We start from the raw sequence: 55,229 nt of genomic DNA, 5'->3' as shown, positions 1-55,229 counted from the left end.
AGGATGACGGGGCAGGGGTTCCAGTTTGCTTCTGTTCCTTGCTTTTGGCTCCTGGAGGCGGGAGGGCTGCAATGCACGGTTCCTTCGGGGCCCCTCCCTTGAGAGTTCCTTGCAGTGGGTGCCCAGAGGAGCGGGTCTGCCTGCCAGGGTGCCTCGCACTGCCCTTCCCTCCCACCAGCCCCCATTTCCAAGTCAGCTTTCCTGCACGAAGAAATCCTGGTAAAGGGGGCCCTTATTATGGGTCAAGAGTTGAGGTAGGGGTGGAGGTACCTGGACCAGAGTGGCTGCCCCCATGTGCCCAAGAGACGTTTCTCTGATCAGGAGCCTAATCATGCCAGAGAGACATGACAGAAGGTGGAGGCCAGCCAGCCTGCCCGCCTTACCTGGCCTGCCTGCCCACCTTAGCTGGCACCACCGCTTCGTAGAGAGCCGCCCTGGGTCCCTGCTGACCACGTACACAGGCCCCGGCTCCAGAACACTACTGTAACTACCTACCCAATAAAGCCCAAGGGCACGTGCTGGTCTGTGCGCTCTGGTGTCTGGTCCCTGTGGCGTGAGGAGGGGCTGGGAAGGAAAGCATGTGACAGTGAACCTGGCGATGGGGAAGATGCAAGGCTTGAGGGCCCTGGAAGGAGAGTGCAGAGGGCTTCAGCCTGGTCACCGCACTCCCCACACCCCCACCCCCATCCCCACCCTGGTACCTCCTCTAACTCAGCAGTCAGCTGCAGGTCTCCCGTGCTGGTCCCTCATAACAGTCCTCTTTTCGGGATCTCTGAACCTGCTGGAGGAATTTGGGCCTTTTGGAGAGAGCTCCCTAAGAGAAAGGCCTACCCAGCAACCCCCCAGCCCCCAACGTTAGGGAAGGATGCCTGGGAGCCAGCGACCCTGCCTTTCTCCCCCTGCCTTCCTAGCAAGAAATCCCTCCCCTGAAGCAGCTCCTGTTACAAGTTCTATCCCCCACCCACCTCACCTGAAAGGCAGCCAGGTACCAAGGGACAGGTGAGCCCTCCCAGGGAGGGGTAAGGGCCTCCTCCCTGCGTTGCCACCCAGGAAGTATCGCCATAGCAACCCCAGCAGCAAACAATGCTGCCAAGAAAGTCTTCCCTACAAAGCTGCCCCTGCTGCTGGGGAGCCCAGAAAAATGGCCAGCCATCTGCAAAGACCACCTGGAGGGCTAGACAACCCATCCCGAGTGAGAGAAACTTTCCTGAAGGTAGGAGGCAGGAACACAATACTCTGCAGCGGCCTTCTGCATCCCGCTGGGTGAGGGGCTGTCCCCACCCTGGGATGGGCCTTGCTCTCCCCTGGGCAGCAGAGCTCCTGGCACATGAACCCTCATCCTGTGACCCTGTGAACACGGGGCTCAGAGGAGAGGAGAGGAGATGTCTGATCATGACCTCTCAGGCCCTCCCCCCAGGGTGCTGGTGTGGACTTGACTCAGTGGACTGGGCCCAAGAAATGGATGAGTTTTTGGAAATAGAAAAGTCCTCAGGGCCAGTGGGAAGGAGAGGCATTTTGGGGAAGCATGGGGGTCCCAAGCAGCACAGCCTGGGGCCCCAACTCCACCATCCTTGCTCAGCGCTGCGGGTGAGTTCTTCATCCTCCTGTGCCTTGCTTTTAGCATCTTTGAGATGGAACAATAGCACTTGCTCGATGGCTGTAAGAGTTACATGAAAGTAAAAGTTGCTCAGTCGTGTCCAACTCTCTTCAGCCCCATGGACTGTAGCCCGCCAGGCTCCTCTGTCCATGGAATTCGCCAGGCAAGAATACTGGAGTAGGTTGCCATTTTCCTTCTCCAGGGGATCTTCCCAACACAGCAATCGAACCTGGGTCTCCTGTATTGCAGGCAGATTCCTTACCATCTGAGCCACGTGGGAAGCCTGTGAGGGTTACATGAGACGTGGATAAGTGTTTAGCAACATGTCAAGTACATCTTTGCTAGTGTATTTCCATGGGGAAAGGAGAAGAAAGGGGAGGAACCCCATCTGATGCTTCCTGCACTTGCTTGTATCTCAGTGAGGAATGAGGGGAATGCAGCAGTCACAGAGAAGCTGGGGAGGGGAGGAGCCGGGACAGAAAAGCCCTGGCCCATCCCCTGGAGAACCATTTCCCTTCCACACTCGTCTTGGAAGCAGCATTTTCTGGAGAGGAGCTTTAGACCCCAGGCAGGAATTGGGGACCCAGCATGGGAGGAGGGATGAAGGCCGAGTGAGAAGTGGAAACACGTCAGTTGAGGAAAGAGGCTGGAATCAAAGCCAAAACCCGATAGATGGAAAGAGAAAGACTGATGAGGTTGTATGCGAATCACACAGAGTGGCCACACACTTCGAGGGCTTGGCAGAAACAGTCCCTGGCCAGGCCACCAGGTCCTAATGAGAACCCAAGTCCAGAAGTGGCTGGCAGCTGGTCTTCTCTGGGGAGGAGAGGCAGAGCACCCAGACTCCCTTGTCTCTCCCCAGATGGTCCACGCCCATGAGACCCTCCCGACCCCCGGCACGTGGGCCCAACGTGAGTTCCTCCTCCCCAGGGAGCCCAAGGAGCTGCCCGGCTTCACCCAGCAAGCCTACTACCAGCTGGCCCTGAAGCCACCACCCTACACGGAGATGAAGGCCAAGGTGCGCCAGCGACTGACCTGCCCCTGGAAGGACACCGCCCAGCACACCTGGGGCTTCCACACCTGGCTGGACATCGGGCGTCTGCCAGCCACCTTCCCCTCCAGGCCCGACAAGCCCTACGACAGCAACGTCTGGCGCTGGCTGACGGACTCCAGGGCCCACCACCGGCCCCCGGCAGAGCCCCCTGTGCCCCCTCCCTCCTGGCTGGGTCGAAACAGCTTCCTGACCTTCATCTCCTGTACTCCAATCTTCCTGGATGTGAACAGGAGGAAACAGGTGATCTTCAGGACGATGAAGGAACTCCAAGAGGTGGAGAAGCTCAAGCTGAGGAGTGAAGTGAGGGCGCCCCCACTCGACACCCACGGCAACATCCTTCCCCCCAAGGCCTCCAAGAAGTAAGAGGAGCTCCCTCGTCAGGGAGCCCACCTGTGTCCAGGTGACCCCTCCCCCTTCCACTCCTCTTTCTGATGCTTTGCCTCCCCTCCCCCGTGGTCCTGAAAACCACACTCTTGTCTGAACACAGCTGGAGGGGAGGGGTGGAGGCCAGGGAACCACAGCACAGGAGGGGCTTGATGACTTAAGGGGAGTTCAGGGGATCCAGCTGTGTGCTGTACACCTGCCAGGCCCTGGGGATACAGAGACATGTCATTCAGTCCCTGCCCTCCAGGAGCTTCCGAAAGGCAGGTACCGCTGCACACGTGTGGAAAGACGGCTCTCAATGCCAGCCCACACCCTCCAAGTACCCAAAGTGTGAGACAGACAGTGGATGTCGTGAGGACGTCAATTATCAACAGAAAGAGCCAGAGGCAGAGTGAAAGTGTTAGTTGTTCAGTCATGTCTGACTCTTTGCGACTCCATGAACTGTAGTCCCCAGGCTCCTCTGTCCATGGGATTCTCCAGGCAAGAATACTGGAGTGGATTGCCATGCCCTTCTCCAAGGAATCTTCCTGACCCAGGGATCAAACCTTCAACTCTTAATGCCTCCTGCATTAGCAGGCAGGTTCTTTACCACTGAGCCACCAGAGAAGCCCTGTATTCAACTCTGTTGTGTGAAAATTGGACTTCCCAAGGCAGAACTGAACACTGCATGTCTGCAGATCGGGGCCAGAGGGTGGTGGGTCAGAGCAGGAAGGTCTTCTGTAACTGTGGTGTTGAGAACAAGGAGTAAGGCATTGGTGGAGGAGGTGGGAGGGCTTAAAAAATAGCTAGAATCTGAATGAGTCCCTTACAGACCACAGGGTGGAAGACTACCAACCACATAGCATGATGTCACCAGCCTCACGTCAAAACATACACGCAGGGTGCAGGCCACTGGGCTTAGGTCCGGGTCTAGGTGGGCAGAGGGCTGGAAGGGGTCCCCATGGGCTGATGGCTGGCAACATCACCTCCCCAGCCCTGTCCCCTGAGTCTCCCTTTTGACCTCTGTCCTCTCTGCACCTTTCCCCCGACAGGTACCGGCACTTCTCAGCTGGTGGAAGGTATGAGCCTGGGGGCCTCCAGCTCATGCCCAACCCTCTTCCCAATGATCTGGCCAGGAGCTGGCCCTGCCCGAACCCGCTGCCTCACTACCGGGAGCAGGCGGCCAGGCTGGCCTTGCTGCCCAGCGCGCCTCTGAGCCAGGACCTGGTGAGGAACTACCAAACCCTGCTGGAGAGCCGGGTGGCCTTGCCCCTCCACTGTCCCTCCAGGGCCCGTTCTGGCAGAACCTCAGTGAGAAGGAGACCTGGACACCTGTAGACGCCTCCAGGTGTGTGGCACCATGGTGGGCACACAGAGCCCCCAGCTGTGGTGTCTCAACCCGAGGACCTTCAGCAGGAAGTCTCAGCGGCCAGAGGACTCAGGCTTCTGCAGACAGAGCCTCTCCACCACCCTCCCCAGCTTCATCTGTACCCCAGCTTCTGGAGACTCTACTGAGATTCTAATCTGTTCTCTCTTGCTTGGAGCGACCACTCAAGGCAGATGGGAGGACTGGGGAGAGCAGAGGAGGATCCAGTTCCTGGCGAGAAGCGGTGTGTGCCTGTGTGTGTGTGTGTCTGTATGTCTGTGTCCACGTGTCTGTGTGTGTCTGTGTGTGTGTGTCTATATGTGTATGTCTGTGTCTATGTGTCTGTGTGTGTATCTGTGTGTCTGTGTGTGTGTCTGTGTTTCTGTGTGTGACTGTGCCTGTGTGTCTGTGTGTGTGTCTCTGTCTGTGTGTGTGTATGTCTTTGTGTGTGTGTCTGTGGTCTGTGTCCGTGTGTATGTGTGTGTGTGTCTGTGTATCTGTGTTTCTGTGTTTGACTGTGTCTATGTGTCTGTGTGTGTCTCTGTGTATGTCTGTATCTGTGTGTCTGTGTCTGTGTTTGTGTGTATATGTCTGTGTGTGTGTCTGTGTGTGTATCTGTGTGTCTGTGTGTGACTGTGTCTGTGTGTCTGTGTGTGTGTCTCTGTCTGTGTGTGTGTATGTCTTTGTGTGTGTGTCTGTGGTCTGTGTCCGTGTGTATGTGTGTGTGTGTGTCTGTGTATCTGTGTTTCTGTGTTTGACTGTGTCTATGTGTCTGTGTGTGTCTCTGTGTGTTTGTCTCTGTGTATGTCTGTATCTGTGTGTCTGTGTCTGTGTTTGTGTGTATATGTCTGTGTGTGTGTCTGTGTGTGTATGTCTATGTGTGTCTGTGTGTCTGTTATATATGTCTGTGTTTGTGTGTATATGTCTGTGTCTGTGTGTGTGTATGCCTGTGTGTGTGTCTGTGGTCTATGTGTGTGTCTGTGTGCGTGTGTCTGTGTGCGTATGTCTGTGTGTGTTTGCATGTGTGTCTGTGTCTGTGTGTGTCTATGTGTCTGTGTGTGTGTGTCTGTGTATATATCTGTGTGTGTTTGTGTGTGTCTTTGTGTGTATATCTGTGTCTGTGTCTCTGTATGTATATCTCTGTGTGTTTGTGTGTTGTGTGTGTCTCTGTGTGTATCCATGTGTGCTTGTGTGTCTCTGTATGTGTGTGTACATGTGTGTGGTGTGGGGAGAGCATGTGGATGATGAGTTATCTCCACTCTCAAAGCCCATTTGGAGCAAGACTGGGATTTGTCAGGACACAGGAAGCTTCTTAGGCAAAAACAACCTCTATTCCAGCCCTCCCTGGACCACGTGAAGTCTGGACAGAGCCCGGAAGGCACCCTGCTGGGTTGTGGGTCCCACACAGAGTTTGGGGGAGCAGAGGTCAGCCCAAGGCTGTGCTGGAGGAGGGAGAATTGGGTCTGAGGAAGGCTGACCAGGCCTCGGCAGAAGGACAGGAACAAAGTGGAGATTTAAGGTAAAAGTGGCAGCAGTTGCCCCAGAGCCACACCTTAGGGCCCGTGCTCACCCCAGGGCCTCAGCTTTCACACTGGAGGTGGGGGAGGAAGGTGGAGACAAGGGACCTCAAGCGGAGGCAGGCAAAGCGCATGGGTCAGAAGGGTGCTGACCGGCTGGGTGGAAAGTGGGCAGGAGGGGCTGGAGAGGGAGAAGCTGCAGCAGGGGCCCACCTCCCCTCCCCTCGCCCATGTCATACCCCCATGTCAGTGACCTTCCCCAGCTGGTTTCTCTAGGCTTCTCTGCCCCCTGCCCTCTTTGCCCACTTGTCTTGAGCCCGTGGGAATCAGGAGGCACCTGGGAATCAAATATCACCAGGGTTCCAGCCCTGGTCTAGCCGCTCACCAGACGAGCGCCCTCTGACAGGGTCCTTGTTCCCCCTGGGCTCTCAGCTTCCTTCTCCGCACAGTGGGAACCACTAGGGCAAAAATAAGTGGAATAGGGCTTCCCTGGTGACTCAGTGGTTAAGAATCTGCCTGTCAAGGCAGGAGACACAGGTTTGATCCCTGGTCCGGAAAGATCCCACATGTCTCAGAGCAACTACGCTTGTGTGCCACAATCATTGAGCCTCTGCTCTAGAGCCCAGGACCTGTAACCACTAAAGCCCCCGTGCCACATACAGATGCCTATAGGCCCTAGAGCCTGTGTTCTGCAATGAGAGAAGCCACTGTAACGAGAAGCCAGCACGCTGCAACTAGGGAGTAACCCCCACTCACCACAACTAGAGGGAACCACGCAGCAACGAAAACCCGGCACAGCCAAAAATAAATATAAATAAATAACTTTTAGAAATAGATTAAAGAAATAAGTGGAATAAATAAAAGAAACAAGTGGCAAACCTGCAAAGTGACCTCCATACCTGCAACTGTCAATCATTATCTATAGAATCAGAGAAATGAAAGAGCGGAAGATGATTCAGCCTAAGGCATCAAGCACTGACACAGGCAGCAGTGTGGATGAACTTTCAACACTGAGTTCAGCCTAAGGCATCAAGCACTGACACAGGCAGCAGTGTGGATGAACTTTCAACACTGAGTTCAGCCTAAGGCATCAAGCACTGACACAGGCAGCAGTGTGGATGAACTTTCAACACTGAGCGGGAGACGCCAGGCACAAACGGGAGCATACCATTCAATTCAATTTCTGCAAAGTGTCCAGAATAGGCAGTTCCTTACAGACAAAGATGAATCAATGGGGCTAGGTGCTGGGGAGGGTGCTGAGTGCTTCACGGAGGTGTGGGGTTTTCTCTCGGAGGATGAGAATGTTTTGGAACTACACAGACATGCTGGCTGCACAAGACAAATGAATGAGATGCCTCTGGATGATAAACTTTAAGATGGTCCATGTCACGTGAAAGTCATCTCAGTTAAAAAGAATATAGAGCATTTCCAAAGTTCCTTCCAGATCCAAATCGACTATTCTACACCACGGTCCTTCTCCTGGCCGCCCTCCCCCCATGGTGTGGGGTCGGTGGGGAGGCCTGGAGCCAGGGGTGAAGGCTCCAGGGCAGTGTGGGGTTCAGGGATGGGCCTGTTCTCCTCGCTCTGGATTAGGAATGGGAGCTGGAAGAGGAGGCCCCTTCCTTGCCTTTGATCCCGACATGTCAGAGGAGGTCGGGCTCTGGGAAACAAGGGTTTGGATGGTAAGCTGAGGCCCAGGGAGAGGTGACTGGCTCCAATCCACACAGTCAGGTGGTCCCTGCCCTCCTGGTGCACCCTGGGCTCCAGGGCCCTGCGGTCATCCTGCTTCTTGGGCCACTTGCCCATCAGGCCTGAGTTTTGTCACCCCAGCAAGAGAAGCCCAGGGGACACTTAGAGGGTTAATGTGAAGTTTTAGGGGGATGGGAGAGAGGAGAAAACCTCATCCTCTCTGGCCAGAAGCTGAAGCCCGAGGAGCAGAGGCATAAGGAGCGTTTCACAGATGCCTGCCTTACAGACCCAACCCCCTTCTCCGAAGGCAGGCTGCCGGCCTCCCTCGGGACCTCCACTCCCGCCTCCACCCTCCTGCTCTGCTCTCTGAATAGCGGCCTCCTTCCTGCAGGTGGCGCTGTCGGGCCATCTGGTCCATCACAAGTCAGAGATGCAGAGGCCAGGCTTCTGGAATTCCTGAATCCCACTGGGCCATGGGGCTCCACAGGTCCTCCTGGTTCTAAGGATTCTTCAAAGCCATCCTCAGCCCAACCAGCCCACATCACAGGCATCACCCCTACCCTGGCCCTCCCACATCCACTCACAGATGTGGAGTTCTCCAAAGCCTCTGGGGGTGATACCCCTGGTGCCTGGGCCCACCTTAAGGACCTCCTCTCTCAGATCCAAGAGAGAGGCAGGGTTGGAACCTGCCCGCCCTCATCCTGCACCCCTCCCCAGGACACCCTGTGCTCTGCTGGGTGCCACCAGCTTCAGGACACGAATGGATCCCAGCACAGAGGCTCAGAGCCACTCCTGGGTCCTCCCTCCCTCCGCAGCCTCCCTCTCCTTCGGCCGGGTTCTGGCTCATAAGTGGGCGGCTGGGGCATGAAGCAGGGCTGGGGCCTGTGAGGCTGGAAGCTGGGGAGCTGAGGGCCCCTTGGGGAGTCTCAGGGCAGCCAGCCGTGACCTTCAGTCTTCATCTCCACCGCCTGGCTGCAGAGCTGACCCCTGTCATTGCCATGCCTCAGAATGCCCCACCGCTGCTCTGGGCTGCCAAGTCAGAGCCACCATCCTCTGCCCAGGCTGCTCAGACCCACTCCTGGCCTCCCGAGATGCACTGGCCTCCCGTCTCCATCCTCCGATGACCTGCTTGCTCAAGCCCTTCACCGTCCTGCGTCTCGTCCACCTCCAAGCCTCTCCTGGTTCAGGCTGTCCCCTGAACCACACCACTTTCTCTTCTCATTACCTGGGATAACTCATTGCTATAGCCTGCTTGTCATTATGTCTAGTGGTTTCCGTGGCTCTTCATAGACTCGCCCATCTCAGGGGAATCTCGAGCAACACATACTCTGCACCTTCCCAAAGGCCCCCCTGGAAGAAAGCTGCTGCATCCCAATATAGTACAGACTCCAAGGCAGAATCAGGGCACGTGGTTTCCCCTTGCCCAGCATCGCTTTCCCTGGACGACCACTGAGCACTGCCACGAGACAACACGACAGGCTCCCTGGGCAGTAACCAGTGGCTTCTTTAGCAGGAGTATCACTAGAGCGACACCTGCCACCCCGGGCAGGTCCAAAGCTTAGGCGAGGAGAAAGAGGAATTGGAGGGAAACGGAAGCAGGAAAGGAAGTCGTTAAACACAAGACGGGCACGTGGGGCTGGGGGGAGACAGGCTGAAGCCAGAGGGAAGGCAAAGCAGGATTCCAAGCCCCCTTTTCACCCCCATCAGGCACGTGATGTCCAAGATGTTCAAGGGGAGGTGGACATCTTTGCCAGATTCCTTGAGGGCACTTACAGGATCAAGATTGGAGTGCAGAGCCCAGGGAGAGGGGCAGTTAGAGGGTCTGGCAAATGAGTCCCATGGTGCCAGGGAAAGGAGTGACTGCCAGTCTGGAGTGACTGCCAATGGCCATCAGCAGATTCTGCAACTGGAAAGAGCGGGTGGGATGCTCAGCAAGCTGGTGTCCCAGCACCTGAGTCCTCAGTAAGAGTAGCACAGTTCCTCCTGGGTCCTGGAGTCCTGCCAGACAATTCAGTCGGCAGACCGTCTGTAAAAATGTTACTGGAAGGTGTGTAGGGTCCAGCTACTTGCCGCTCAAAAGCCAGTAAACAGGCCAGGCTGATGGAAAGGAAGGTTTGCTTCATTTCAGATGCCTGCAACTAGGGGGCAGAGTTGGGAGAATGGAAGTTTGTCCAAAGGCCTGCTCCCCCAACCACTAGCAATCAGTGGGGCAAGAGCTTTTATAGACAGAGGGAGGAGGGTCCATGCAGAAACAGCACAGTCAGCTTTGACCATCATCTTGAAATTGGTCGTCAGTGGTCTGACTGGCGTCATCTTGATTGTTTTCAGTACAGTTAAGCTTCAGTTCCCGAGTCGGTTTGTTTCCATTTCTTTGAGGCCAGTTCTCAGAATTGTGGCAACTCAAATCATGGGTGCAATCTGGTTGTCATGTAATTAACTTCTTCCACCTGGGGTTTCAGTATCTATTAAGCAGCTCATAGGATATAGCTCAGAATATTATCCACAGCTCTTGAGAAGGAACTAGAGGTCCCTGACTATGTTTAATGACTACATTATTATTCATTAGTCTCCTTTGACTGTTTTCCTTTGTTTCCACATTTCTCATTTCTCTGGTTAAACTTATTTTTGACTAAAGTTTCCCATAGATAAAAGGCAAGCAAAGGACTTGGGGTTGGGTGGGGGTGGGGTGGGGCAGCAAGGATAATAGGGAGAGAGAAGGGACCAAAAAAAAGAAAAAGACTCTGCCCTTATAAAGGCTAATATCTGGTGGGAAGATGGACAAGCAAACAATTTTAAATAGTGTGAGAAATAAGGTAAGAGATGCTTGACCCAGCTGTGCTATGAGAGCAGAGGGGAGAAACCTCTAGGTCAGAGCCTGTATGCGTGTGTGTGTGTGTGTGTGTGTGTGTGTGTGTGTGTGTACAGGAGTGCTCACGTGAAGATGAACGTCACCTCCCAAACAGCAGCAGGTGGGTACCCAGAACTCTGTGTGTTGGACAGGGAGTTGCAAGCTTTCCATGAACCAGCCCACATCACCCTCCCAACACGATGAGGAAGGACCCACAGGGTCCTCATTTTAGAGACAAGTAAACCCGGGCCTCCAAACCCTCTTAGCCAGTTTGCCGTTATGCCTCTCACTCAAACTTCACAGCCGTTCTGCAGATGACACGTTAGCTCAGTTTTACAGATGAGGACGTGATTGCGAAAGATGAAGCGCTTCACCCAAAGTCACCCAGCTAGTGAGTGAGCTGGGAGACATGACCGAGTTTATCTGAGTCCCACATCCCGTGCTCAGTCTGCCTTCATCAGTGGAGACGAGCACTCTGCCTTTTTGTGCCTTGTTCTTGTTGTCTTTCTTATTGCTATGTTTTGTTTTTTTGTTTGCCCTGCGAGGCTAACGAGATCTCCATTCCCTGACCAGGGACTGAACCCAGGCTTCGGCAGTGGAAGCCCAGAATTCTAGCCAGTGGGCCACCAGGGAACTCCTAACACCTTGTTTTTTGTCATCTAGGAAACACGAGGAAAGTATCTTAGCCTGAAGTGTAAATAGTGTTCCTAGACTGGTAGCCTTTGGAATATCTCCCTTTTGGGGGTGAAAATTGTTGTTATTTAGCCACTCAGTCATGTCCAACTCTTTGCCACCCCATAGACTGGCTTTGTCCTTCACTATCTCCAGGAATTTTTTCAGACTTATGTCCACTGAGTCGGTGATACTGTCTAACCATCTCATCCTCTGCCTCTGCCTTCTCTTCTTGCCCTCAGTCTTTCCCAGCATCAGGATCTTTTCCAATGAGTTGGCTTTTCACATTAGGTGGCCAAGGTATTAGAGCTTCAGCCTCAGCATCAATCCTTCCAATGAATGTTCAGGGCTGATTTCCTTTAGGACTGACTGGTTTGATCTCCAGGAGGTAGGAAGAAAAATTTCAAAACTGGCCCAGCCTCCTGGGACCCTTGCTGGACAGGAGAATTCTGGAAAAAGCGTCATGCCTGTCTTGAGCAGATCTGATAGGGCCAGAGGAGAAAGCCTGAAATAGACCTGGCTGCCCTCACCCTCCACAGACCCGAGGGAGCTGTTTGTCCAGCTCTGAATAACCATTCTAAGGAGGATGTCCTGGGAATTTCCTTATGTGGCAGGGCGTTTGACTAGATGACTTCACAATGCTAGATGGACTCTCCCCCACCTCCATCTCTAACCTCCGCGATAAGAAACAGCACTACTCAGATTCTTCTTAAAAAGAAACTGTGTAAAGATATTTAAAGACATCAAAGGTTATCACAAGGAAGGTGGGAACCAGTTCATCTCCATGTCTACCGAGGCTTGGACAAGAGAGTGGGGATTTTGAAAACAGCTACAGGGATTCCCAGGTGGCTCAGACGATAAAGAGTCTGCCCACAATGTGGGAGACCTGGGTTCAGTCCCTGGGTCGGGCAAATCCCCTGGAAAAGGAAGTGACAGTTGCATCCAGGATTCTTGCCTGGAGAATCCCACAAATGGGGGACTCTGGCGGGCTACAGTCCCTGGGGTCTCAAAGAGACGGACATGACTGAGTGACTAAACACAGCACAGATGATGCTAGTAGTAAAGAACCTGCCTACCAATGCCAGTGCAGGAGACAGTAGAGACTCGGGGTCGATCCTGGGTCAAGCAGATCTCACGGAGAAGGCAATGGCAACCCACTCCAGTATTCTTGCCTGGAAAATCCCACGAATGGAGGGGCCTGGTGGGCTACAGTCCATGGGATCATAAAGAATCGGACACTCCCTTCACAGGGATTTAGATTAGACACAAGAGCTTTCTGATAAGGTGAAGAAAGGCTGGAGTGGATTTTGCCAGGTTCCAGGAAACAAGTTGTGAATCTCTTTAAACCTGTGATGTCTTGCAGAAATATAAAGGAGCCACATATACAACTTTAAATTTCTTAGCTGCCATATTTGAAAAGAAAAAAGAAACAAGGGACGTTAATTTCTATAACATATTTTATTGAACCCAACAGATCCAAAATACCATCAATAGAAAAGTAATGTAGGGACTTCCCCGGTGGTCCCGTAGTTAAGAGTTCACCTGCCAATGCAGAGGGAGTGGGTTTAATCCCTGGTCGAGGAATTAAAATCCCACCTGCCCTGTGGCCAAAAAATCAAGATGTGTAACAGAAGCAATGTTGTAACAAATTCAATAGAACTTTTAAAATGGTCCATATCAAAAAAACATTTGTTTAAAAAGTAATGTAATTTACATTTTTAAAATGAGATAATTTCTATTAATGAGATAGTTCACTTTGTTTTTGGTATTGTCTTCAACATCCAGCACGTATTTTATCCTTACAGTGTGTCTCAGTTCAGACTGGTCCTATCGCCGCTGCTCGGTAACCATGTGTGGCCAGTGGCCATGCATCAGTCAGCACAAGTCTCAGATCACTAATGACTGACACCCCATGGAGAGACAAGGTGTATCTGGTTTTACCTGCAGGCAGAAAGCTCTCCAGAAGTCCTGAGAATCTGTGGGGGTGAAGGCCCAGAGAGCAGTACCTCCTAGCGCCTCTCAGCCTTCCTTGTTGCCAGAAACACATCATCTATCACCATCCGCAGTTCTGAGAACCCGCTGGGCAGGGCTTTGTGTGCCCTTTCGGTAGAGGGAACCCTGACCCCGAGGGTCTGTCAGGTCCAGGGTCAGTGACTTGTTGACCACTGTGGGTTAACACTGCCCAGGAGAATTGGGAGGTTGGGATTGACATATACACACTGTTGGTATATCATGTATAAAACAGATAGCTAATGAGAACTGAGTACAGCACAGGGAGCTCAGTGCTCTGCGGTGATCTACTTGGGAAGGAAATCCAGAAAAGAGGAATAGATGTAGACTTATGGCTGATTCACTGTGTTGTACAGCAGAAACTAACACAACATTATAAAGTAATTTTTCTCCAATTAATTAAAAAGACAAAAGCACCACTTGGGAGAGTGAGGAAATTTTCCGTGCTGGCCTCCTGGTTGATCTCTCCACATCTTGCTGGTGTGAGGGACTGGTCACCAGATGGGGGCACCAGCCCGGGCAGAGGGGTTGGAGGTCTACCACACCTAGGGTGTGGTGTGGGAGCATCAGCCCAGGCCAGTCTGGCCCATGTTACCCCCGGCTGCAGCACCTCCGCCAGGTACCTTACGGCCTGCCCCCTCCCCTGTGCTCATCTCCACACAATGTCATTTGCCCCACGCTCATCCCTCCGTCTCCTCTCCAGCACCCAGCCCTCCCCGGCATCATCCATGCAGTTGTCTATAGTCTGCCTTCCTCATCAGGATGTGAGCTGTATGGAAGCAGGGCTCCATCTGGCTCACCACTGTGCCCCCAGGGTCTCACTCAGTGTCTAACACACAGTGTTGCTGTTCAGTCGCTCAGCCGTGTCCAGTTCTTTGCGGCCCCATGGACTGTGGCACACCAGGCTCCCCTGTCGTTCACTGTCTCCTGGAGTTTGTTCAAACTCATGTTCATTGAGTCAGTGATGCCATCCAACCATCTCAGCCTCTGTCGTCCCCTTCTCTTGTCCTCTTGCCCTCAACCTTTCCCAGCATCAGAGGCTTTTCCAATGAGTCAGTTCTTCGCATCAGGTGGCCAGAGTTCTTCAGCTTCAGCAACGTGGGGCAAGGGACAAATTTACAAAGGAAGAAGCCAAGGGATGCAAAAAGCAAGAGTCTCCTTACCCCCGAGCCTGTGGGACCATGAGACAGTGAGAGAGCCAATATTAATTTAAGCCACAGAAACAGGGACCAGCTGGACCCCTTCTGCAGCCACATTCCAGAGAATGGTATTTCCTGAGCACGACTGGTTCCCAGGCCTCGTCAGATCCACTGGGAAAGAGGTGACACTGTCCCCAACCTCTCCCCATCCAAACTTCAAACGCCCGAGTCCCCCATCTTCTTTTCTATTTTCTAAAAATATTTATCTATTTGGCTGTGCCAGGTCTTAGTTGAGGCATGAGAATTCTTAGTTGTGGCATGTGGGATCTAGTTCCCTGATCAGGGATCAAACCTGGGCCCCAACCCTTGGGAGCTCAGAGTCTTAGCTACAGATGACCAGGGAAGTCCCCCCCGCGCCCCACCAAATCCCCCTTCTACACCACAGGAGCTTGCACAGTCCTGTGGGATGCAGACACACGCTGGGAAACCCATCTAGGCTGTCAGCCCAGCCTGAGGCAACATGGCTAAGCCCCCGAGGGTCCCCTCATTCTTAACCGTTGACTGTGGCCCCCCTCCAAAGAATGTATTAATAAAGGACTCTTGAAGAAAGACATTGAAGACTTTTCAGACCTAGGGAATGGAAGGCTGAGAATGAGGTTGGGGGAGATACCTGTCAACGTGGGCCTGCCGGGCATCCTTATATACAGAGTCCACGTGCACGGTTAATCCCGCTGTAACAACCAGAGACCCCGGTACATGCCACTGGAGCCTCTTCAACCTCTGTGCCCGGCTAATATGGGGGTAATGGGTATCCAGGCATGGGAGTGGAAGGGAGCTGGAATATTCCACTGAAACTGAAGCCACAGGAAGCCAGGATGTGGGGGCTGAGCTGGGTAAGTGGAATCACACCAGTATTTGGTTTTCAGTCCACACTCGCCGTCTCCCTCGTGCTTTGGCTTTGGCACAGCAGGGACCGAGCAGGACTCGGGAGACAGGCAGGAGGCTTTGAGTCCTGGCTGTGCCCCGGACCTCAGAACTTGACCTTGAGTAAGTTTTCTGAGTCTTGGTGTACTCGCTTCCTGGGGCTGCCGTAACAAAGCCCTGAAACCTGGGTGGCTTCAACAGTACAAATGTGTTGTCCTGCTGTCCCGGGGAAGCTGGAAGCCAAAGGTCAAGGGTGGGCAGGACTGGGCAGGACTGTTGCCTCCTGAGCGCAGTGAGGCAGGATCTGCTCCAGGCCTCTCTCCCGGCTGCTGGTGGTTTGCTGGTGACCTCTGACCTTTCTGGTCTGGACACACACCACCCCACCCTCAGCCTTCATGCTCACGCGGTATTCTTCCCAACTGCAGATCTCGCGGGGTCCAAATTTCTCCTTTGAAGAAGAGCACTATTTGAGCTATTTCAAATCCTAAAAGACGATGCTGTTAAAGTGCTGCACTCAATATGCCAGCAAATTTGGAAAACAGCAGTGGCCACAGGATTGGGAAAGGTCAGTTTTCATTCCAATCCCAAAAAAAGGCAATGCCAAAGAATGTTCAAACTACCGTGCACTCATCTCACACACTAGCAAAGTAATGCTCAAAATTCTCCAAGCTAGGCTTCAATGGTATATGAACCGTGAACTTCCAGATGTTCAAGCTGGATTTAGAAAAAGCAGAGGAACCAGAGATCAAATTGCCAACATCTGTTGGATCACTAAAAAAGCAAGAAAGTCCCAGAAAAACATCTGCTTTATTGACTACGTCAAAGCCTTTGACTGTGTGGATCACAGCAAACTGTGGGAAATTCTTAAAGAGACTGGAATACCAGACCACCTGACTTGCCTCCTGAGAAACCTGTATGCATGTCAAGAAGCAACAGTTAGAACTGGACATGGAACAACAGACTGGTATATTTTCATCTTGCTTATTAAACTTCTATGCAGAGTACATCATGTGAAATGCTGGGCTGAATGAAGCACAAGCTTGAATCAAGATTGCCAGGAGAAATATCAATAACCTCAGATACACAGATGCCACCACCCTCATGTCAGAAAGCGAAGAAGAACTAAAGAGCCTCTTGATGAAAGTGAAACAGTGAAAAAGTTGGCTTAAAACTCCACATTCAGAAAACTAAGACCATGGCATCTGGTCCCATCATTTCATGGCAAATAGATGGGGAAACAGTGGAAACAGTGACAGACTTTATTTTCTTGGGCTTCAAAATCACTGCAGATGATGACTGCAGCTGTGAAATTAAAAGACACTTACTCCCTGGAAGAAAAGCTATGACCAACCTAGACAGCATATTAAAAAGCAGAAACATTACTTTGCCAACAAAGGTCAGTTTAGTCAAAGCTATGGTTTTTCCGGTAGTCATGTATGGATGTAAGAGCTGGACTATAAAGAGAGCTGAGTGCTGAAGAATTGATGCTTTTGAACTGTGGTGTTGGAGAAGACTCTTGAGAGTTCCTTGGACTGCAAGGCAATCAAACCAGACAATCCTAAAGAAAATCGGTCCTGAATATTCAATGGAAGGAATGATGCTGAAGCTGAAGCTCCAATACTTTGGCCACCTGATGCGAAGAACTGAGTTACTAGAAAAGACCCTGATGCTGGAAAAGATTGAAGGTGGGAGGAGAAGGGGACGACAGAGGATGAGATGGTTGGATGGCATCACCGACTCAATGGACATGAGCTTGAGCAAACTCCGGGAGATAGTGAAAGACAGGGAAGCCTGGCGTGCTGCAGTCCATGGGGTCACAAAGAGTCAGACGAGATAGAGCGACTGAATTGACTGACTAAAGAAGGACACACCCATATACACAATGGAATATTACTCAGCCATAAAAAGTAATGGATTTGAGTCAGTTGTAGTGATGTGGATGAACCTAGAACCTGATATACAGAGTGAATTGGGTCAGAAAGAGAAAAATGAGTATCATATATATGCATATGCATGGGATTTAGAAAAATGGTACTGATAAACCTACTTGCCTCGGAGAAGGCAATGGGACCCCACTCCAGTACTCTTGCCTGGAAAATCCCATGGATGGAGGAGCCTGGTAGGCTGCAGTCCATGGGGTCGCTAAGTCGGACATGACTGAGCGACTTCACTTTCACTTTTTGCTTTCATGCATTGGAGAAGGAAATGGCAACCCACTCCAGTATTCTTGCCTGGAGAATCCCAGGGACGGGGGAGCCTCGTGGGCTGCTGTCTCAGTGGTCGCACAGAGTCGGACACGACTGAATCGACTTAGCAGCAGCTGCAGCAGCACATGACCTCATCTTAACTTGACTATCTCTATAAAGATCCTATCTCTAAATAAGGTACATTCTGAGGTCCTAGGGGTTGTGTGCGTGCCTGCATTTTAAGTCACTTAGTCATGTTCAACTTTTTGCGATCCTATGGACTGTAGCCCACCAAGCTCCTCTGTCCACGGGATTCTCCAGGCAAGAATACTGGAGTGTGTTGCTGTGCCCTCCTCCAGGGGATCTCTCCTACCCAGGGATCAAACCTGTCTCTTATGTCTCCTGCATTGGCAGACAAGTTCTTTACCACTAGCAAGCACCACCTGAGAAACTCCCTAGAGGTTGGGCCATTAACACATGGATTGGGGGGGACACAATTGAACCCCTAACATCTCGTCTGTAAGTGGGGATCATAATGTAATTGTCGTGGTTGCAAAGTGCCTCAAGGAGACGTGGTCCACAGTGGGGCAGGGGAATGTCTGCCTGGTCTGAATGGGCATATGCCTCTGTGTTGCCTGGATGGGATCGAGCCCCAGGGAGCAGGGCCCAGGTCAAGACTCACCCTTTGAGTATCCTACACAAGTCAGCAGAACCTTGACCAGGGCGTGCCAGGGATGGTGGGGACAAAAGGCTGGAGAGAAAAATCTGATGGCAGATGCATCAGGGCTCTACAAAGTCTGAGAATGGACTTCCCTGGAGGCCCAGTGGCCAAGACACTGTGCTCCCAGTGCAGGGGGTGCAGGCTCCATCCCTGATCAGGGAACTAGAGCCCACATATGGCAACTAGAGAACCTGAGTGCCACCACTAAGACCTGGGGCAGCCAAATAAATTAAAAAGGAAAAGTCTGATACCAAGTGGTGACAAGGAAGTGAAGCCAAGGAACCCCATCTGCTGCTGATGGAGTGCCGGTTGGTACAAACACTTTGGAGGGTAATTTGGCATCATGTCAAAAGAGGCAAGATGTATATCTGATGCCCCAGCAATCCCACTCCCAGGAATGCTTACAGGTGTACCCCAAGAGACAGGTGCAAGAAATGTTCACAGCATCTTTGTTTGTAAAAATGAAAAATAACCTAAACTTCCTAAATGTGATGTATTCACTAGAGAAATACTATACAGCAATTAAAGAGAATTAGCACATGGGTGTGGAGAAGGCGATGGCACCCTACTCCAGTACTCTTGCCTGGAAAATCCCATGGACGGAGGAGCCTGGTAGGCTGTAGTCCATGGGGTCGCTAAGAGTCGGACATGACTGAGCGACTTCACTTTCACTTTTCACTTTCAAGCACTGGAGAAGGAAATGGCAACCCACTCCAGTGTTCTTGCCTGGAGAATCCCAGGAACGGGGGAGCCTGGTGGGCTGCCATCTATGGGGTCGCACAGAGTCGGACACGACTGAAGTGACTTAGCAGCAGCAGCAGCCCATGGGTGAATCTCACCAATAAAATAATAAGCAAGAAAGAGCAAACTGGGACTTCCCCAGCCGCCCAGTGGCTAAGACTCCGAGCTACCAATGCAGAGGGTGTGGGTTCAATCCCTAATGGGGGAGTGAAGATCCCACATACCTAAAAAAATTTTTTTTTAATTGCAGAAGGATGTCTACAGTGGGTCAGACAATGTGAAATGACACTGCTTAGGATATACACATACCTATGTGCTTGAAGAGAGGAAGGAGAAGCCCCAGATGCCAGAGCAAATGTCATCTGGGGAGCAGAGGCACCCAGGGAGCTTCACATATGTTTGTGGCAGTTTTTTTTTTCTTTTTTAATGAGATGAGGAGTAAAGGATATTGTTTATGCCTTATAACTTTCTGCATGTTTGAATTATAACTGTTTTAAAAACAGCTAGGGGATTTCCCGGGTGGTACAGTGGTTAAGAATTTGCCTTGCAATGTAGAAGGCTTCCCAGGTGGCACATCGGTAAAGAATCCATCTGCCAGTACGGAAGACTCGAGTTCGATCCCTGGGTCGGGAAGATCCCCTGGAGGAGGAAACGGCAACCCACTCTAGTTTTCTTACATGGAGAATCCCATGGACAGAGGAGCCTGGGGGGTTACTGTCTATGGGGTTGCAAAGAGCCAGACACCACTGAGCACCAAGGCTCTCTCTCTCTTCCAGTGTGGGGGTTGTGGATTCAATCCCTGGTCGGGGAACTAAGATCCCACATGCCACAGAGCAACTAAGCCCGCTGGCTGGAACTACTGAAGGCCTCACTCCGCAACTAGAGAGTCCATGAGCCGAAACGAAAGATCCCACACGACACAGCTAAGATCATGCATGCTGCAACTAAGACCCAACACAGCCAAAATTAAAAAGAAAAAAAAAAAAAAGAGCCAGACTCAGTGAGCCTTACATAAAGGGGAAGGGGAAGCTGGGGCCCTACTTGTGGGAAGATTCAGAGCTGCTCTTGCCAACCCTGGAACCCAGGACCCAGAGTAAAGGAGCAAAGGATGCTGAAAGGTTGAGACCCAGAAGGGGAGAGGCTCCCTGTTGAGACAAATGTAATGCTGGACCTCCCTGTTCCGAACCTGCACCCCAGGTGTTGGCCTGCACCCCACCCTGGGGCTGCAGATAACCCCAGGTGGAGGGCACGGCCGGGAAACCCAGGGGACACATGCCCAGGGATATTTGTCCTGCATCTCACGCCTGCCCCTGCACACTGACACATGCTGCATTTCCAACCACCTGGCACAGATACCCTGACAGTTTACAGCACACATTCACCCCCTCAGCCACACACGCACGCACACACTCACACACTCCTCCACCACCCACTACGGCCAGGACCCCAGAGTTAGAGATGCTGCAGAGCCTACCAGCTGCAGCCCTGCCAACCACCACTCCCCCCCCCCCCCCCTCCAGGGCTGGGTTTTTCCAGCTGGAGCCCCACTCCCTCTACTGCAAGCTCTGGAAATTGGTGTCTGACGCGGCTGCTCCTGCACGTTATTTATTTCCTCTCTTCTTCCCGCCGAGACGACCCTCCGGTCAGGAGAGCTGCCGCCGGGACGCAGCAGGGGCTGCAGAGGCAGGGAGCACGGAGGGCAGGACCACTCAGGAGCCCCCGGCCCGCCCCAAGGGGGCCATGAGCATCAGGCCGGAGGCCCCGCGGGAGGAGGGCGACGCTGGGGACAGGGGCCGGGAGGCAGAGCTTCGGGGCCGAGCTCGGCTGAGCCAGCAGCGCCGGCTCAGACAGGCCACCCAGTTCCTGCACAAGGACTCGGCCGACCTGCTGCCCCTGGACGGCCTCAAGAGGCTTGGCACCTCCAAGGACTGGGTGAGGTTGCCCTCTCCCCTCCCCTCCCCCGGGGGAGCTGGGACCCCCACCTTCTCTGGCTCTGCTGGGAGGGTGAAGACCCCAAGCCTCCAGACACCTGCCTGCCCCTGGGGTGGGGGGAGGCGGCTCTGACTTGTGGGTTCACCTTGACCATTCCTGGCTCCTCACCGGGCTGTTGCCATGGGTTGGTGGCTCTGGGGGACCCTATCTGTTGTTCAGCTTCCCTAGAGAGCTCCAAGCTTCCCTCCAGGGAGGTGAAGAGCACCGGTTAGAGCAGAGGCTTGCAGGGGGCTGTTTACTGCTGGGCCCGGAGAACCGGTGGGTTCAAGGCTGTGATTCACTCCTCTCCCAAAACCACAGGTCCAGGCACACGGGGACTGGACATTCATTGCCTGTCGCCTTTACCCCTGCTAGAACACCAGCATTTCCCATGACTCTGGCCTGGGCACCCGGCTCCTCAGGGCCCCCCGGGTCCCTCCTAGTTGATGTGGCCCTTCCAGGCTCCTTTCCTTCCATCCCTCTGCAGCAGCTGTGCACCCCCTCCCCGCCCATCCACCAAGGATACTGGGTCAGGGAGCACCCACCAAGGGGTGGGTGAGTCAGGGACAGCTGCATACGCTCGCTCCCCCCCGCTCCCCGCTCTGACAGAGGGAAGGGCTGAAAGTGTGGGCTTCTGCAGAGCCTGGAATCTTGGGTTCAGATCCTGGCTCCAGCACTTGGCATCTTGGGCAAGTTACTTTCTGTCTCTGAGCCTTGGTTTCTTCATCTGTTACATGACGATAAAAATAACAGGTTGTAGCTCATAGAGAATGTCAGGGTTACAGCAGCTAAACCTGTAAAGGGCTTAGCACAGTGCCTGGGAAATAGGGAGCGCCGTCTAAAGTCTGTTATTCCTCCAGCTACTCTTCTGTTTTTAATGTTTGTTTATTTTGGCTGCGCCGGGTCTTAGCTGTGGCATGCAGCAGGTGGGCTCTAGGTCCCCTACCAGGGATTGAACCCGGGCCCCCTGCATTGGGAGCACAGAGTCTTAGCTGCTGGACTCCCAGGGAAGTCCCTTCTCCAGTTACTCTTACTCCTCCATTTAGCCTGAGAGAGAAAGTGAGGCTCACGGGGTCCAGAGAAGACGAGATGGCTCTGGCCTCTGGCTCAGGAGAGAAGAGAGCTTCTGTAGAAGGGCTGGGGGCACCCTGTCGCCTCTCTCACCTAGTAGGCAGGGGATTGGAGAGGAGGGACTCCCGCAAGGGGAGATATTTGAGGCTATTTCCGGGTGACCTCAGGCCACTCCAGCAGTCCCCTCTTCCCAGAAACCTGGAGCCAGACACTGTCCCTCACTTCTTTTCCTGAACCAGCCCTCCCTTTCCACATCCCTCCCAGCCAAATGTCCCTCCAGGAACCCGGCCCAACAGCACCCCCACTCAAGGGAAAAGTAAGCAGGCTGAGATTTCAGTTCAGAGAATGGCCTTGCTAGCAGCGTGCACAGCTGAGACCCCAAGGGAGCAGGGAAGCAGGTTCTTGGCTCTCATCGGCCCATCTTCATCTGTTCAGCCCTGGCAAAGGGGCTCTAGTAACACTGCTGTTCCAACATGGAGATTCGGCCTTCTGCCCGCAGGACCTCTCAAATTGATCTGGAGCAGTTATCTTGTGTGGCTTGGGGAGTGAAGACACAGCAGTTAGGGGGACCCTGTCTCCCTCCCTGGGTGACTCTGGAGCACGCTGTATGGGAGTCGGATCAGAGCTTGTGCCCCTCATGGGAAAGGTGGGCGGGCCGCCCTTCCCAGCCGCTCCCAGCGCTCGCCGCCACTTTTCCCAGAGCTGGGCTTTCTGCTGGCAGCCTGCCGGCAGGAGTAGCCTCAAGGGCCTCATTAAGCCCAGGGTAGAAAAACAGTCCCAGGCTCTCATGGAAGGAGGGCAGGTGAGGAATCATGTGTGGAGCTTAGAGGAACACAGTCATTCTTCGGTGGGCATTTATTGAGTGCCTACTGTATGCAGAGCCGAGCCCTGGGATATAAAGAGGAGTGAGTTACAGACCTGACCTCAAGGGCAGAAAACAGCGGTGAGATGCATGACAGGGTGCAGGGGACAAGAGATGCAACACTGCCCCTGCATGGTGTGTGGACAGAAGAACGCAAAGAGGTCAGAGAGGGCTTCCTGGAGGAGGTGAACCCTGCCTGGATGACAGTATACTCTTGGAACCCCAGACTGAAAATCAAAGCCTCCCTCCGGAGAGCAGTTTCTGAACAAGTGAGTTGAGCATGTTACCCAGGCTGGCCTACAGAAGGGTGAGGACTTTCAGGAGGAGGGATGAGCAGGGGCAGAGGCCTGGACAGCCTGGCCCAGGCAGGGCAGCAGAGGGAGATGAGGCAGTGGCCAGCTCACCAGGCTGTCGCTTCCAGGCAAGCAAAGTGGGGAGAGGCAGGCTCTGATGAATTTTTTTTTTAATATTAAAAAATTTTTATTTGATTGTGCCAATTCTTCATTGTGACATGTGGTATCGTTTGCAGCATGTGAACTCTAGTTCCCTGACCAGGGATTGAACCCAGGTCTCCTGCATTGGGAGCGCAGAGTCTTAGCCACTGGACCACCAGGGAGGTCCCTCTGATGGATTTCATGCAAGGGAGGGACAGGTTTAGTCTGATGGGTTGCTTTGCGCTTCTCAAACTTTCCTGCGCATGTGGGTCATTTGCACGTCTTGTTAAAACAAGGTTCACACGGGTTATTTGCACATCTTGTTAAAACAAGGTTCCGATTCAGTAGGTCGTGATTCTGTGCTTCTAATGGGTGACAGTAAAGCTGCTGATCTGAGGACGGCACTTCGAGTAGCACAGTCTCAGAGAATCCCTGGCTTTGAGCAGGTGGATTCGAGAGGCAGGTTCTTATGGACTAATGGAGGCGTCCCAGGAATGCGGGAGAGCTGTGCTGAATGAGTCAGTAACAGAAGGCAAGGTGGGCTGTAAACACGGGAAGCGAAACTGGTGGAACTGAGAAGTGGCTGGACAGGGCGGCGTGGCCGTGGGGGAAGGACGGGAGGATGGCTCTCAGCTTCCTCGTGAAGAAGATTGGGACTTTCCTTCTTGTTCTTGTTTCTTTGACTTCTTGTCATCACACTGTCAACCCTGGGATCTGTATCCCATGGAAGAATGGGGTCAGAGGAAGGAAAAAAGAAAAAATGTCCCCAGATTTGTGTTGTAGACAGGAGACAGAATTGCCACCTGCCTCCTAGCATCACACCAGTGCCTGCAAGGTCACGTCTAACTCAGGACGGACCCCTCCCCTATCCCGCATCTCTCCATCACTGAGCTATCCATTGGAGTCCTGGAAACCAGCATGATTTGATGCTGGGGCTTGCTCTGCTATCATGATCTGACCGCTGGGACCCTTGGGGAAGCTTCTGCCCCTTCTTACTCCCGGGAGACTCAGGCCAGGGGCAGGGCTGGCAGGAGAGCATGGGACTTGTGAGCTGGGGGACCGAGCAGACCAGGCACTGGGGTTCAGCATCTCCACATTTTGTGATGGAGCAGCAGCCACACAGCGTGATCCAGAGGCGCCTGGTGGTGGAGGGGAGCCCGGGCCGGCCTCAGGGGGAGCCTCCCCGGGCACAGGCCCCGATCCACGGCCAGGAGAGCAGGACGAAGACCAGCAAGCCCAAGAGGTCAGCGCTTCTGGTCAACTGCAAGGTGAGACCCTCTCCTGGGCCTGGCTCCCCTCACCCACCCTCCCTTCTGCCCCGGAGGTGAGGAGGGGTGGGGAGCCAAGGCACTCCTCCCCAGCCTGGGCCTAGAACTGGGGTCCTCTACGTTCTTTGTTCCCTACTTCCCCATCTTTCAAGGCCCACAGGACTCCTTTCCCATGAGCCAAGCATCCTCTTTAAACTGTGGTGTGCTCTACACATGAATGACGCACACGTGTGGGTCACGCAGCCCTCCTGGGAAAGCTCACGCTCCAGGCCACAGCCTTGTCATGTCTGAGCCCTCCCTGGCACACGCCTGCTCCCTCCTGCCCGACTTTGCTGGGTGCCTCCTCTGCCTGCTCTCGGGTGTTGTCCCATGTCCTTCCAGCCCCCGCTGTCACCTCCTCCAGGAACGGTCCCCGACTTTCCTGATGAAAGGGCCTTTCCTCTGGCTCAACATCTAAGGTTCTAGCCCCTCAACCCACAGGCCTAGACACTCTCTCCCCGGACTGGTGACCCTCCACGCCCAACTGCCTCTGGAGGAGCAGCCTCCTCTGCTGCCCCTCCCACCTGCCATTGCCATACACAGCAGACCTCAGCAAACGCGTAGAAGGAGGAAATGACTTGTTTTGCGGTATCAAGTGCAAACTCGAACGTCTGTTTTTATCCAAAAGAAAGCAGCCTCATTCTTCACCTGCAGTGGCGAATCTGGTTCCTAGCATTTCATTTCCTAATTGGTGCCACGGTCCCCGCCCCCACCTCTCCTCACTCACATCCCAGATCCCCTCCAAAGGATGCACTCGGTCCTCCTCTCAGCAAAAGGAGTTCCATTCGGTTCCTCCACTTCTGATGGAATTCTCCCCAAACGTATGCGCTCACCACTCACAGCTCTTGATCTGATCCACTTCTGCCTCAACTGTGTGACCCCAAGAAGAATCACTCTTAAAGACTCAGTTTACTCCCTTCATTCATTTCTGAAAGGGACTTATCAGGGGCTGGGAAATATGACAGAGTCAATCCCACCCCATTCCCCCTTGTGCCTGCCCCCACCCAGCCCCACCCCCAGGGACTCACCGTGACCCTTCCCTTTTCTCAGTGCCGGGACCAGGATCTTCAGGTGGCGGTGGACACAGGCACCCAGTACAATCAGATCTCTGCTGGATGTCTCAGCCGCCTGGGGTAAGGCAGGGGTGTGAGTGTGTGTGTGTGCGTGTGTGTGTGCTCGCGTGTGCATGAGGGTGATGGAAATATTCTGAAATTAGATAGTGATGGTTGCAGAACTCTGCTGTCTACTTTAAAAGGGTGACCTTCGGCAATTCCCTGGTGGTCTAGGGACTAGGACTCTGGGCTTTCACTGCTGTGACCCAGGTTCAACCCCTAGTTGAAGAACTGAGGTCCCACAAGCTGCATGGCTTGGTCACAAAAAAAAGTGACTTTCATTATATATATGAACGTATCTCAATAAAGCTATTATTTTATTGATATTTTTAAAAAATATGTAACAAACTCTACTAATTTTATTATTATTTTATTTTATTTCTGGCCATTCTATGCAGCACGTGGGATTTTAGTACCCTGATCGAACCCGAGCTCCCTGTCATGGAAGCTCAGAGTCTTAACCACAGGACTACCAGGGAAGTCCCAATAAAACTGTTTTCTTCATTTTTTATTTTTAAGAGTTGGTGGGGGCTCTGGCCGATAAGACTGGATTTAGACCCTACTGGGGCCAGGGATGGGCTGCAAACCCAAAGTGTGGTGGGAGGGACATTAATGGGGTAGGGGTGGGAGGCCGTGGTGGTCATAAGCCTTGCTTCCCAACCACAGGTTAGGGAAGAGGGTCCTAAAAGCCCCAGGTGGGGACCTGCACCCGGGGCCCCCAGCCCTGGTGGAGCAGCTGGAGCTACAGCTGGGCCAGGAGACCGTGGAGTGCTCGGCTCAGGTGGTAGGTAAGTCCTCGCTCCATCAGAGCCCAGTGTCTGTCTCAGCAATTCTAGCTCTCCCTCCTGGGTGGGGCAAAGGCAGAGCCTCTCAGCTCTGGCCAACACAGACGAGCCACTCCACCCCCAAGATGCTCCCATTATCCCCCAGGTTCTCGGGCCCGGGCTGGGGTGGGAAGAGAAGGGCGAGGGCTGACAGGGGACAGCAGTGTCCTCAAATGGTTCCCGCAGATGTGGAGAGTCCTGAACTCTGCCTTGGCCTCCAGACCCTGCTTTCTCTCCAGGTAAGGCGATGCTCACGCTGGTACCACACCCTGGCCTGACCCGGGGCCTGGGAAAAAGAGGTAGGAGGCGTGGGTGTGGGAGCATGGACCAGGCTCCATCCCATAAGAACGGAGTTGAGGATGTGGAATTTTACCCTCGCTTCCTTAGAGGTTCCTTATCTGCCCACAACTGAAGAACATGGAGAACTTGGTCCCTTCTTGACAGTGGTCTGGGTGCATGAAATCGGGGAGGCGCAAGGAGTAGGGCGCGGTGGGAAGGAAGGGGGTCACCTGCCCAGGTGAGCTCACTGCCCCCACCCACAGTGCTGCATCGACCTGGAGCATCATGTGCTGCGGCTGAAAGCCCCGTTCTCAGAGTTGCCCTTCCTGCCTTTGCACCAAGAGCCCGGCCAGTGACGACGGCAGCCCCGGACAGTCCCCTGGGGGAAAACTCCCTGCCTCAGGAGGCGAAGCCCTGGGGGATGGGGCATGACTAGAGCCTGGTAGCTGCGGACTGTCCCTGCTGTCACCACCCTAACCCCACCGTCCCATCTCCCTGGTGGGCAGCCACACTCCTCTGCTTCTCAGCACCTGCCCTGCCTCCCGGGAAGAGCGATCCCTAGAAAGGGCCCAAGACCTCAGGGTTCTGGTTTTCCCATCCTCTCTTATCCCCTCCCAAGAACAGAGCCACATCAGGACTGCAGAAAAGGACATCGGCAAAGCGGGGCTCCAGGCTGGGCCCTGGTGCGGCCGGGGTGCCCCAAGTCCGCGGCTGCAGACTGCTGCCTGTCCCTGCCTGCCCCGTCCACCCTGAACACCCTCGAGGCCTTGATTCCACGTTGCTCACCTCACAACTAGCCTGCCCCCTCACCGGCCCTGGGCCCTGGCCCTGCTGGCCCACGTTTCCGATTCTGTGCTCGGCTGAGCAAGAGAGAAACCACCGTCATGACAGGGACGTGTCGGGAGAGGAGCGCCCGGTCCACGAGGCTGCGGGCTCTTTCATCAGCTGCCTTTTCTGGGGCTACAAACGACTGAAGCCAGTTATTGTTTTATTGCCCTGTGCAAACCCTGGATATACCTCTATGACTCACTCCAAACACTTGCCCTCCACCTGCTTTCTCACCTGTGGGGCACCTGAACTTTGGGTGGGGCGCATGTGGAGAACTGTCCCCCAAGCCAGATGGGATGGTGGGATTGTCAGCACCAACTTTACCTAGCCAATATTCCTTACTTCCAGGACTATCCACCTCATTCGACCTTCTTCCCACCCCTCACCTCTGGCCTCCTGAGCTTGAGCTCATCTTCTCTGGCACCGGTAGCTCTTCCCAACCCCCACCCCACCCCAGCCCTGAGTCCAGTAAAGACCCAAGGAGGCTCTGCTACCTTCACTGTGAACAGAGGATCCCAAACCTTAGGGCCCAGGCGCCTGGTGTCCTTCTGTCTGAGTCCCAAATCTGGGGGAAGAGTAAAACAGTGGTGTAACTAACCTGACTAGGGGACTACGTCCCTTGGGTTGGAAACAAAATCCAGAGCCTTGACGAGGTTAGACCAGAGCAGGCCCAGGAAAGGCTGTGCCCCCTGGGCATACCTTCCTCAGCTATGTCCCTGGCACCCAGAAGAGGGGCTCCCTGGTACAGGTGCAGGAGTGTGCTGGCCCCTGCTGTCACCATGATCCCTGCGCTCCTGGGTCTCACCCTGTTCCTCCCCTTCCACCTGTTGCTTCTGCCATTGCAGACCCCAGGCCCAAGAATGCCCTCCGCTCAGCAGTGACTTTGTTGGAATAAACACCTGTTTCTCTAAGCTGGTGTCCTTCTCTGTTTCTAGGACGCTACATGATTGCCCCGCCCTTACTCCCAAACAGAAGGAAATATGAGCGTGGACCTTCCCCTGGGGTGACCTTCTGGCTGGGGTCAGTGTAATTGAGAGTACAGGTTTTCCAGTTCCTCTGAACACAGCTCACACATGGTAGGGACATTCTATGTTGCCCTCAGCACACATGTGTGCATGGACATGCAACCTGCAATGTAAAAACCACTGACTCGGAGCAGAGGAATCCACAGCAGAAGGGATATAAGGAGCACCGGGTACCGTTCTGATTGTCGTTGGGATTGAAAACCAACATCAGATTTTAAAATCATGAGCGTGAACAACCAACATACTTAGAACCATTCTGTACTCAGTCACCACTGTGTCTCAGTACAGTATTTAGTAAACCACAGGAGATACCCACTTTATTCCAACACTTTCATAAATGACACTTTATTATAAAAGAGGCTTGTGTTAGGTGATTGTGTCCAACTGCAGGCTGATGTTAAGTGCTTGGAGCACAGTTAACACAGAGAAGGCTAAGCTGTGATGTTCAGCAGGTGGGGTGTGGGAAATGCATTTTCCACTTAACGATATTTTCAACCTATGATGGCTTAATGAGGGTGTAACCCCACCATGGTGGAAGATCTGTGGTTCGCCATTCCTGTAACAGGAATGTTACGGGAATGTAAAGTCAGTCGCCTGGAGCTGCAGGAGATGGAACTTGTGGGGGGCTGGGCCCTCACTGCCTTCACTCTTCTGGCCCCAAAGCCTGGTTTCCTTTCAAGTTGGGGCCCCACAAGTAGGGGGCCCTGTGTGTGTAGCCACTCCTCACAAACAACAGGAGTAGGGGGCTCTGGGGAGGGGCAGTGCCTGCTGACGGGACAGGTGAGGTACACAAGGAAATGGGCAGAGGGGCAGCTTGTCTCTTCCTTCACCAAGACGACCAGGGGGTCTACAGTCCCCAGCACCCAAGGGTGCCGCCATCCTTCCCCAGTAATGTGCACTCCCTGTCTTCCAGATGCCAGACAGCTGTGGGGTGGGGGCGGCGGGGAGGTTCAGAAGGCTCCTTGTTCTGCCAGGAAGCCGGTCCAGCTAGGTGGGGTCCTGGGGGCCCGCGGGGGAGCACTGTGGAGGCTGGTTTGGATGGTAGAGGGTTTGGTGAAGCAGGGCGCGGGCGGCGGGCAGCTCATCAGGATCTGAGGGCGAGACGGAGGCTGGTGGGTCTGCTGGGACCTGTGCCACTGGGTGCCTGCAGCCACGGGCCCCAGGGCTCACCCACACCCAGCTCTCCCAGCAGCCCCACCAATCACGGGTCTCACCCACGCCCAGCTCTCCCAGCAGCTCCCGGAACTCCGGCTGGGCCTCCAGCACTTTGAGCAGGTTGGTGGACTCCATCCGCTCCAACTGCACCTCCCAGTACACGTAGATCTTCTGGTTGAACGTGACGTACACGAGGCAGGGGCTGTTGCGGCTGTCTTTGCAGGCATACAGGCCTGGGGGGTCGGGGATGGGGAGACAAGGTTGGGAGGCTCAGGCCCCATGGGTGTTTGTGTCAGCAGTTTCCAGCCGCCCACAGACACCGAGCAGAGCACTGAAGGCCCCTTTCTGTTTCTCCTCTGTTGGGAACTCAGTAAAGCAAGGAAAACAGTAAGATATCTGGTCCATTCCTGACACGAAGGGAAACCCCGGTAGGACGGCGTCCCAGGGGGTGTTTGCCGAGTTCCTGTCTCAGTGGCAGCCCCGGGGAACACAGGCAGCTTCTCTCGGGTGACGACCCCTCTCCCCAGGTCACTGGAGCGAGGGGACAGGTGTGCTGGGCACGGGGCAGGATCCCACCTGCACAGAAGGCGCGGATGTTCTCGTCCACCTGGAAGCGGACGACGGTGCGGTTGTGGTCGATGATGTACGTCTGGCCGTCCCAGGCACAGGCGACCACCTCCTCATGCCCGTTGCCCTGAAAAAGGCCACACAGCGGATGTAGGGGTTGCTGGGAGCCTCTGAGAGAGGCCTCCTGCGGGGGTGCTGCTCACTTCAGGGGGGTCAGACCTCTCCAGGGAGCCCTAAGAGGAGGGAAGACTTGGCTATGGAGGGAGAGTGGCCCCACTGAAGGAGGCCGCCCCCCCAGGTCCCACTCACCGTGACGTCCAGTTTCTCAAGGGCGAAGAGCTGGTGGTCCACCTGCACCGACCACAGCAGCCTGTCCGCCTCCTCCATGAGCTTCAGGGTCCCTGCGAGGAGAGGCAGGCCGGGCTGGAGACCCCATCTCTGCGCAGATATCCGGGCCCATGACCACCCACCCTGCACAGCCCACGGCTGACCTGGGGGACTCACCATCCAGGGTGCAGAGAGCAAAGAGGCCAGAGGCACTGCTGTCGGGGCTGTGGCCTAGGTGGGAAGGGATTTGGGGTGGGGGCGGGCAGGGAGGAAGGACCAGAAGAAGGAAAAGTGAGATCAGAGCCGGCACCGAGGGTGGGGAGGGGCGGCTAGAGACCAAGGGAGGCCCCGCACCTGCCCTCCTCCCCACTCACCCCTGCACCCGCCGCCCCACCCCACCCCCGCCGCCCCCACCTCGCTTGATGTTGCCGATGAGGTGAGTGGAGACGTTCTTGTTGTGGATGCGGCCAGAGGTCTGGTGCAACACAACGTCCCGGGCAGCCAGGGGCTCCCTGTGGGGAAGGGGGTGGGGGTGGCACTAAGTGGGAGCCCAAGAGAACCTGGTTCTTCCAACCCCTTGTGCTCATCTCTGTATGAGATTCCAGGGTGTAGACCAGCTTGGAGACTTGACAGCCCAGCCCGCCTGGCCCAGGGGGAAGGTCAAGAGAGGGGGAGAGAGCGCGGAGCTGCCAGGCTGGAACCCCAGAACCTCCTCAGTTGCCACAACTCATGGCCCGGACTCCCTGGCCCCAGAACAATCTTCCTTAATGGGGCTCTGGTGCCAGCGCGGGGAATCGGCCAACGCAGCTCTGCCAACTGTAGACCCGTCCTCGGCCCTGGGAGCCCACCTCAGTGCCAGGCACACCACTGTCCACAGACCCACACACCCCTTACCGAGTGCCCTCCATGGGTCCCTCAGAGGTGGGGGTCGCCCCAGGGTCCTTGTTCCAGGTACACAGCAGAATCGCATAAGCACAGCCTGGCTGAGACACCATCAGTTCAGGAACACCCAGGGGCCCTGGAGTCACCGAGAGACTGTCCACCTGCACCAGAGGATGGGGGCTTACAGGGGGCTGGGGAGAGAAGTGGGAGCCTGCAGAGGCCGGGACAGGAGGGTAGGAGCCCTGGGACACATCCTTAGCCTTCAAGGACAGCAGCAGGGGAAAGGCAGAGTCCACGGGGACCACCCACCACGACACACCACACCCACCGTCACACCCTTGACTCAGCACAGCGGCCTTTCCTGTCTGCCTGTTACCCGCAGTCTCCCCTAAGACTCTCACTGGAAGTGAACTCCTCCGGGTCTCAGTCACAGGGCGATTTTCCCTTCTTCCCGCCTGCGCCTCAGCCCCAAGTCCCCTGGAGGATGGAGCCCCTCCCCACCCCTGGTCTGCGGTCCCGGCCTCAGCTGCCCACCTGACCCTCCAGCATCCACTTCTTGAGCGACACCAGCTGCCCCATCGGGTGCTCGGCACCTTCACCCAGGTCTTCCCAGCGGAAAGCCCGGACGACTCGGTCTGTGTAGCCCACCACCAGCTCACAACGGCCATCACCATCTGCACATCCGGAAAATAAGACGGGTTTGGAGCCAAGTCTGCCTTGGTCAGCTGAGTCCTGCCAGCACGCTCTCCCCACCCCTCCAGCACCAGCACTTTTTATCAGGTTCAACCTCGGGCCCACCTGCTGAGCCGCCACCCAACCCCTGGAGCCTGGGACCCGCTCTCTACCCTCCCTCACACCCAGAACCAGGCAGCTGCCTTGCAGCTGTCATCTCTTCCCTGGGTACACGACTCCAGTGTCTTGACGCACCCATATCCCTACCAACACCCTCCAGACGGCCTCTGGCCCAAGTACCCGCCCCGCATCCTTGACCTTGACCTTGAGGGCTCACTCCCCTCAACCCTGACCTGTTGCTCAGATGACCCCTCCCAGCAGGGACTTCCCTGACAACTCCTCTCAGAACAGCCATCTTTCCCTCAACACCCTCCAGCCCCTTTCTTGATGTATCTCCTCTATACCTTCGAGTGTACTATTTCATTTTCTTACCCCATTTCTATTGCTTATTTTTTGTCGCTACCTTGTAAATGTCCAAGAGGGCCATGATCTTTGTCTGTTTTATTCACTACTGCAACCCCAGTACCCAGGACAATGCCTGGTTTATGACAGGAGCGCAATAACTCGGCGTTAAACGCATAACAACTGCCCAGACGAATACTGACAACCCCCCAGCTCCCTTGACCCCTGCTCTGCTGCCCCAACTCCTACTCCCCAGCTGCCTGCAAACACAGCCATGCCCACCGATGTCGCTGATCAGCATGACCTTGGTGTTGGCAGGGATGTGCTGCTTGAAGACTGGGCGCTGCTCCTCCCCACCAAGGGTCTCGTGGTGCCCGGAACCATCCAGGGACTTGGCAGGCGTCAGGTCACACAAGTGAAACCAGCCCTCGGCACTCACAGCCACCACCAGGTTCTGGGCGAGACGAGGCAGAGGAGGGGGCTGGTGGTCAGAGCATGGGAATCGGGGGTGGGCCGAGAGAAGCCCGGGGGGCCCCTGGGCTTCTTACCTTTCCTTTATTACACACGTCTCCAACCCCAACGCAAGTGAGCTGCAAGAGAATAGAGAGGGGCTCGGGGGACGCGCCTAGGGACCCCAGTGCTCCCTGACCTCCTTGCAACTCCGTCATTCGCTGAAAGCGCGTGCACAGGGCCCGCGTCAAGAGGCTGTGCTAATCCTGTTACCGTGCTCTGGGTCCCGTGTACCAGACAGTGGTATGTGGACCTAAAGCAGTGACAACAACTTGGGCTTAAACAAAACAAAAACTACACGTATCAAGGGAGCCAGACTACTGTGTCTAGACCTAATCAAATGACCGCCCCCGTTTTCTACTGTACTTCATACCAACGGACAACCTATGCAGATCCAGGAGTACTAGGGGAGTCATTCCATCACATACAATGAAAACCAGCCCAGCTGTGTACGTGTGCACCTGTGAGTGACAGCTGGGTAAGCTCTGCCTGGGGGCTTCCCTCCCTGACTCAAATGAGCCCTGAACCAGGAGCTGGTGGCCGAGCACAAGCTGGGGAGCTCGGTGGGGGCCCCCAGCTTCGACAGTGCCTGGACAGGAGGGACCCAGGGTTGAATACTGACCATTCCCTGGCAGGAGCAGGTGAGCCACGGCCGGCTATCATCATTCTTATACACTGACAGCTTTCCGCTGGTGTCCCCCACCACCAGTTCATTTAACTTCAAATGGAGAGAGAAGAGAGGGTTAGGCTGGGGTCCTGCTGAGCCATGCAAGGCCTTCTAGACTCGGCCCACCCTGCAGAAACCACAAGACCTCAATCTGTATCTTCATTGACTTTATCACAGATATTTTGAGACCAACACAGCCATGGTTTCCCAGTTTATTTCCACGCAGCGGTGTGTGGGCTTTGAGAGCAGGGCAGCTCAGACAAGGGGCAATACAGAATCTGCGATCCATCTCAGAAGAGCCTGACATCTGAACAGCTCAATGCCCTACCTGCCTGCCTTTGGCTCTTCTAATTCACCCTGATGCGTGGGACAAGTTTTGAAAACAACCCCACATATGCAACTTTGGGGGAATTTAGGGCTTCCCTGGTGGTTCAGATGGTAAAGAATCTGCCTGCCCTGCAGGAGATCTGGGTTCAGGAAGATCCCCTGAAGAAGAGAACGGCAACCCACTCCAGTGTTCTTGCCTGGAGAATCCCATGGACAGAGGAGCCTGGTGGGCTACAGTCCATGGGGTCGCAAAGAGTCGGACACGACTGAGTGACTAACACACTTGGGGAATTTACCTTCAGAGTTCATACTTATTCAGAGGCCAAATAAAAACAGTGGTGGCTCTGGGGCACTCCCTCCTCTAGCAACAAGATCTTTTGATGTTGGTGCCTCCAAGCGGGCCCAGGTGTAAATGGTGAAGAGGCTCCAGACGCTCCCGGGAGCTTAGCCACCACTTGAAGGCAGTGGTGCCTGCATCTCCACTGGAGGTGCCTGAGGGGCAGCATCTGAGTTCTGGGCCTCTAGTGCCCTCAAGTGGTGGCCAAGCTCCCAGGAGGGTCTGGAGCCTCTTCACCATTTACACCTGGGCCCTCCTTTCCCAGAGGTTCCCCAAAGGCTGGCTGCCCTTTCAAGGGGATAACCATGAAAACCAACTGGCTCCACAAACCTATTTCCAGATGTCCTTTCAAGATTCCCCCTTAGGGGGACATCTAACACCCCTCCTGTCCTCATATGAATACTATTTTCTCAAGAGATTTTTTTTTTTTCGCCATGCGGTGAAGCATGAGCAATCTTTTAGTTTCTGGACTAGAAAATCAAACCTGTGCCCCTTGCAGTGGAAACGCCGAGTTTTAACCAGTGGACTGCCAGGTAATTCCGTTAATAGACAAATTATAATTTTTTTCTTTTTTTTAAGAAACAAAGAAAAATCAGAATCAAAGAGAATGCCCAATCAGCCCTTTAGTTTTTTTTTTTTCCAGGAAAAATCTTTGGTGGGGATCCAAAGACAGATGCCACAGACTTGCAGTTTAACAACTGCTGAGAAGGACCTCAGTCAGCAAGGGCACAGATGCAGGGATGAGACTCATAGAGCAGTGTGGTTAAGTGTGGTGAGCAAGCAGGTGCCGCTCAGCGGGCAGAACCCAGGCCACAGCAGGCGTCCTGGAAGGGGACCCTTCCAGGGTACTCCACCTGCTCCCCAGCATGGGTGCTCCTAGGCAGTCCATCCTGGCCCTGGCCTCTGGAGGTCACTCGGTGACACTACAGAACCAAGCTGCAGAGCACAGCTTCACTCAGAAATGCTAACAGAAAGGAAGTGAGTTTTCTCTGAGTGCGTGTGTATTCTATCCCTGGCTTCTCCCTCTTAGCAGGAAATAAATCACTTGTAAAAAACTTTAGGTGAATGGTTTATCAGGATGAAATAAAAGTCTTTTTTCTGGCCTGGAATCTCCTAAGATTGGCCTGGAGCACCAGTTACAAAATGTCTATGTACACTCATGCAGGCTGAATGGACCACATCCTATCACTAGCCAACTACCTCACCTACTTGCCCTTCTTTTAATTACATTTATTGATAACAGGCAAAGCCCCTCAAATTGCCTTGAGATACATAATAACATCTGCCTTTCCTAACAACCCTCAGTTAGTCAACAAACATTTATTGAGTGTTAATTATGCACCAGGCATTATAGGTGTTGGAAGGGAATACAGCAGTGGAAAAAAAGATTAAAAATTCCTGTCATTCTGAAGCTTACAACTTTTTTTTTAAGGGTAGTATAATATACCTAATGTTGCAGAACTGAGTGTGCAATGCAGTTAGAAAAGTACAATTTAATTTCAAAAAAAAAAGTAACACTGAAGCTATGAGAAAAGGCATATAATCTTCCCTTTTAAACAAAGAAGACGATCCGATAAAACGGAAAATGACTATCTCTAGAGTCACTTCGGTAATTTACTACTCTAAAATGCCTCCCTTGATTTTCTCATAAAATTATACTGCTTAGTATATGAAGAAACGTGAAAGCCCAGAAAACATAATACAAATTTACGAGAATAACTTTTTCCTCCCTAGAGGAGGTAGAGCAAAGAGGCCTCAAAATACCTTTCCCATCACAGGGCAAAGGAGGCTAGGGGCGGGGCAGGATGGGGTGGGGGTGAGTGGTGGGATGTTTTAGCCCTATGGCAGAACCTGAAGAGGAACTAAAGAGCCTCTTGATGAAAGTGAAAGAGGAGAGTGAAAAAGTTGGCTTAAAGCTCAACATTCAGAAAACGAAGATCATGGCATCCGGTCCCATCACTCCATGGGAAATAGATGGGGAAACAGTGGAAACAGTGTCAGACTTTATTTTTCTGGGCTCCAAAATCACTGCAGATGGTGACTGCAGCCATGAAATTAAAAGACGCTTACTCCTTGGAAGGAAAGTTATGAGCAACCTAGATAGCATATTGAAAAGCAGAGACATTACTTTGCCAACAAAGGTCCGTCTAGTCAAGGCTATGGTTTTTCCTGTGGTCATGTATGGATGTGAGAGTTGGACTGTGAAGAAGGCTGAGCGCCGAAGAATCGATGCTTTTGAACTGTGGTGTTGGAGAAGACTCCTGAGAGCCCCTTGGACTGCAAGGAGATCCAACCAGTCCATTCTAAAGGACATCAGCCCTGGGTGTTCTTTGGAAGGAATGATGCTAAAGCTGAAACTCCAGTACTTTGGCCACCTCATGCGAAGAGTTGATTCATTGGAAAAGACTCTGATGCTGAGAGGGATTGGGGGCAGGAGGAAAAGGGGACGACAGAGAATGAGACCGCTGGATGGCATCACCGACTCGATGGACGTGAGTTTGAGTGAACGCCGGGAGTTGGTAATGGACAGGGAGGCCTGGCGTGCTGCGATTCATGGGGTCGCAAAGAGTCGGACACGACTGAGAGACTGAACTGAACTGAACTGAGTGTATTCCCAGGGAAAAGAGAGCATAGAACAGGGAGGTGAGAATGAGACGCAGGTAGCCAGAGGGCAACAATGTGCTTTGCATTTAGACTGTGAAATAGAGATTATGGGAAAAAAGCGTCCCGCACCCTCAACAGCCACGGCCCCCTTCGATGCCCCCACCCTAGAACGCTTGGCACATTTTAATCAATGGGCTTATGACATTTCTCTATTATTGTGACTATCGCGCAGTGGGAGTGTTCCGTCCACTTTTGAATTCCCCAGAATTTCGCAGAATCCTCGGACCACAATCCAACACTAACGACAACGCTGAGGCTTCCCTGAGCCTTCACCGAGCACCAGACTCGGTTCGGGCCTGTTCTACTGGTATTAACACACTTTAACGACGGGAGAAGGAAGGAGAGGAAAGGGAGATGGACACTGAGCTTGTAACTCAAGCCAAGGATGGCCGGCCAGGCGAAGACTTCCCGGCCAGGCGCTTAAAGCCGTCCGGTGGGCCGGGCCAGGCCGGGTCGGGAGGCAGGTGCTCCTGCGGAGCCGCACACGCCCTCCTTGTTTATTTTCCGAGGCTCTGAAAGGGAAGCGGGCCACGGAAGGGCGGGGAAGCCGGCCATGCAGTTTATTGGTTCCTCCTGGACACAAGTCATTGAACCACGCAGCAGACACGTTACGCGAGCCCCTAGAAGGACACCGGACCAGGGTTCCGGAGCAACGCAGCCAGGACACCTTGAACCGGACCTGCCCACACGGCCCCTCCCAGTCCATTTCCCCTAGCGCCCGTGCGCACGCGCGCGGACCGCGCCGCCCAGCCTGCAGGGCACGCCATCCGCTCCCACGCAGCACGTAGGCGCCGGCCGCCTCCCCCGCCCCTGGCTCCGCCCCGCGTGCGCAGACGACTGCGTCTCCAGTGCGCATGCACCGACCGTGTCGTTGTCAACGTCTCCGAGGCAAATGGCGTGTGGGAAGAGGCTCCCGCTGAACTCTAGGGCTACGCGCTGTACGTAGCTAACCGACCTCATCGCACTTCCGAGGGCTCAGGGACCGTGAAGCCCCGCTAAATGTTCCCCGAGCCCCCCTCGACAGCCGCCCGAGCGGAAAGGCCACCCAAAGCGGAAAGCTTCGTCAACGTCTGAACCTCCAATCGCGGCCTACCTCGCTAAACCTCGGCGAGGGGGCAGGCCTTCCGGGCGCGCCGGGCGTGGGGGCGGGGCTCCCGAGCCTGAGTTGAGTGACAGGGCCTCGGGCCACTCCTCTTCTCCGCAGGTTGCGGCCTGTACGGGTCTGCCGAAGCTGGCGGGGCTGAGTCGTTTCCTTGACAACAGGGCTCTCGAGAGCTTGACCTAATAACCTTGACCTCGTGCTTTGTTGCACTGGCAGTGAAGATTCCTAGCCCCTAGACCATCCCTGAGAATCATAACTGTAATAACCAACGACTCTGTGGTTTCCAACAATGTTTTTTAAAAAAACAAAACTGTAACATCTCTTTGCTGCTGCTGCTGCTCTGTCGCTTGAGTCGTGTCCTACTCTGTGCGACCCCATAAGCGGCAGCCCACCAGGTTCTGCCGTCCCTGGGATTCTCCAGGCAAGAACACTGGAGTGGGTTGCCATTTCCTTCTCCAATGCATGACAGTGAAAAGTGAAAGTGAAGTTGCTCAGTCGTGTCCGACTCTTCGCGACCCCATGGACTGCAGCCCACCAGGCTCCTCCGTCCATGGGATTTTCCAGGCAAGAGTACCGGAGTGGGTTGCCATTGCCTTCTCCGTAACATCCCTTTCAGTTCAGTTCAGTTCATTTCAGTCGCTCAGTCGCGTCCGACTCTTTGCGACCCCATGAATCGCAGCACGCCAGGCCTCCCTGTCCATCACCAACTCCTGGAGTTCACTCAGACTCACGTCCATCGAGTCGGTGATGCCATCCAGCCATCGAGTCGGTGATGCCATCCAGCCATCTCATCCTCTGTCGTCCCCTTCTGCCCCCAATCCCTCTCAGCATCAGTCTTTTCCAGTGAGTCAGCTCTTCGCATGAGGTGGCCAAAGTACTGGAGTTTCAGCTTTAGCATCATTCATTCCAAAGAAATCCCAGGGCTGATCTCCTTCAGAATGGACTGGTTGGATCTCCTTGCAGTCCAAGGGGCTCTCAGGAGTCTTCTCCAGCACCACAGTTCAAAAGCATCAATTCTTTGGCGCTCAGCCTTCTTCACAGTCCAACTCTCACATCCATACATGACCACAGGAAAAACCATAGCCTTGACTAGACGGACCTTTGTTGGCAAAGTAATGTCTCTGCTTTTCAATATGCTATCTAGGTTGCTCATAACTTTCCTTCCAAGGAGTAAGCGTCTTTTAATTTCATGGCTGCAGTCACCATCTGCAGTGATTTTGGAGCCCAGAAAAATAAAGTCTGACACTGTTTCCACTGTTTCCCCATCTATTTCCCATGGAGTGATGGGACCGGATGCCATGATCTTCGTTTTCTGAATGTTGAGCTTTAAGCCAACTTTTTCACTCTCCACTTTGACTTCCATCAAGAGGCTTTTTAGTTCCTCTTCACTTTCTGCCATAAGGCTGGTGTCATCTGCATATCTGAGGTTATTGATATTTCTCCCGACAATCTTGATTCCAGCTTGTGTTTCTTCCAGTCCAGCGTTTCTCATGATGTACTCTGCATATAAGTTAAATAAGCAGGGTGACAATATACAGCCTTGACGTACTCCTTTCCCGATTTGGAACCGATCTGTTGTTCCGTGTCCAGTTCTAACTGTTGCTTCCTGACCCGCATACAGATTTCTCAAGAGGCAGGTCAGGTGGTCTGGTATTCCCATCTCTTTCAGAATTTTCCACAGTTTATTGTTATCCACACAAAGGCTTTGGCATAGTCAATAAAGCAGAAATTGATGTTTTTCTGGAACTCTCTTGCTTTTTCCATGATCCAGATAGTCTTGAAATGAGGGTAGTGAATCGGACCAGCTTTTTAAAAAATGAAATAGAAAAAGCCAAGTAATCTCGAGTAGTAAGGTAAGTATTATTTTTGTGAAACCTTTGTTTCAATTGTATATATTTATACATGTATATAGGGCTTCCCAGGTGGCACAGTGGTAAAGATTCTGCCTGCCAGTGCGTGAGTTGCAGGAGACGCCTGTTGGATCCGTGTATTGTGAAGGTCCCCTGGAGGAGGAAATGGCAACCCGCTGTGGTATTCTTGCCTGGGAAATTCAGTGGACAGAGGAGCCTGGCGGGCTACACTCCATGGGGTCGAAAAGAGTCAGATGCAACTGACCACACACATACATGTGAATACAGGCTTATTATGTAAAGAAATTTTTTTTCCATGGTGGGTGTGCTCTGTAGGTAAAAGTTTGAAAATCACTTGTAAAGCGCATACAGTCACTTGTAAGGCACATTGCACATATATTATCTCATGTAAGTAGTGCATGTGAGCTTGTGTGCCTGTTCCAGATTTTTTATTGAAAAAAACAGGTTCAGCAAGATAAAATAGGAAGGCAGAAAGTGATGGAGGTGGGTCAAACCAGAATTGTTTGAGCAAAAACCCACATCCTGTATTTGACTGCCAGAGTTCCCAGAAAAGTCCTCGGGCTAGAAATCAGGGTTGCTGGGATTCTGGGTCTGGTCTGGCGCTTCAGCACAAAGCTCTTGCCCTCCTCAGGGGCCTCCATCTGTAGTGTAAATGGAACATCCCCATCAAGTCTAGACTTGGAGTGAAACCTTCCATGTTGAATCCAGTGCAGCCTTTCTTTGGGCTTCATCAGTCAGAGCATCAAAAGTATTATTTGTGAGATTCTGCAGGTGCTCAGTGGGTTTTCAGGTTTAGGCCAGCAGGCCCAGACTAATCTACACATGGGTTTTTCAGGAGTCAACATTGTAAAAATAAGGATATCTACCTCACCCTGGTGGCTCAGTGGTATAGAATCCACCTGCCAATGCAGCTGATGCAGGTTTGATCCCTGGGTTGGGAAGGTCCCCTGGAGTAGGAAATGGCAACCCACTCCAGTATTCTTGTCTGGGAAATTCCATGGACAGAGGAGCATGGCAGGATACAGTCCATAGGAGTGACAGAGTCAGACACAACTTAGGGACTTATCTGGAGAAGTGGAATCATCTGACACAGTGGAAGAAAGCCCCAGGAGCTGGGGAGGGGTGGCACCTTTTGTCCTAGAGGTTCTGTGGCTCTCATGGCTCATTAGATGAGGACAGGGAGCAACTGGTCAGAATAGCAAGAGGAGGCAATCTGGACAGATGTTGGGCACAGTGCCCTCAGGTTTCTGTTTCATGCAAGGTCCATGCAAAAGGCCCTGGGTCACACACATATCAGTTCAGTTCAGCACTCAGTCATATCGACTCCCTGCGACCCCATGGACTGTAGCATGCTAGGCCTCGCTGTCCATCACCAACTTCTGGAGTTTATTCAAACTCGTGTCCATTGAGTCGGTGATGCCATTGAACCATCTCATCCTCTGTCGTCCCCTTCTCCCGCCCCCAATCTTTCCCAGCAGCAGGGTCTTTTCCAGTGAGTCAGCTCTTCGCATCAGGTGGCCAGAGTACCAGAGTTTCAGCTTCAGCATCAATCCTTCCAGTGAATATTCAGGACTGATTTCCCCTAGGATGGACTGGTTAGATCACCTTGAAGTTCACGGGTCTCTCGAGTCTCCTCCAACACCACAAAAGCATCAATTCTTCGGCACTCCGCTTTCTTTATAGTCCAAACCCCGCATCCCTACATGACTGCTGGAAGAACCACAGCTCTGACCGGACATTACTTCGTTGGCAAAGTAATGTCTCTGCTTTTTAACTTGCTGCATGGGCTGCTCATAGCTTTCCTTCCAAGGAGCGCCATGTGTGCCTAGTGCTGGAAGCCCACCTCCTCTATGGCGGGCGCGTGTGCTGCTCACCTGGCTCTGCCACGTCTCCGTCCTCGCATCCTGGCTCCAGTCCTAAGCGTCCACCAGGTTTAAGGGGCGGAAAAACAACCAGTTTCAAAACGTTTATATCTGAATGTAGACTTAGTTTTGAATTGTGTTTTTCACTGTATGTATAACTCCGTTGTTTTTTTTTCCCAGCTCTTTCAGTGAAATAGTAAAATAATAAATAACCCGGGACAAAATACTTGAGGATCACCTCACCTCAGTCACCCAGTGCCCTGACCTGACCCAGCTCTCTTAAAGGGTACCCTGACCCAGCACCCACAGGAGCTTGGTTTATCTTCCTCATCACTTGGGCTTATTGTTCTTGACCTTTCTCTGCCGGGGTGCCTGTTTTTGTTTGCTCTGTCATGTCATGAAGGTCATGTTACTGTGATTACAACTTGGATTTATTGCCTCTTGGCTTTTGTCAAGAGAGCCAAATAAAGTTAGAAAGGAAGGAAAGATAGGTCTCCGGAAATAAAGCATGAATCAGTGCCCACCCCCACCCCACCCCTGCCACGCCTCTCCCTTCTCTGTCAGTTACTTTTAACTGCACCAAGTGTTACAGTCACAGCGAGTGGAATACAGGCCCCGGCATTGCAGAGCCTTGCGGACAGAGGCCTGGCTCCACAAGGAGAGCCCTGACTCCACAAGGAGACTCCTGTTCTTGGCCCTTTCTGGTGAGATGATTGGTGGGTCTCCACTGGCACCATCTAGAGCTCAGCTCCTTTAGGACAGGCACTCTCAGCGTGGGTTTTGGCTTCCTCCCCAGTGCTGCCTAACCAGGCCTTCTTCTTGGTCAGATGACTTGGATGCAGTGTTCGTGTGGGTGGCATATTCTCTACAAACCAATAGCCAAACAATAGCTTCAGTAGAAACCTGCTAATAGCAGGGCAAGGGGAGGTGCGTCAAGCGGGAAGCATTTCCCGGGAGACTGTCCACTTCTCCCCGAGTAGACATGGGTTGTTCTGTTCAGGGTGTGGACCTAGGATGCTCAGTAAGAGACGGGAGCTTTCAAGAAATCTCTTCCTGTATGTGAGACCCAGAGCCGCTCACCATCCAGAGGGCACGGCCAGAGCTTCCAGTGGGCTCAGTGTGAGACTCCACCAGTCTGACTCATGATGCACCTTAGCACACGGAGGGTTCTAGAGCCCTGAAGCACAGAAACCTGTCCCTCAGACTTGACTTGACCTAGAATTTACGCAGAATAACAGTGCAGGCAGCTGTGCTCTGAGAGACGTGGTTACTCAGAGTCCCCCCACCACCACAGGTCTGGCCCTATTAGGATCCTGAGCTCAGGAAGGCTTTGCTCTCAGAACCCGTCTGGGCTGCTGTCCAAGACTCTGCTGCTGCTGCTAAGTCACTTCAGTCGTGTCCGACTCTGTGCAACCCCAAAGATGGCAGCCCACCAGGCTTCCCCATCCCTGGGACTCTCCAGGCAAGAACACTGGAGTGGGTTGCCATTTCCTTCTCCAATGCATAAAAGTGAAAAGTGAAAGTGAAGTTGCTCAGTCGTGTCCAACTCTTCAGGACCCCATGGACTGCAGCCTATGAGGCTCCTCCGTCCATGGGACTTTCCAGGCAAGAGTACTGGAGTGGGTTGCCATTGCCTTTTCCGTTCAAGAATCTACTGCCCGTTAACTGAAGGATGAAGAGTAGTTCTTGTCACTGAAGGCCAAACGTGAGGAAATGGGCAAAGGATGGTAAACATGTTTTAGAGCTGGATTGAGGTGGTCATGCAACATTGTAATTGGACTAAGTGCCACGGAATTGTTCCCTTTGAATGGGTAAAACTATGTGAATTTCACCTCAAAAAGAAAAAAAGCAAACAAACCCAGAACCACATTCTGTGTGAGGCACTTCTCACCATGGAACCTGAGACTGGAGATCTCGAGGAATGTGTGTGTCTTGGATGGGGGAACAGGTATGACTGGTCCTCACCTCTAGTCAGGGGACTCTCGGAGTTCTAAAGGCCTTGATTTTTCTTGGTCATTCCTCCTTAGAACCACTTTGTAAATCTTTCACATCCTGTTTGCCTCCCAAAGCAGTGTATTTAGTGTTGTTCATTACATGCTAATAAGGTTTTGTTACGTTTCAGAATTAAGGATTGTTGGTGCATCCACATTATCAGAGGTTGGCAAGCAGCTGGGGAACTCGGGCGGTAAAGCCAGCATAACGATTTCCAGAAAGAGAACAGAGATGTCTTCTTTCGTTGGCTTTTCTCGGGACTGCCCTGAGCCCACTGCCATTTCCACCTGAGGGTTACCTGGCTTTGAGGAGGGCTCAGGTGGTCAGAGGAAAGGCAATGGCACCCCACTCCAGTACTCTTGCCTGGAGAATACCATGGATGGAGGAGCCTGGTAGGCTGTGGTCCATGGGGTCGCAAAGAGTCTGACACAACTGAGCGACTTTGCTTTCACTTTTCACTTTCACGCACTGGAGAAGGAAATGGCAACCCACTCCAGTGTTCTTGCCTGGAGAATCCCACAGAGCCTGGCAGACTACAGTCCATAGGCTCACAGAGTCGGACACGACTGAAGCAACTTTGCAAGTACAGGTGGTCAGGGACAGGGGAGGCTGGTCTTTAAGACAGGAGTAAGGCATCAAAGGTTCTATGGTGTAATTCTTGATTTTCAAGCAATAGTTTCCTGAAAGGGAACTCCTTGTTACTAGTCCTACCGAAAATGTCTTTCATCTGTTCTTTTTCCAACTGAAACAGTGGACACAGTTGAGCCTCTCATGCAGACTGATGTGGAGGGGAGTCCAGCGTACCACCGCTGGGAGGGCAGGCTGGCCCCACCCCATGGGGTGACCTGCAGCCCAGATGGGCTGGGAAGGTGTGGTCGGGGCTTAAGCCTATAGAGATTTATCTGCCACGCAGGGTCCCTGGTGCTCAAGGGAACACTGGGGTGCCTTTCATGGGACCAGAGGTGGGTGGGGGGGCCCCACAGCAATGCTGGAAGGAGGCTGCTGGAACCAGGACTGCAGATACTCAGGAGATAAAATCTATAGAACGTGATGTTCAGACCAACACCAGAACAAGATAAACCCTGTTTAAAATTTTCCAGAGACCACTTTAACTCTGCAGGAACCGCGAAGGCCTGGTTGCTACTAGTTCTGTCTACTCCACATTTTCTGCATGGAAAGATTTAGGCATTGGTGAGGAGGGTGCAGCTGCCTGGCAGACGCACTTGCAGCTGACCCAGAGCAGAATGGAGTAGGAGGTGCATTTATCTTTAACCTTAAAGGCTTCTAACTGCTTTAGTAAAACATCTTCAGAAGACAGTTTTAATGTTACATAGACCAGAATTTGTCCAGTTCAGGGTTCTGAGTGCAGTTTTTCTTTCCCAGTTATATTTCAAATTCTTAGAATCCTGCGGAAGCACCCAGAGGTGGAAGGACCCTCACACTTTTTCTTCCCATCTCCATTTTTGCAGATGAGCAGAGGTTCAACTTGCCCAAGGTTTCATGAACCTCAGGCCACTCTGGATTTGGTTAAGAGGTCATCTCACATTCCAGGCAGACCTTCTTCCCATTCAAGTTCTGAACCTTGGTTTCCTCGCCTGTAATCCGGGGCAATGCCTCTTTCTGTGGAATGGTTTCAATGATCCAAGTTAATCTGTGTGACGCTCTTGGTTTAGGGCTGGGTTTATATCGCAAGTGCTTACCGAGGGTTATCTGTATCATGGGCTATGACACCAGGACACAAACCCTAAGCCCAGGGCGTTGCTGTGACCCCAGCAGAGAGCAAGCAGAGGCGCTGGCAGAGAACAGGCGAATTTTCGTTCTGGCTCCAGCAGCAGCTGTGCTCTATGGCTTGGTGAACCTTTCCACACACAAGTGAGTCCTGCACCATGACAAAGAATGGAGAAAAGTCCTCCTGGAAGTAACTGTACAGGCATGTGGCATATATCGTGCACTCTATCACGGTGCAGGAAGGAATGGACAGCCCACACAGGGGCAGAAAGGCACACAGGCTCTGGCTTGCAGTCAGGAGCATCTGGACAAGACATGTGATGCCTCACTTGTGCCCCTTGGCTTCTCTCAGAGCCCTGGAATGCTGCAAAAGCCATGGGTCAAAGCACGGCGAGAAAGCAGCACAAGCTTTCCCCCCATTGAGGCCAGGCAACAAGCTGGAGCAGAGAAGGCAGTGGCACCCCACTCCAGTACTCTTGCCTGTAAAATCCCATGGACGGAGGGGCCTGGTGGGCTGCAGTCCATGGGGTCACTAGGAGTCGGACACGACTGAGCGACTTCATTTTCACTTTTCACTTTCATGCATTGGAGAAGGAAATGGCAACCCACTCCAGTGTTCTTGCCTGGAGAATCCCAGGGACGGGGGAGCCTGGTGGGCTGTCGTCTATGGGGTCACACAGAATCGGACACGACTGAAGCATCCTAGCAGCAGCAAGCTGGAGAGTGGGCCCGAGCGGCTGTCAGTGCCGTCAGGCTTTGTAACTATTCGTCCCTGTTCCCTTGTGTACAAGGTGACAGGTATTGCTAACACCAGGGGTTTCACTCTGTAAGGAAGCCAAGAAAGCTTGAACACTCTACTGAATTGCTTAGGCAGAAGCCAAAACATTGAACCTCAAAGCAAACTCAGTAGTTTGGTCCCAGAAGTTTAGATGTTTGTATATTTTCCTAAGCAGTTAGGAAAAGAAAAACCAGAACTACTAAGACCTGCCAGGCTGCTGCAGGGAGGGATGTGGGGAACCCCTGGCCAGGCCTTCAGCGCAGGCCCTGCTGTAGTCCACGCAGTGCCCAGCAGGCCCTCCTAGACCGCTGCACAAGTCTGCTGCACTGCAGGTGGGGCTGGGCACAAGGTGGGCGGCTCCCTGAGCTTTGCCCCAACCGTGCAGCCGCCCACACCCACCCTGAGGCTGAACAGAGAAAGGGCTGCCCGACACCCAGGTTTTTAGTGTTTCCACTTTATTGCTCAAGCACGGAACTTGAGGCAAGCCTGGACCTTCAGCAACGTGCAGAGAAGAGGCTGAGGGGGTGGGGATGCGACCTGGCTGAAAAGGGACACTGACAGGAGGGGGTACAAGGGTGGTCACCATGACACCAGAAGACAGCATCAGCCGCAACAACTGGGCTGAGGAGGAAGGGAGTGGAGGTAACGGGCACAGCAGTGGTTTTCCCATGCCCCTAGCACCCACATGGAGGCCGCGTGTTTGGAAACGGACCAGGAGGAGGGAGGAGGGGAAGTGGCTGCCCAGGAGGAGTCTCCCTGTCCACCCTGCCTTCTTGTCGGACCTCACATCCCTACCACTCGCCCCTTCTACTATCTGAAAAATGGACACAGCAAACAGGAAGCAAAATAAATTAACATTCTGATGAGTGTGCGTGTGGAGGGACATTCATTCACGTGGAATGGAGTGGGGGGAGGGGAGACACCACCTAAAATGACCCCCCCACCCCCCAGCCTGCTCCTCTCTCCCTTCCCCCAAAGCCACCATCCAACCAGATAGAAAAATAAAGGTCTAATTCACTCAAAATTCTTCAGTTTGTACAAAACTAACAGGGTGGAGTAGGGTGGGGGGACGGGCAGGCAGCCATGGGGACAGGGCTGGGGCAAGGCTATGCTTCCGCCTCCACCTGAGGCTGGCCCCCAGCCACGTCGTTCTTCGGCTCGTCCCTCATCTCGGCGTCAGCTGGCTGGTCTCCCGCAGCCACTGTGGCCTTGGCCTGTGAGAAGGGAAGAGGGGCAGGGCGTCAACACCAGTTCTCATTTGGCCCTCTCCCCTGACGAGAAAGCTGACTGTCACTCCAGGCCCCCACTCACCTGCCTGTACTCAAGTAATCGCCCTGCACACTGACACCACGGAGTCTGTACCCAAAACCCGCACGCCACATAAAAAATAGTACACATGAACTTCCAACAGAATTACAGAGACCAGACACACCTGTGCATGCGTGTACAGAATCAGGGACTCATCGTTTATTGCAATACTACGGAAAACTGAACTTGGCCATGGCAGGGCACTGAACGCTTCAAATATAGCTAGTTCAAACTGGTTTAAAATACACATTGGATTTTGAAGTGCCACGTGTTAAAATATTTAGATACCTTGGGTCGATTAAATATTAAAATTAACTTCACCTATTTTACTTGTTTTTAAACACAGCTACTAGGAATTTAAAATTAGAAATGTGGTTTGTATTGTATTTCTGTTAGTGCAGGCTTAGAACACAGAGACTAAGAAGCAGGGAACAGGGTAAATAAGATACGATACACCCACTCAGTGAAATACTACATGAGCTCTTTTGCACGTTGATGTAAATGAGCTTCAGGTGTGACGTCCAAGAAGCACGAGGCACAGGCAGGAGGCAGCGCCTGCTGCCCTACACCCGGGAGCACTGCCTGCCCTGCAGCCTTTTTACTACAGGCTCTTCTATGCACTTTGAATCCAACTATCACCTCTTTAAACCTCAGGTTCTTAAACCTGTGTTTTACTAATGGGCACAGAGAATACAGGGCGGGAAGCACAACAGAACATCCAGCTCCCAACCCGCAGGGCCTGAGCAGGGACAACACACAGGGATACACACAGACTGGCACGGGACCAGGTGATGGCACCTCCTCCCGTCCACCCTGCCCATCCTCACCTTGGTCTCCTCCTCAGCCAGCCTCTCAAACATGTTGGCGTAGAGCTTCTTCTCCTTCTCAAGCTGCTTGCGGATGCGCTGCTGGCACACGACCAGCTGGGCCTTGGCCGCCTTGTTGCTGGGGTAGAGCTGCAGAACCTTCTGGAAGTCAGCCCGTGCCAAGTCAAAGTCATTCACTGCCAGGTGGGCCTCTCCTCGGCGGAAGAGGCCTTTCTCATTGTTGCTGTCTAGTTCCAGGGCCTAAGACACACAGAGGAGCAGCAGCAAAGTCTCAGATCCTCCCAAGTCACTGCCGGTGAGAGGAGCCCCACCCCCGATGAACAGGTCTTGGGCACCACGTGGAAAGGACCTGAGGCTAGGAAGGCACCTCATTTAGCCGAGGCACACAGGAAAACGGGCCTTCAGATGAAAACCACCTGGACGCTAACACGCTCTTCTCTTTCTGGGGGGCAGGGGAACCATGTGGCTCATGGCTTGGTTCCCCACCAGGGATCCACGCGCCCCAGGGATAGAAACGCAGAGTCCTAACCACTGGACCTCCAGGGAAGCCCATCCCCCTTCAGAATAAAGCGGGTACAGGAGGGAGAGGCAGAGGGCCAGGAGGGGAGAATGCTGGACTGGTTCCTCCAACCAGTGCTTCCACTCGCCTCTGTGCCCTTGTCCTTGACCTTAACTAAGCCAAAAACCCGCTTGCTTCCCACACTGCTGCCTGTGGGCCTCCACCTCAGAGCCCCACAGCTCCATCCTGCCTCCCCTGCCCTAGTCACCAAGGCCAAGTTTCAGGCACACCGGGGGCGCACCCAGCCCTGCCTGGACACACCGCCCTCACCCGCCTAAGGAGCCTCACCTTGTTACAGTTCTCAATGGCAGCGGAGAAGGCTTGTAGCTTCAGGTGACACATGGCCAGGTTGAGGTGGGAGGCCAGCCGAAGGGCCTGCGCCTTCTCTGCGTCCTCATCAGAGAAGCTGGACTCGTATTCCAGCCAGGACACAATCTTCTTGTACTGCAGCACAGCTTGCTTGTACTTGCCTTCCTACAAGCGGGGGCAGGCTCAGGCACCCAGCACAGGCTCGGCGGCCCCAGGCTGTCACAGCCCGTGGACACCAGTGACCCAGGGGTATGAGAGTCATGACCCGCCCCGCCCCAACCCGACCAGCCAGCTCAGATCCTCTTGGTGACAGCTGCAGGTACCAGCCTGTCCACTTCCTGGCAGAAAGCCCGCTGCCGTGGCAGAGCCCACCCTGGGAGTGTCTGAGGACCTCGCTGCGGGCTCACCTTGAAGTACACAGTGCCTCGCTCCTTCACTATGGTGCTCTGCTCCAGCTTCTCCTCTGAACTCATCTCCCAGGACTCCTTGGCCTGCCATACCCCAAAGGAGAAAAACAAGCTGTCAGCCGCCCCAAGGAGTTACGTCCGAGGTGGTGCAGGGAAGACCCTGAATGAACTCACCTTCTCAAAACTCTTGAGATGTATTTCATACTTCAGCTCAGCATTTGGTGGGATCTGGAACTTCTCCTTCCCAGCACTGCCGAAAGCATATCTGTGGTGGCAAGAAAACACCAGGTCGTTTCTTAACTTGCTTCATACTTAAAAGGTTTCCTGCAAAGTGCCCTCCCCATCCCTTTGGTCTTGGTGCAAACTTCCCTGCTTGGCAAAATCTTCCCTGATGCTTCTTCACACAGTTAGTTGGGCTCTTACATCTTACACATCATTCTAGTAACTCACATTACGCACTGGCACGATTATCTCCCTGAGCAGAGAGCCATTAGAAGGTGGGAACAATGTCTCTGAACACCAAGGAATTTTCTGCACTGTGTCTGGCACATAGTAGGTATGTTTCAACAAACATTAGTAACGACTCAATTAACAGGAGATGAAAATCTTGGGCTGGGAAAGGTAATCTGCCACAGCCATAACTGAAGAGATGAGGTTTTGATTCAAAAAGATGTGGGTGATTGTGGCCACGCTCCTGAGTACAACAGAGGTCCTGAGGTGTCTGTGCCGAGTGACCAGCACATAGTGACTGCTGGCAGGGGAGGATACAACTGGCTATACAATACAGGCTGGCTCTACAACTCACCTGGACAAGATCTGACCTCAGTTCGCCCACCTGCTCTACAGACTGCCCACACCTGGGCCAGAGCTGGCCTCACCTGGGCTTGAGATACACAATGGAATGTTCTCCTTTTTCCATGCGCTGGATGGCTTTCTCCAGCCCACAGGGCAGATCCATGCTCTCCCCCTCGCCAACCTCAAAGCGGAGCTCCCGCCGGTCAAACACCTGGTCCTTGAAGTATCCTTCCAGTGCAACTGGCGTGGCAGACAGACAATGCACTGGATTTGAGTGGGCTGGTGACTAAGGGATGCACCAGCCACCCCCAGCCACCCCCCTGCCCTGTCCCTTCCTACTCCCCAGATGCCTTTCTGCATTCTCAGATGGAGGGATGTTAAGAGAATGTGGTTCAATCCCTCACTTTACAGATAAGAAAGCTGGATCACAGAAAGGTATGGACCTGCCCACAGCCACCCAGGCCCTGCACAGCGGAGCCCGAGTGAGAATCCCAGATTGTGAGCCTCACCCTCCACGAGAGCACCTTCGTTGGGCTTGGCATAGCCCTCCCCCCGCGTCCGTATTCTCCTGATGATTCCGCCGTCCTCCTCTTCTGTCAGGTCCTCACCCTTGAACTCGAACAGCTCCACCTGTGGGACAAGATGTAAGGATCCATGCTCCCCTCTCTCCCACAAGAGTCCCTAGTAAGGGCCAGAGCAGGTCTGACTGCACAGGCAGCCACACCAGGAGTGGACCAAGTGGCTAAGTTCTCAGGAGCGGCCCTGGTCTCGACCTTGCTATCAGTCTCCTTAATGACTGCCCTATAGAACAAGCACATGTTCCAGATGGTCCTAATTCAGCTGCTAGACAAGCTCCATCCGACAGGCATTAGAAATGACCCCACATCTCTCACTAGTCTTTCCAACATTCTCCAAGCCTCCACTGCGTAGGGCTCAACCATCTGTGAGTCTTAACACAGTGAAGTTCCATCTTCTCAGCAAAGGCTTGCCCCTTGCCTCGACCCATGCGAGAAGCATCTCTGCCCGCATCTTATCTCCAGGGCACCAATGTTCTCCACTGTCAGTCATGACTGCATGGAGCCTGTGACCTCCCAATTCCTTCGTGTTGGTCCACCTCCCTCTGAGCACCCCTCTCGAGATGAATAGGCCTCAAGCCCTCACCCCGCTGCTTGAAGTCTGAAAGAGGGGCTTGCGGTCACCTCCCCCCAACTGAAACCTGCCCACTGACAGTTCTCTGGCAGTAGCAGTAGGTGATGAGCACTCCCTGTCTTCCCTCCCCTGAGAGCAGGCCCTCAGCCTTGGCTACATTGTCTCCAAGCAGCAGGAAGGGCTGGAGGGCAGCCAGACCCTGGGCTGAGATAAGGTTGGCTCTCTGCCTGGCCCTCTGTGGCTGGACACTCACCTCAAACACAAGCGTGGCGTTGGGAGGGATCTTCGGGGGGCTGCCCGCTAAGCCATAGGCGTACTCTGGCTTGCAGGTGATATGGCACACTTCACCCACCTTCATGGTCGCTACAGCAATATCCCAAGCCTTGATGACCTCCCCTGTAGGTACAGAAAAGAAACAGGTCCTCTTTGGCAGGGATCTCCCTCTGGGTTCAAACAGTGGCCTGAGAGACTTACTGTCCCATGCCCAAAGGGAAGCTGGGTACTATTTAGAAATGGGACCAGGAAGGTAGAAAATCTGGTTGCGATAAATGGTATCGGGTCTCAGACCTCTCAAAAAAAAAAAAAAAAAGAAAAATCACTCAACTCTGAAATAAAGAGGTTCAAGAAAACAAGGCAGTCCACCCCAGAAAAGGAAGCAAGGTTTTTGAAGGTGATCAAGGCAATGAGAGACTAAAAAAATCAATAGTTTCAGGACAGTGGAAATTAAAAAAAGAACTGTAATAAGCTGTTCCCTGTTTAAGCTTCTGAGAATACGGTTTCTGTTTGTGACAGCGCACACACCCCAGTCCTAAGAGCCTGCTAACCATGCCCACCTTTCCCCAGGTCGAAGGAGAACCTGTCCTTGCGGTCCAGGCTGGAGTCGAACTTGGTGCCATCAAGCAGCCAGCCTGTGTAGTGGACAAAGACTCGGTCCCCAATCATGGGTATCTCCGTGCCAGTGCCCTCTCGCTTGATGACCTGGAAGGAAGGGAAGGAGAAAAGGTTGAGTCCCTGGGGATGGACACAGAGAGGAACCATGACTGTTCGCATGCCTCTGGCCAGAATGTAAACGGTCTCTTCTGCCTCCTTGCAAGTAACTCAACAAACCCATCATCAAATGACTCTGCTGTGGGCTTTGGCTAGAATTAAACTGACCTCCCTTTCTTGGACCATGACATGACTTGGTTTGAAACACTGGAGACAAAACACCTGAGATCATTTTTGCTGTTACGATCTTAAAGAAGTCACTTTAACTCTCTAAACTGACCACATTTGTAAAGTAGTGATGATAAACCCTATCAGAGTGGTTACAGGACTAAACCAGTAAAACACTGAATTTATCAGCAGCAAAGGGGAAAGTATTTATGCTACATTTCCTCATGCTTCCTAAACTCCAGTCATCCAATCAGGTCTGGTTTAGAGAGAAGAGGGAAACCAGAAAGTCCAGGAGAGATTAAGAGCAATTACCAGCTTACAAGTGAGCCAAGGGCCTTTGAGCAGGAGGCCCTAGGCTCTGACCTGGGACTTGAGCGTTCCTGACTGGTAGGCTACTGCAGTCCTTGAAGTCAGGGCCAGAATATTTCCCAGTGTTTAGAAGAACCTGCTTCTCTTCTTTAGCGTTTATAAAAAGGTGGTCTACCTGGTTAAGTGTGCAAGTTACCCTCTAAAGGAAAGCTCCCACGATGCAAGGCACATGCACTTGAGTAAACAGAAAAGTGAAAAGGTGGTGTGGAGAATGAAAAGGGGAAATGGGGGTCTCCCTGGAAGCCCGCGTGCACACTGGGAGAGCAGCCAGGTGCGTTTCTGAAACGGCTAAGAAGCTCGCCGAGGTCTCCAACCTGCCCTGGCCACACGCACACGTGGGCTGAGCTGCGGGAAGCCAGGAGAAGCAGAAAGACTGGGTGAAGATAGGAACGAAGCCGGGCTAGGATTTCGCCATCCTGGACAGCGCAGAACCTGCTCCGAACCGCGGCCGGTTGTCCTGACCCGGGTCACGACGCCCTGCTGCCTGGCTCCTCCAGCCGTAACACGGTTTACGGCGCCCAACCAAAGCACCTCCTCCCAGTCCCGCACCCCGCGCTCAAGAAGGCCCCGGGCCGGGGGGGAGTGGGGTGGGGTGCGGTGCGGGCGGGGAGTGGGTGAACTACAGGTCCCGGCATGCACCGGGGCCGGGGGGGGGGGGACAGCATGGCCGAGCGGGTGACCTAGCCGGGTCCCAGCCTTTAGGAAAGGGGTGACCAGAGGGCGGAGGGCGCCAGGACCGCGCGCCAAGTCGCACAAAGGCCCGCGCGGGCCAGGCAATAACTCCCGGGACCCTGTTCGCGTCCTGGCTAATGTTTAACTGCCGGGGTCGGCAAGCTCCGCACCCCGGAGACGCAGGCGGCTGCGGTTGGGTGGGGGTGCTCCCTGGCGGCAGCGGCGGCCGGGAAGAAGCCGGCCGCGGGTCGCAGATCGCAGCGGGGCGGTGCACGCCGCCGGGCCCCCCGCGCGAGCGCGTCCGCCCCCAGCCGCGCCCCTCCCGGCGTATGCCGCAGCCAGAGCAGGCGCTGCGCTCAGGGACCCTTCCCAGGCCTGGGGAGCCTCAGCCCAGATGTTCCCCTTCCGAACGTGTGGCAGCCCTCCCGCCCTGAACCGGCAGCCTGGCCAGAAAGGCGATGCGCAGGGCCACGGCTGCATGGCCTGCTCAACGGCCAGCCGGGAGGCTGAAAGGCGGCCGTCCGAGCCCTGGCCAGATACTGGGGCGCTCCCAGTGCCCGAACCCCCCCGCCGCCACCCCGGGGCGCCCCCTGCCCCTTACCTTAAGCACCCCTTCATCCTGCTTGGGGCTGATGTCCACCCCTTCGAGGCGCAGCGGCGCCGACTGCGCTCCGCTCTCGGCCGCCTTCGTCTCCTCGGCGGTCATCACGCCGTTTCTCGGGCAGCGGGCGCCGGAGTGTGCGCGGCGGTGCGGGCAGCGGGTCGGGGCTCGCGCACCTCTCTGCTCGGGCGCGGGCGCGGGCGGAGGAGGAGGTGGGGTCGTGGGCGGCCGGGGGAGCGATTGGTCCCACCGCCTCGGAGGGAGGGGCTGGGAGGAGCCGGGCGGCCGCGAGGGACGTGGGGGGAGAACTTTCTAGAGGCGCCGGCGGCCGAGCGGGTTCAGGCTCTGGAGCTCAGGGCGCTCCTGCGGAAGGTGGTTTCTGGTTCGTTCCTCCCGCCGGCCGCCTAGCCCCGCCCCGGCCCCGAGACCCTCGGACTCGGGAGCCAGCCCCCGCCCCCGCCGCTCGTTCTCCCGGCCTCCCCCTCCCGTCCCCCCGGTCTAGCCAGATTCTTCCAGATCCTTCTCGATACCCCCGCAGCATCCGACGCCGCGCGGCCGGACGTGGGTGCCGCGCGTGCGTCTCCCCGGCCCGAGCCGCGGGCTGCCGGCCTCCCCGCCTGGTCAGGCGCGCGTCC

General features: G+C 53.8%; 4 protein-coding genes across 8 annotated transcripts; 2 read left to right on the top strand and 2 right to left on the bottom strand.

The window, feature by feature from the left end:
- Positions 1-1,083: 1,083 nt before the first annotated feature.
- On the top strand, positions 1,084-7,127 carry TEX52 (testis expressed 52). 2 transcript variants are annotated; one of them, XM_070370094.1, is made up of 3 exons: positions 1,084-1,213; positions 2,460-3,010; positions 4,067-7,127. In XM_070370094.1, the coding sequence occupies exons 1-3, from the start codon at positions 1,142-1,144 to the stop codon at positions 4,350-4,352; spliced, it is 909 nt and encodes a 302-aa protein (XP_070226195.1). In that variant the 5' UTR covers positions 1,084-1,141; the 3' UTR covers positions 4,353-7,127. The 2 variants fall into 2 exon arrangements, with proteins under 2 accessions (XP_070226195.1, XP_005907271.2); XM_005907209.2 differs by having other exon boundaries at positions 2,460-3,051; positions 4,067-4,187.
- Positions 7,128-20,241: 13,114 nt separating this feature from the next.
- NRIP2 (nuclear receptor interacting protein 2) lies at positions 20,242-28,426 on the top strand. 3 transcript variants are annotated; one of them, XM_014481988.2, is made up of 6 exons: positions 20,245-20,759; positions 24,278-24,433; positions 25,523-25,605; positions 26,251-26,372; positions 26,595-26,647; positions 26,951-28,426. In XM_014481988.2, the coding sequence occupies exons 1-6, from the start codon at positions 20,286-20,288 to the stop codon at positions 27,041-27,043; spliced, it is 981 nt and encodes a 326-aa protein (XP_014337474.2). In that variant the 5' UTR covers positions 20,245-20,285; the 3' UTR covers positions 27,044-28,426. The 3 variants fall into 3 exon arrangements, with proteins under 3 accessions (XP_070227843.1, XP_014337474.2, XP_070227842.1); XM_070371742.1 differs by lacking the exons at positions 26,595-26,647; positions 26,951-28,426 and adding an exon at positions 26,648-26,933 and having other exon boundaries at positions 20,242-20,759; XM_070371741.1 differs by lacking the exon at positions 26,595-26,647 and having other exon boundaries at positions 20,246-20,759.
- A 414-nt stretch (positions 28,427-28,840) lies between these two features.
- On the bottom strand, positions 28,841-38,197 carry ITFG2 (integrin alpha FG-GAP repeat containing 2). 2 transcript variants are annotated; one of them, XM_070371739.1, is made up of 12 exons: positions 37,975-38,197; positions 33,738-33,833; positions 33,154-33,195; positions 32,888-33,059; positions 32,006-32,145; positions 31,484-31,632; positions 31,004-31,101; positions 30,767-30,820; positions 30,572-30,663; positions 30,272-30,389; positions 29,755-29,928; positions 28,841-29,631 (listed from the first exon to the last, which is right to left on the bottom strand). In XM_070371739.1, the coding sequence occupies exons 1-12, from the start codon at positions 38,068-38,070 to the stop codon at positions 29,528-29,530; spliced, it is 1,335 nt and encodes a 444-aa protein (XP_070227840.1). In that variant the 5' UTR covers positions 38,071-38,197; the 3' UTR covers positions 28,841-29,527. The 2 variants fall into 2 exon arrangements, with proteins under 2 accessions (XP_070227840.1, XP_070227841.1); XM_070371740.1 differs by lacking the exon at positions 33,154-33,195.
- An 8,680-nt stretch (positions 38,198-46,877) lies between these two features.
- On the bottom strand, positions 46,878-54,931 carry FKBP4 (FKBP prolyl isomerase 4). Its single transcript, XM_005907207.3, has 10 exons — positions 54,595-54,931; positions 52,631-52,775; positions 52,051-52,193; positions 51,158-51,278; positions 50,732-50,888; positions 50,028-50,118; positions 49,854-49,937; positions 49,426-49,611; positions 48,579-48,818; positions 46,878-47,657 (listed from the first exon to the last, which is right to left on the bottom strand). Exons 1-10 carry the CDS (start codon positions 54,697-54,699, stop codon positions 47,550-47,552), a joined length of 1,380 nt encoding a protein of 459 aa, XP_005907269.1. The 5' UTR covers positions 54,700-54,931; the 3' UTR covers positions 46,878-47,549.
- Positions 54,932-55,229: the final 298 nt, after the last annotated feature.

This window comes from Bos mutus, chromosome 5, assembly GCF_027580195.1.
Source record: "Bos mutus isolate GX-2022 chromosome 5, NWIPB_WYAK_1.1, whole genome shotgun sequence".
In the NCBI taxonomy this organism is placed as follows: Eukaryota; Metazoa; Chordata; class Mammalia; order Artiodactyla; family Bovidae; genus Bos; species Bos mutus.
The sequence above is the reverse complement of the archived record's forward strand: the minus strand, read 5'-3'. Positions and strand labels throughout refer to the sequence as shown.

What these genes read in the sequence shown, in the direction of transcription:
- TEX52 (XM_070370094.1), top strand. Translation starts at nt 1,142, where the DNA reads ATGGCCAGCCATCTGCAAAGACCACCTGGAGGGCTAGACAACCCATCC. An exon ending in TGAGAGAAACTTTCCTGAAG is followed by an intron (nt 1,214 to 2,459) that starts GTAGGAGGCAGG and finishes GTCTCTCCCCAG; the next exon opens with ATGGTCCACGCCCATGAGAC. An exon ending in CCCCCCAAGGCCTCCAAGAA is followed by an intron (nt 3,011 to 4,066) that starts GTAAGAGGAGCT and finishes TTCCCCCGACAG; the next exon opens with GTACCGGCACTTCTCAGCTG.
- FKBP4 (XM_005907207.3), bottom strand. Translation starts at nt 54,699, where the DNA reads ATGACCGCCGAGGAGACGAAGGCGGCCGAGAGCGGAGCGCAGTCGGCG. An exon ending in AGGATGAAGGGGTGCTTAAG is followed by an intron (nt 52,776 to 54,594) that starts GTAAGGGGCAGG and finishes CCTTCCTTCCAG; the next exon opens with GTCATCAAGCGAGAGGGCAC. An exon ending in ACGCCACGCTTGTGTTTGAG is followed by an intron (nt 51,279 to 52,050) that starts GTGAGTGTCCAG and finishes CTTGTCCCACAG; the next exon opens with GTGGAGCTGTTCGAGTTCAA.
- ITFG2 (XM_070371739.1), bottom strand. Translation starts at nt 38,070, where the DNA reads ATGAGGTCGGTTAGCTACGTACAGCGCGTAGCCCTAGAGTTCAGCGGG. An exon ending in AGTGGATGCTGGAGGGTCAG is followed by an intron (nt 31,633 to 32,005) that starts GTGGGCAGCTGA and finishes CCTCTGGTGCAG; the next exon opens with GTGGACAGTCTCTCGGTGAC. An exon ending in TGCTCTCTGCACCCTGGATG is followed by an intron (nt 30,664 to 30,766) that starts GTGAGTCCCCCA and finishes CTCTCCTCGCAG; the next exon opens with GGACCCTGAAGCTCATGGAG.
- NRIP2 (XM_070371741.1), top strand. Translation starts at nt 20,286, where the DNA reads ATGCTGCAGAGCCTACCAGCTGCAGCCCTGCCAACCACCACTCCCCCC. An exon ending in TTGGCACCTCCAAGGACTGG is followed by an intron (nt 20,760 to 24,277) that starts GTGAGGTTGCCC and finishes GTGATGGAGCAG; the next exon opens with CAGCCACACAGCGTGATCCA. An exon ending in GTGCTCGGCTCAGGTGGTAG is followed by an intron (nt 26,373 to 26,950) that starts GTAAGTCCTCGC and finishes CCCCACCCACAG; the next exon opens with TGCTGCATCGACCTGGAGCA.